Source organism: Pavona decussata, unplaced genomic scaffold (genome assembly GCF_977016875.1).
Source record: "Pavona decussata unplaced genomic scaffold, jaPavDecu1.1 SCAFFOLD_6, whole genome shotgun sequence".
Lineage (NCBI taxonomy): Eukaryota > Metazoa > Cnidaria > Anthozoa > Scleractinia > Agariciidae > Pavona > Pavona decussata.
In genome coordinates, this window is record NW_028145430.1 from 7,411,638 (window position 1) to 7,483,726 (window position 72,089).

A 72,089-nucleotide genomic window follows, 5' to 3' on the forward strand; every position below is an offset into this window, starting at 1 on the left:
TTGTTTTGAGAGCAGACGGAATAAATCACAATAATAATCAAGCTCGTTACATCACAGGCATTGCAAGCGCATGCTGAGAGCAGCGAAATAAGCTTCTAATTAGACTTCTTGTTCAAATATAAGAGTTTACGTGAGAATAAAGCAAATAATTATAATTAAAATGCTAGAAACGCGTAAACATTTGGAATAAAAAAAAGTTACTTAACTCCTTGTTGTGTTGTATTTATTGCTATTTGTGGTCTTCTTGGGCTGATTTTGGGCCTGTTTCCAAGGAAGTAGAATACCCCTACAGTATGTAGTGGCGGACACAAGTAAAATTAATTTCAGTGCAGTTTGTCAAGTATTTGACGCCAAGATTATTTCTGTTTTGACAGTATTATGTCTGTACCATATACTTTTGAACCCATTGCCAGAGTAACCCTAGCATAAATTATGGATCAGACAATTAACTCTGCAGTTTTTGCCATAGTGCCAAATAAACCCGTAAAATCCCCTATCAGCATTAGTCCTAGCAAGGAAATTGCTATATTTTTTCGTCACAGCTGCGCCCTCCAGAAGGTGTTTTTCTGGAATCCAAGTTTCTAGGTGGTCCATCCACGATTCCAGTCATTACGACTGATGCTTTTCATTAAGCTCCGAGACAGTCTGGACCCCAGTGTATGCAATGGCGGCCTTTGCGTGACTGTTGTTGAAGTTTGTTCTTTTTAATCTCTGCTGAACTGAACGGGTAAGACTTTCTTTGAAAAACATGTAACATTCACTAAGAGCCTAACTAAAGGCTTTCAATGGCAACCGTAATAATTTGTGCTCAATCACTTTGAGTATACTTACCGATGTGTATCACGTTGTGTCAATACAGCTGTGTACGTGCTTTAAAGTTAGAATAACATTTGACGGAATTTTCTTGAAATTTTGCTTTTTGATACGTATTTGAAATCTAATGCCTGATTACTTCTTCCGATTAACACATGTAGTTTCCGGCAGATTAAAATTTCGCATTCTAGTCGCGCAAGTTGTATTGATTTCCATTTGTTATTGGGAAAGTTTGTTGTCACTTGTCACCGTAAAATAATAAACCAGTGGAAAGCACTTTTAGAAGTGAACTTCGAAATCCAAGCCCTGATGTGTGGACCCGACAAAGGAAGGTGCTAGAGCAGTCAATGTAAAATAAATGCATTAGCAGACTGTAGATTATGCAGACCATGCATATAATCGAACTTGGGATGATATGAGTACCACTTGATCCTTAATTCGTACCATCCAGTACAAATAGGTATTCCATGATATTATCCTTGGTTATCATTCATTGTAGTTTTGCAGCAACACTAAGTCTAGTCTATGGAATGCTCTATCAGCTGCCTTGGACAATGCTACATGTTTGTCATTGGATACTTCTCAAGTTGCCCTATAACCTCTTTTTAGTTTCTTCAAGTGTATGGTAAATTAATAAAAATAGTTGTATTAGTTTTGTATTGTGACATAGATATATTCTCTCAATCTAATTCACTAAAACAGTGTACAATCGTAAGGGTGTATCCATGAAACGTTAAACAAACACCAGTGCATCCATTAACTGATGTGTGCAATTCTTGTTACATGCAAATGAGCAATTTTTTTTCCTTTCAGATGGAAAAACAGTTACTCCCTTGAAGTACCTTAAACTGAAGATGGAAAACGATTTCAGTACAGGTAAATTTGTCAAATAATACATCTAAGTTAAATGTCTGGATTGGCGTGAATTCAAGTTTCCCCTGTAAGGAAAAAAAAGGAAAAACAGTGATGTAAAAGATTCAAAGCCATTCACACTATGCAGAAAATAAATAAATGACAAAGGATAAACAAAGCCCTTATAAAGTCACAGTGGCAGTGACTAGAACTAAACAAACTGCAACAGATCCTCTATAATAAATGGGAACTAATTACATTTAGCGATTTTTGCTAATTAGGCGCATGTCATATGACGTCACTAAGCTTATCGGAACGTGAGCTTTGTTGATCGGTCAGTCATAAGCTTATTTCATAGGGCAAACACATGACTCAACCCGACCCTCGCTCCCATGGGAGTCTATTGATTCAGCTATGACGTCATTTGCTACTCATTTTACAGCAGTAAAACCTGACTTAATGAACTTATTGCCCAAACCTCTTGTTGTCTGGTTATTGTGAGTGCATGATTAAACACAGGGCAATTGAAGTCTGTAATAATAGTTTCATTATATAATGTGCATGTGAATGTATTCACATGGCACATGCACAATGTTAATTTATCGATTACTAGATTATTAGGCTTAATAATTTGAATGCATACAGGCCTACTGGTAAGCCTTAAACTATTACTGATGGTACCTCCTAGGCTAAACATCCCCATAATGTCCATATTGATCTCAAGTAAGCTTTAGTTTGTGGACCATGGTCATTCCCCCCCCCCCCCCCCCACTCCCAGTCATCTGTGGGATGCAATCTGAATTTTGCTTGTCTCTACCCAAAATTGTACTGCCTGCAGTCTGCATTTTACTTCCAGTCTACAGTTTAGAGTGTGCTAGCTGTCTGTAATTAAGCAGGAAATCAGTCCATACTTTTATACTTAGTCTGCAGACTTCAATCTCCATGTTAGTTTGCAGTCTATATATTATCCACCCCTCCCTCCCCAGTTGTCAGTGTTCAATCTGCAGAGTCTGCAGTCTAGAATCTGTATTTTACTCCAAATTTACATTTACAATCTTCAGTCTGCAAATTTTCCCAGCCCAATTAAGAACAATGTGCTGTCAGCAATCTTTCAGTGTGCAGCTTGTAAGTGAATTGTTTCCATTTGTGCATGATGCACGCAGCATTTTAGTCCAGTAATGTAGTTTGAATTTTTCTCCAATCATGCCTTAATGTTGCACTGGCAATCCCCCATCCCACCCCCAGGTTCCACAAAAATATTTCGTTTGACTTGAACCTAGTCTACAGCCTTATCTCCTTTAATTAAACCTTTTAAAGTGTGATCAGCATCAAATTTTGCCTTGTAATATCAATGCTTATTCAGCCCCAGAGGTTGTGAGAATTAAGGACATGATCACCCAAGGTGAATTTTCTTGATATTTTAATAACTTCTCTCCAGTATTTTTATGAGAAAAGTATGGGGACAAGATAGGAGAATTTGTTCTTTGATATTAGGGGTTAGAGGGTTAAGCATTGCTGCTCTATTGACATACATTAAAGATTTCACTTTCACTGGCCTGTTGCACACATGGTTTGTTTCAAGTTGAGCTAAACCACACTGATTATAATATAATAAGTAATTTGCTGTTTTACTGTGTGTATAGGAAGACATGCTGTTGCAGAAGGAAGAGGACATCAAGGATATCTTGCTGTATCAATTGAAGGTGAACAAAACAGTGGTATGTGCATGAACTGAATGATAAATGGAAGGGAAAGGCATCAAATGATATTAGTAGAAATAAAGTAGGATGAGGATTATTAGAAGCATGTTAGTATTTACCACTTATAATTAAGGAGAGAAAAGAGGAAAAAAATGGAAAATGGCAGACAGATAAATGCTAATTAATTTTGAGTATTGGTAGTTTAATTAATAGCAGATTACTGATGCATTGTAAAAAGGAAACATAAATTTATCCTCGCAAATGTTCAATACTTTCCCAAGCAATCCACAATTGAGGGCTCTTGGCAATAATAGCATCATTCAACCAACCTGTGCTGGGTTTGATCTACTGTACATGTATTTATCTTTATTGGACGAGTAGTGTTCTGGTGGTTATTGCACCAGACTTCACACAGGGCTTTCAGTTGGAAGATTAAAGTTTTTGATGGTTTGAGGCTCTAAGGTTGGTCTCTGCATTGGTGTGTTGTTTCCTTCTACACAGGTACCTGTACTGATCAGTACCAATAGGCATCAGTGACAAATTGCTGTGGGTAACACTGGCCTAAAAAGCACTCCATCCAGGGTGTTGTAGGAATACTCCTTGTTGCTGTATATGCATATGCTATTAATGAAAACGGCAGTTAAGATCCTGCACTGCCTGTGGTTCCCGTATATCTTAAGAACGATGTATAGGGCTTCTGGCTCTGCTAGCATTTTGGTTCTTAATAGTTGATATTGGACATCAGTTAAGACAAGTTATACTAAAAATTATAACTCTGGTCTAAGGGATCCGTTAAATACGTAAATTAGTAAGCTAGAAAATCACGAGCTATTCAAGTTTTTAGTGTTACAAAGGATAGATAGAATCGACCGTTTTTACTCTATTCAGTGAACTTTCCGATAAGCAGCTTGACGTTTCACCGCGACAATTTTTCTCACCAGAATCCATTGAGGGAGCAAGAGCACACGAACCTAACCGAGAAAGTGATAGGTGAGAGGGTTTTAACTAATAATTATTTATAAATCGGAGATGATCTGGTGCGATAAGATGTGAACTAAAGAAGATACTGATGTACATGTACGGTGTAGCTACAGGTTATACAGGTAACATAGGCTGCGTTTATTCAATCTTTAATACTTGTACTTGGGTGCAGTAGCATGCCTATATAGCTCTGGCAGTGAAATAATACATAGCTCAATTCTGGCCCATCAATCCCGAATCATGGTCTGCCTTTGAAAAATGCTAGTACTAGTGAACCACCTTCAGTGATACGTTTGAGAGACAAGCTGAGTAGAATCCACATTCGGTAAGTTTTTGCACAGCAGGAAAAAAAATGTCTGACTGAAGACAGCAATAAGAAACGTTACAAAATTAATAATAATTATGCGCAATGGAATAAATGTAATCAGTGGTATATATTACGCCTGGTAAACACGCGGTAATGATGTGTTATTCAATCAGTGACATTAGGCAAACTCAGAAAAAGGAAATCTGAGTTTTCTTCTGTTGGGAGAACTTGGACATTTCATTTTTCCAAGTTTACCTGACTATCTGACTTACTGACTATAATAAATAATATGCTTTGTGGTCCGCTTTGAGGCGCGGATGTTGTATCAACTCAGAAAAAAGAAATCTGAGTTTTCTCCTGTTGGGAGAACTCGGACATTTCCTTTTTCCAAGTTTACCTGACTATCTGACTTACTGACTGTAATAAATAATATGCTTTGTGGTCCGCTTTGAGGCGCGGATGTTGGATTAGCGTTGTATGTGAGCCTGAGCGCGCTGAACAAAAGTTTTCGTTTTGCACATTTTGTATGTGGTGAGACTAAATTTAAAAACCTGCTATGAAGAACATGTTGGACCCCAAGTCATAATTATGTTTTAAAGGTGCTAGCAGATACATTTGCAGATAGCCTGCTGACTTACTTAATTTAGGCTTTGATTACTTGATAGGAGAGCGCAGGAAAACATTGAACTTATGGAAGTAGCTGGAGGAGAAAATGGTGCTGCTGATAATGGTATGTGAGTTTTTAGCAATCTTATTGCAACGGTCCATTTTTTAAGCTATTTGATGCAATGCGCCGAGCAGATTTTGGTTTGTGCGTAACTTTTAGGCATCTAAATCTGCAGCTGGATTTTGTTGACAGGGAATACTCACTTGTTACTTTACAGGAGACTAGTTTACGAAGGCATGGTGTTGTACATGTAGTTGTATGAATGCAGCGTAGTTGCAGTTTGCTCTTTAAGGCTCGAGACGACGCTTTCTATGCGGCCCCATCATCTCATGCAACGCTGTGATTGGCTAAAAATAGAACGCTTTCTCTTTTGGTAAACGTCTAAGGGGAAGCGGCCTTCCTTGAGAGACTCAGGCTGCACTTGTACACTGTAGCAACTCGAACGTACCTTTAATTTTGATCATCGTCCTATTTTATTCACCAGAGCGCCCCACCCGGAGAAAGTGGTCATTATTAGACAAAGTATCCTGGGATTGGGATGAATATGACGACATCCAACGAAAAGTGACCGCCAAGGCCTTAATGAATGATGAAGAAAACCCTCTACTATTGGCGATCAAAGTAAGTTAAGTTCTCATGCATAGGTTATACAACGATTTCCAGTGCAATATGGAATAAGTGATCGTTTTAAAAGGGTGTTAAAATTTTAAGATAGTAGCTCGTAAACTGATGACTCATTTAATGCATTAGTCAATTTCAAATTTTAACACTCGAGTAAATTTGGTCGTTACAGTGCTGTAATATAAGGTTTGGCTTACTATAGTTCTGTTGTGTTTTGTCAGGTGACTGAAAAGCTCCATGAACGGGCAAGCAAAAAGGAGCCTAATGAAGATAATTTTATCGATCTGGCCAATCGCGTAGAAGAGTTTACACTGCGTTTCTTGGATCCTTTGAAAGATCGGAAACGTTGGCGTGAAGATTTTGCCTTCAATCCTAAAACGGACATTATCCTGGAGACCGCAATTAAGCTTGAGCAAAAGAAGGTAATATTTGGAACGTGTTTCGAAAGTCTTAACTAAAGATATTTGGGAAATTTAGCAACAACGACGGCGAAGGCAGCGAGAATGGCATTATTAAAATGAATCCGCCTTTTTTCAAACGTCGTCGCAATTATTCCAACTTGCTTTAGATGTAAAATGTAGGTGAAATTTTCTGGAGATGAATTCTTGGAGAGCGCACCCAAGTTTAAAAAGAGAAGCAAAAATTCTTCGTCTTGTGTTTACGTAATCCATATAACGTGCCATCAGGAAATTTCACGCCCTAGTCGTGCAGTGATGGCAAAGAAATGTATCAAAAAGTGTAATGCACCTGGAGAGTTGCTGTTTTGGTTACCACAAATATTGACGTTTTCCTTGCCGTCGCCGTCGCGTAGCTAAAACTCCCTATTAAAATGAACGTCTGAGAGGCATACTGAATAACTAATGGAAACCACGAGGAGAAAATTTCCTTAAATGTGACGCCGGTTTGTAACCTGTTCGATCAGTCCAAATCCACATAGATTTGGCTTCAACATCACGAGGCGTTGCATGCTCCTCATTGCATACGACTAATTTCAAATTTCGTGGGAGAGCATGGAAATGATATTTCAGTTTCAGGTAAAGTAGGATTTGATTGTCACCTATTCGCGTGTAAATTTCCCGCGCGCTGCACCCATTCTCGATTTCATGACTCATGGCTGCTTCTAGAAAATAGGAACCCGGCATTTGACATCATAAAATCCAAAATGGTGGCGCGTGAAAAATTTAAGGCGAAGTATAGATGCTATCTATACTTTTTAAACTAAACTTTGGAATTCTGACATCATCTTTAACAATTTAAAAGTGGAGCTCTTGGCCGAGTGATCCATGACAATGTGAAATGTAGCCAACAGCTAAGTTGCTTACAGTGCGACTTCTATTGCCGGGGTCACTTTAAACTGGCCAATTAGATCACATTATGATACCAATGGTCAATAATTCCAAACTGTTGGTTTTTAACTGTTGTTTTCCGTCTACTCGTGATTGGTTCAATCGGCTTTGGTTGAAATTCATTGTTCTTGTCCTGCAATCTGATTGGCCAGTTTTGTTTAAGTGAGCCCGGTAACAGTAGTCGCACTGTAATATCCAAACGGACTGCAGCCCAAAACTTTACTTTGTTTTCTTGTAGTTTTTTGACCATCCTATCATTATCGACATTTTAAATGAGAGATGGCATGGCGATCGTCGCATAGCATTTAAAGACTCAAAACTGTGGTGGTTGTTCCTCAGCACTTGGTGCATTTTAGACATGGTACTATTCCCGCTGTCATTCTTCTTAGCTTTCGCTGCAGGTAAGTAATAAATCATCAACTTGTTCTATGCTCCAAATGTAAAAGACTAGAATCTCTGGTGATAATATTATATTATTAACTTCCATTGGCTTTTCAAAAGGTGCGAACATGACCATTTTTTTAAATCTTATGTATGAACATGAACATGACATGTGATATATAGCTGTTTCGACAAAGGTTGTTCAAAAAAAGCGTAAAAAGTACGCGATAATGCCGAAAGGTAGTCTGGAAAATACCCAATAAATTCCAATCAAAGTTCAGAATCCATATTGCCCGCCATCTCAAGTCTTCGCTGTACGGTCGAGCCATTATGGATTCTGAGCTTTCATTGAAATTTATTGGATATTTCCCAGACTTTACCTTTCGGCATTGTCGCGGACGCTTTTACGCTTTTTTGGACAACCTTTGTCGAAACAGCTGTATTCCTTATTCCAGAAGTTAATTGCCACAAATTTTTGCATGCATGGTTACTTCTGACTAAGAGAAACGAAATAAATAAAATGTGAACAGCTGCCAATTTATTCATTTTCTTACTTTATGTCAGAAATGAATGTCAATCGGTTTCCGAAAGGGGCGACTTAATTCCTAATAAAAGCGGAAGATAACAAGAGTGAGTGTTTTTGACTCACAGCAACACCAACGACGGCAGCGTTATTTACTCTCAAATGGAATCGGCCGTACAAATTAAATGTCAACTAGAGTGATCGAACAATTATTTTTTTAAGTTTAAGTTTATTAAAAACTCTCTTGCAGTAAAAGAACTGAATTATCGAGTACAATTTACAATTGTAAGGCAACTATTATCTAATGTATAGTAATTTACAGTTATAACAATGATAATAACAATTGAATTACCTAAAATATTTAAATGTAAAAAAGTCCTTCACTCTCTTTCTCCTACAGACCTGAATGTTATGGAAAAGATAATACTTTTGTGTTTTCTGCCTTAAGGTGTAATAATTAGGCACATCCAGGATTGGGCTGGGAAGCAGGTGGCGCAGAGGGTGGCTGGGGGACTTCATTTTCGCCATATATTTGTAGCACAAGTGTTCTCTTCTATCATCTAACCTATCTAGTTTACCTAACTGTAAGGCATGAGCGTATGACTCTGTTTCGGGGTTGATTATTTTAAGCGCCCTTTTTTGCACTCGTTCTATGGCTTCGGACAGGTAGGCAGGAATGTCCTGCCAGACTGGTACAGCATACTCTAAAACTGGCCGAATTGTGCTAAGGTATAATCCTCAAGATGTTGGGTTGGCACACTTTGGCTCTGCGCAGTACTCTAAGGGAGTATAACGTCTTACAAGCTTTCTTAATAATGTAATCAACATGACAGTTCCACTTCAGGTCATTTTCCATAATAACTCCTAAGATCTTATAAACATTTATTTGACATACTTTTGTTTCTGTGCAGGGTGGATGGCAGCCCGTGTCAGCTGTCTTAGGTCATTTTTCCAAAGTAAGTCATTTTTTCCCTTAAGAATGCAGATGTTGTCTAGAAGACATTGCTGACGTGCTAGTGTCATTTTCGGACTCTTTGTTACAGTGAAATAGAGTGAAATATTTTATTTAAAGGCACTATGTCACTCCAAGCGCATGTGCGCATTGATGAGAAGAATAAACTGCAAAGGGCTGCGAACGAAAATGCTGCAAGTATACGCAGGATCAGAAAGATCTAATCAGCCCAAAATAAAAATAAGTAACTGAAATAACTGCAAGGCTAATCTGACTGCGTAGAAAAAAACTTTGTAGAAAAAACTTTTATGTTTAGATAAATTGAGCTAAATATGTTTCTATTCTTTTATTTTCTTTAAAGGAAGACTATTCTTCTTAGGAGAAGACGAGGTCAAGTCTACATGTGAGTTTTTTTGTAAAATTTCTATCAGTACGTTAACTTGTTCCACTTGAACTTCATCGGATGGAAAACCAAACCGCCATTAAAAGAAACAGCAACACTCGAATCCGACTTTTTTACGCTCCTGACATTTTTGGGTTTTATAAACTTCCTCTCATGGAATGTTTTACAACTTAATGTTAGTATAGAAAGCGTTTATGGCACATCGTCACTTGATTTTGCTCTTATATCAAAAAAAGGCATCGCTTAGTGTTTTTTTATAACTTGTCATGACAACTGATTCTTTAGCCAGTTCTTAAGGTTTTTCTTAATCTTACCTAAAGTCACAAACGCTGTGTTATATATGAGCTTAGCAAATCAATTCCCTTTGTGTGAAAACCTGATCGTCCTAGATGGCGCATGAAGACTAAAATATAATATGAAAAATAATGGGGCAGTAAGATGAGGCGGTTCAACCTTGATTGATACATGTTTCGTTTTGATGTTGGAGAAAATAAATACTGAGAAATTTGTATATCGTCCTTCTAGGCATATATAAAAGATACAAGGATTTTTTCACACTCCCCTACTTTATCTTTGTCCGGGATTCGCTGAGTTACCTGGCCCTTCTTGGACTACACTTGGCAATTTGTTTCGAGCCTTCGCAACTCACATTCAGCGGTCTAGAGTGGACCATTTTGGTGTTTCTCTTAGGCCGCCTTTTGATGGAAATCAAGCAGATCACACGCCTGGTACGCTCTGAAGACGAAAGAAAGAAATCAAGAGCATTAACTAATTATTTCAGGTACTTAATTTTCACTGGTATTTTCTTTCTTGTCTTATTCATGTCAATCACTGACATTTAATTTTGTTGTCTGCTTTTCTCCTTTCCCCTGAATGAGATAGTTTTTCGACCACTGTTGGTGATCTCTTGCTGTAAACGTTTGCTAGAAAACTGATTAGTCGCCGAGAACTAATGGCGACGCTTTAATCTGCTGCGTGTTGCAAAGTTATATTGAAGTTTTAAATATTTATTAAAACTCTTGCATTATGCTTCTCTCGTGCTCTCTAAACTTCCCGCTTGCATCCAGAACTCGATATACGCACGCTAAGCATGAACCAATTCTTAACTAGATCCAGTTGATTACCAAGAGTACCAATATGATCTGTTGATAGTGAGAAATCCCTACATGTCCGTCTTCCTCGTCAAAATCTAAAACTTAAGAGACACTTATTCCGAGATCTTGACAGTATATCTTGTTTAACAGTTAAGTCTTATACATGTACTTGAGCTGCACTTAAATGATTCATGACAATCACCAAAACCAATCTAGAGATTAACTGACAATTATGGCAATAAAGTTATTTTAATTTTTTAATTCGGTTGGTAGAGTCAGTGTGGCAATGGTCTTGGAGGTCAAGAATTTTTTGCAGTCTTAATCAGTTATGTGAAATATGTTGTTTATAAGCTTCTTCGTTTTATTCTAATATTTTAAGAGTTTAGTTGTACATTAATTGCGACAACATATGTCTTACTTCTTTTTCCTGCAGAGATCGTTGGAACTGTTTTGACTTTGTCATTCTCTTCACCTTTTTCTGTGCGATAACTCCTCTCAGAATATTTACTTGGGTGGAGTCAGAATCAGTAACAGACAACAGGATCCTGGAGATAGCTGGCTATCTTTATGGATTGAACACGATGCTGTTAACTTTCAGAGTGTTTGGTTCCATTCTGGAAGCATTTGAAGAAGTTGGAACCATTCAGATCGCATTATTTCAAATCATCCGGGACGCAGCTGTAGTGGTGCTGCATTTTGGTACAATCACGTTGGCATTTTCAAGCACAATAATGAAAGTATTTGTTGTGGAAACGTCGATTGTTGACGAGGAGACAAAAAAGAACCTGTAAGTGTAACGATTCAAAATTGTAGCTCTGGGCCCAGTTGTTCAAATACCGATTAAGCTAATCCTGGGTTAACGTGAACTTTGATTCAAGTTTAATTAGTAATTGATAATAATTTTTCCAAACGATTTTTCCCGTTCAGTTCCCCTTGAGCTTAGAAGCACCTTTTAAAACGTTTTTAATGAGCACGATAAAAGCCTCGGTTAACAATTAAGCGGGGATTAGCGTTAATCGGCTTTCGAACAACCGGTTTCTGGTGTAGATAAGGGTAAACTACTCGTGTAATTATTGCGCTGATGTATAAAGCGAAACATTTTGTTACAAGTTTTTTTTCCTTTTTCTGTTTTATATTCTGTTCTCCTCTTCTCTATTCTTCTCTCTTCTTCTATTCTGTTTTCTTCCTTTCTTGTCTCGTTTTCGCTTGTATTCTTTTCTTTCCTTTACTTCGTTTCTTTTCTTTCCTTTCCTCTCCTTTCCTCTCCTATACTCTTGCTTCTCCCCTCTTCTCTCCACTCTTTCCCCTTTTCCGTCCCTCTTTTTCCTCTCATCAGAATATAAGTTAGGATTTACACTTTCTAGTTACTTGGGCACACTTTTCTCCCTAGTTAAAAGATGTGGAAACAATCTTTGCTGGTCAAATTGCCTCGCGACATATAGTAATACACTTATTTAAAGCTATTTGTTCTTGTTTTCTTCCGTTCTTTTTCAGCATGTGTAACAAAACCGGAATAGTATGGTGAGTTGAAAAAAACTTTCGAACGTTTCATCGCCTGTCTATACATGTTTCTGTTATTTTGGCTTATTTAATTTCCCTTTCGTATAAATCCAAAAAGTCTCTTCATAAACGCTTACGAGCATCGCATGCGGAGAAATGGGTGTCGTCTATGTAGCTTCATTTAGACCCTGTGGAATTTTCTCCTTTTTCTTAATAATTGCTTTGCTGAAAATCTATCGTTTATTTGGCAATTCTTAGCGTTTAAAACAAAGATGGACGTCAAGATCAAGGAAACGTCACTTAATGATTCGGGATTTTTCCATGTCTGTCAATTTGTGAAATTTTGCTGAACCATCCATTAGGTCATTTTGTAGGGAAGGCGTTGAAGTTCAAAAAGAGAAAGGAAAATTGGCGTCTTTGTATGTGTTTACGTTCTGTATTAACCTTGAACTGGTTTATCTGAAGTTGCGGAAGACGGTAAAGAAATGAGCAGGTGTAGTGCCATAACTGTCTTGCTCATTCGACCTCTTGTCAACTCTCTTGTTTCGTGCTGTTCTCGTTTGCATTAAGTTGGACACCTCGGTGGAAGACTCGAGCTTCTTTTGGAAGACACGTTCCCGCAGTTACCTTCAATTCTTTTATCTGGCTGTAGAATATTAACCTCAAGATCAATTGCTTGCTACTTAACAGCAATACTAAGAAGCTAATTGACCTTTAAGATTTTGAAATAACCATGAACTTAGCCCATGATGAAATGAAGATGCAGTCAATATACAGTAGAAAATTATTGTTTCGCTGCCAGCATTTCTTACATCAAAGACAGAGAAGGAATTTCGATCAGCGTATGTTTTGGTGTTCTGCAGAAATTGATACCATTGGCTAATGATCACCCCTTCACACTTCCCTGTAAAAATAAACATCCTTAGTCAGAACTCTTTCTGTTGACATATTTTTTTCTTATTCGAACACTGGTGATTTCAATATTTTGATGGGGATGTACATTTGGAAGAATAATTCAGCTCAACGATATATTATTTGCAGTCATTCCTACTCCCACCCCCTGGAAAATGTAAGTCGTAATTTCTAATCTCCTTGATGTTGCAGCCAGTAGCAATCCTTGTAAATTTGTTTCTTACACCATGATACATCTTTGTGCCAAATTTGACGCTTCTTCGACTTTGTAACGAGTTCGTGAAAATATCGCCCAAAAGGACACCTGACTACAAGACGATAATCTTCAAGAACAAGATCATTGTTTTATTAAGAATTCATCGGCTATTTCAGCTTATACTAGGATCTACATTCAAATGTATTAGCTTCGACGTATCATGTCGACATTAACTCATGGCTAAGGAGTAGGTGGTAGTATATTTACCCTTCTTTTCCCAAAACGTTAGTCCTTTAAATAACTTGGGGTTCTGCTTGTGCGCTGAGACCTCCTTGCCTGGGATCTTGCGTTTGACTCCCATATGTTAACTGCAGAGCACAAACGACGCAAATCTTTTCTGGTTAGAGCATGTCAAACATCAGTTATTCAAATCCAAAAGTTTTGAGTTTCGAGATTAACGTCAGAAAACAAAACAAAAACATACCCTTTCAACTTAACAAGGGTACAAAGACCAGACAGACAAAACATTCACTGTCTATTTTCCCAGTTGCACTTCTCCTTTAGCCTTTTGATATCTCTTTCGTGCGCCTGTTTTTTTTTAGTTGGTGGAGGATAACTACTCACCTTGGTTGGTCTGTGCTTCAGTTATCCAACGGATTGGATTTCTTCAAATCAGCTGGTTCATTATCAGAAACTCTCGTCCATCTGTTATTTGCTGCTTACCTTGTCATGGCCGTCATCCTTCTCATTAACATGTTGATTGCGTTACTGTCCAACACTTACCAGCGAGTACAGGTAACTGGCTATCATTTATCTGTTTCCTGCTGTTTATGGTGTTTCTGAAGAAGGAAAGTTTTCAAGGAAACAACTTGGAAATTGTTGTCAAACCCTCGAGGAAATAAAGTTTGCCATATTACAATTTGTCAAAGGAAACTTGCTGTTCGCTTACGAGAGCTAGTTGTTTTACTCGACAAGTTCTTCCTTGGCGAGTTTGAATTTCTTTCACGTTTTTCGTTTCGAACAAGCAGGTAAAACTTACTTGTGTAACTAGCTTTGAAACCGACTGAGGTCTCGAAACTCGGTTGTACCTATCGGTAGAATATTCCGGTAAATTTGACGAGCCCCCGTAGGAATTTTAAACACCTCTGTTGCAGTATGCGTTGTACGATGCTGCTTGAAATATTTCACTCTTTCAGGCTGACCAATGCATCCAAGTAACATAACTTTCATAATGACGGTAAATCAAGTTTCAGTAGTTCATAGGAAAACTTAGTCTTCGTTTTTTAGGTATAAATGACATCGTAGTTGTGATACACAAGCCATTAGTATTATGTTTCAGTTCATGGTTCAACGGACTTTTGGAGAATTTAGTTCAGTTTTGTCAAAAACGCGTGATTTGAAATGAGTTCCTCTTGTGTCCATTAAACGCCTTGAGGCCTTAGTTCTATGAAATAGCTGCTTTTTTGCCTTTGTGTGACACAGATATAGAAGTGAGAAGCAAATTAGGAAGTTCCAGTTCGGCGAAAGTTGTCCTTTTTTGGCTATTTTTTTTACTTATAATAGTTCATTGGTGCCCAAAATACTCATTGGACGGGAAAAAATTAAACTTACCTCCGTTAACCAGAACCTTCGTCGCTCAGAAATCGCAATTCAATCCATGCACTATTAACTTTTTGGTCCTGAAGAAGCCACTGCAAGACTTAGCCAGACTGGCTGTGGTGTCAAACGGTCTCATCGATTTTCGCGAGGTCACTGTACTTTAGTTACATTTGTATGGGAAATTTGAGAGAGTTTAAAATACGATTTTGGTAGATTTACGTGAAGAAATGAACTGGAGTCTGCAGTATTCTGACGACGATTTACAGCTGAAAGCACTTAAAACACGAGTTTTTAGTGGTGTGTTTTGATGGGTATTTGTATAAGTTTGGGTCATTTGAAAGGACGATTTTGGTAATTTTGCATAAGAAAACGAACCAAACGGTAATGGAAGAGGTAGGGCATTTTAGAAAAGATGCGTATAATTTTCTCTGAAATAATGGAATAGGTTTTAGTCAGTAATGTGCCTGCCTAACAAAAAGAAAAACAAAAAATCTTTCAGAGGTGTTTATACAACATTATTAACTGATATTTATCCTCAGGATAATTCACAAAAGGAATGGGCATTCCAAAACGCTGTTACTATCCAGACGTATAGCAGTTATCACCCCATACCAGTGCCTTTCAACATTTTGTCTACCCTCGTTATGTGCTGTTGTTTTCTTCGAAAGAAATGGAGAGTAGACGAAGCAGTGGTAAGACGTGAACAACATGCTGGGGTAAGTCGAACACCAGCAAACAAAGACTGATTAGCAAAGAAATGGCTTTCTCAAACTCAATTAATTCATCAAGAGAAAACAAAGAAAATCACTACTGTGGCAGTGGTTTGGATGTGTGTTACTAATAACCATAAAATTTTGCCATCTTTTGCCTTGAATTTGTCCACGAGTTATTGATCATTAGAGAAGCCATATCAAACACTCGAAAGTGTGTTTCATCAGATAACCAAACACCTCGAAGTCGTTTAAAAAAAACTCGTTGGCGCCTCGTTTTTTCAACCTACTTCTCAGTGTTTGGATATCTGATGAAACACGCTTTCTCGTGTTTGATATATTACTTCCACTGTCATAGTACTGAAAAAAAAAAAAAAAAATTAAAAAATCCCCGGCGTTTAGGTTCTCTTTCTTTTTAATAGAATACCCTGCAGAAATGCTATGAAACAATCTATACTGAACGGTATAGTTACCAATATTTAACCCTAAGATCTGGGCGTAAGAATGGGAGAATGGGTGGTGGGTGCAGGGAGCTGGAACCCTCGCTTCCCACCATAACTTCGAGAGTATCAAGCTATGGAAATGAAACTTAGAGAGGGAATGGTACGTTCGGGACTGTTTCCTTTTTTTTATTTAAAGAATATTTTATTTCCACATTTGCTCTAAGAGCAAAAAAGTGCTCATCGAGGGAGCTAACGCCGTTTACATTAATTTTATAACATCACGGTCAAAGGAGGAACAAACAAAACAAGAAACAGCTAAACAGCTAAAAACCCCAAAATATCTAAATTACAGTTAACAAAAACTGTTTGATTGGGAGATAAAAGACTGAACATAATTAAACATGTTTACATTAAGCTGAAAGTCAATACCAGGAACTCGAAAATGGAGTTCCTGGTATTGACTGGTTCCTTTGAGTGAGGTGATGAGGTCACAAGAGGTGGGAATTACGTCGTGATTCAAACGGCGGCCATCTTTTATCCACCAGCTTTATTTTCTGGATTTCTTCAAAATTGCAGAAAGCCACAGAAATTGACCAAACATTGATTAACACCAGAAAAACACTAAAACGATAAACAGTAACGTGTCAGTTACCCAAAGGAAGTTGAAACGTTTGGTGAGTCCGCGCGGCAGATAGGGTTAATCATCTATGTTCAAAAGTAAAGTGATCAAAACACAAAATATAATTTATAATGGTAATTGAACTGAGTGGACTGTAATTTGGTCTGAAATCATATGCATGATTTCTAAATCTAAGGAGCGCACAGTGCGAATTTGATTTGAAATCACAAGTATGATTTCAGACCAAAATTGCATGACACGACGTTCAATTACCACTTTATTACACCCATTTTGAAATCACACAGTTTTTTTGTCAATTTCAATATTTATTTATCCACTTTCACATTTTTATTTTGATGGGCTAAACAAAGGACGCGATTTAGAGCCAAAAATAGTGCGATTCGTGAATGAATCGCACCGTTGAGAGCCAATCAGATTGCAAGGATCACCAGTGGTTTCAAAATGGGTGTAATAAAAGAATTTATTTCACTCCGGTATAAAAGGCTTTGCTCCTCCCTATTTCCAGCTTCTGGAATGCAAATTTCAGAATAAAATAAAATCTATTCCTATTCCTTTACGATTTTTTATGCTTATTGTGCTGTGTAAATCATTTCTCATACACATTATATCCGTAGCGAATAATCCATTTACGTTTTGGGATAAATCGGAAGTGAAGCGATTCCGCGGTTTAAAATTGAATTTACATCATCAAAAATGCAAACAAAGGATCTTAAAAGATGTCCTTTGAGTCGTTCCAGAAATCTTTGCAAAAACGCAGAGAAAAGAAAATCAAACAACATTCATAGGCGAGGATTACCGTACCTGAGAAAAAAAACGAAAACAAAAACGAAACTAAAAACAAAACTCGTTCTTAAGGTCGCTACAGGGAAAATCAACAAGACTTCTGTGGCGTCAAATAATAACTTCAGGGCACAATTTTGGCATTATTTTCAGGTAATTTTGTCAAATTAGTGTTTTTCGTATTTTTTACTTTTACGAGGCAAAGGTTTAAAATGTTTTGGCGATTCATTTAAAATCAAATAAACAGATTTTTGCTTACATGTTTGCCTACTTTGTTTGCTATATACCAGAGTTCAAGTCGTTGGTATTGGTTTTTGAATTCTAATCTGGAATACGCAAAATCTACGATTTATTGATTTAAACGATTTTTGTTTATTGTCGTCGAATTAATATCGGTTTTACCAAAAATATCAACCCTGTCAAGCTTCAATTCAAAACTAATAACTGGAGTAAATTTCACATCTATCAGTCTCGGAGAAGACTACCTAGTAGCCAGTAGAAAAAGTGAGGTATGGTCCTTCTAAAATTGTATGATGGAAACTTCTGGACTACTTCTAAATAAACAAACGCATCAATAAACCAGAACCTCATCTCATTTGATGGAATTAATATTAAAAATGGCAAAGATAATCCTACGAATTCAACCAGTTGGCAACTGTCCGTTTGAAAACTTGTTCTCTTTCCTATTTGGTGTTTTGAGTTCGAAGATAAGTGGCTTGTATTGCCTACCATTAGTCTTGACTCAGTTTTGAATACCATGGCTTCAATTGATAGCCAAGAATGATCTGTACAATTTTTGAGGTCGTAAAGTTTAGACAACAAAGGTTCATTTTAAAAGACAAAAGAAAACGAATTTTAAAAAAATGCAGATCCAAAGTGGGTGAAATTTGGAGTTTCACAATAATATGTAATAATTCCTCTTAAATGTCTCTAAAATAAGCAAATTGAATTACTACACCTAACCAAAGTGTCATTGAACTGAACCTCTTCTTGTAGAAGTTACCCATTTCTCTTTTTTTACATTGAAGCTGAACTACAAGCTGAACCTGGTAGTCGCGAATCTTCAACATAAGTACAGATTGAAATACGGGGATGCCTTTCCTCGTACAGGTGAGTAAGTGTAACAAATTGTGGATTTTTTGAAGGATAAAAGATAGTATTCTCAGGTATTATTATGGCTCAGGTAACGGTGCTTGGTCTGTTTATTAGGACTCCATTGATTAGTTTTACATTTCCTGTTCCCGTAACGTTTGACTTGTGTCATCAGAACTCCCTGAGAACATCTCATGATGGCAAGCATAAAAAGTATAGTAGTATATGTCTGATAGTAAAGGGATGCGCCATTTGGTTTTTGGTCCGTGACATGCCTGAAATCATTTCATTTTTAGACAACGTCGCCACAAATAATAAACTAATATAACGGCTCAAAATACAGGCGGAATCGTGGCTATGCTACAGTAGCCGAGATTTTACATCTCAGCCATAAGTTTTTATTTGTTCAGTTATTGATTTGGTATTGTTTTGTCTGAAGATAAATTAGACAAAGTGATTGATGACACAGAGAATACTGAAGGCATGGTCAATCAGGTTCTTTACAGAACCTTCACAAAGCAACACGGCTGTGATAAAGCTCTTTTGCCTACGGGTTCAAAGGTACTGATCGTAACAGGTAGTTTTAGTTACCATAAGCTAGTACATAACTTCGTAAGGGGTTTAAGGTGGACTTAATAAGAGGGGGGGGGGGGGGGGGGCTTATTTCAGACGGGGCTTGTAACCGGAATAAAAAAGCCGTTTCGAAACGAGCTATAGCAGTGTTGTTCGAAATACGTTTTTCATTTACAAGTTTTTAATTAAGCTTTAATTTCGCGTTAAGTTGAAGCCTATTAACTCAGTGTTGTACAGTAATACCACAGTAAAGCATTGAAAAGTAGCTATATTTTATAATAAAGGTATCGTACGGTAGTTGTAAAAAAAGGGAGTAATAAACTTATTGTATCACAATAATTTTTCCAATTTTCTGTTTGAAGTAAAACAAGGAATTAGCTAGAGGGGGGCTTTTAATCGGATGTATTTTTTGGTTTACGGGTATACGCGGCAGTTTACGGTAATGCGTTGCGAATGGGTTGCGGCTTTGCTATGTAGTTAGTATTAAATGCCCTTACCCATTGGTGACCTACATGCACTATCTACTGTCTGAACAGCAACGCCGTTCCCAGCTTTCTCACCCTGAGAATAAAGTAGTCGGAACAAAACGATGAAAGTCATGTTTATTACCAGAGAAATTAACAATGACAACTCTTTTACGTGCTAAACGAATATGTTTACATAGTTTGCAGTGTGTTTCAAGAAATATTTCCTCGATAATATCTGACAAAAAATTGTTGTTTTTCTTCCCAAAAGGCGTGGGAGACTAGTAGACACGCACTTGTGGAAGGCTTCCTTTTAACAGCGACGAATAATGGTAGCGCCAGATACCGAACCCCTTTTTCTCGCAGATTTCCCCATTTTGAGGTGCGTAACCATCTTAATGCCCTCACGTTGAGTTCAGTAGTCTTTCTCGATTTACATTCACCAATTATTTAACTGGTACAAACTTGGTGACATTTTTAAAAGAACTGTGAGACCTTAGCCAGCATTTCCGGACCAAATTTCTTTCATATTTCAATAAATAAAATTCTTACAAATGTGCGCAATGGTGGCACCTTAGCACCTTTCCATTTACTGCAAGGATAAATAACAACATTCCTGTACTATTTCGATTCTCTGAAATCTCCGTTTCCGTTATTTACTTGTAATTAAGCGCGAGCAAAGGCGAATATTTCACATTGAAAGAAACTGAGACACTGTGTCGTGTGCAATAACTTGGAACATGATATTTATAGAAAATCATCTATTGACGTTAATCTTAGAATAATGCAGATGAATGACGTTAGCCAACATCAAGAGGTCCTTGGTTTGAAAAATAAATTTAACAACTTTTGCATTTTTTCCCAAACTTTGAGAACAGCAAATTCATCTGAGTTAAGGTTTTATTGTTCACTGTGATTTTGTAATTGGAAATATTTTTGTAACCTGACACAGATAATTTCTTTTCTTAAATCCGTCTACTGAAGGAAAGTACAGAATTAAGATTGTAGGATTACCCAATTATTCATTGTGCGCTCTGCTCCGGCAAATCGAAAGTTTTACGATACCTTAACTGAGAAAATGCTCTGACTTATAATTTTCGGACGATAATCTTCAGACTTTTCGATGATTTCTTGGCACATTTCTGATGTATTTCTTGAAATTTCCGACTTAACACTCTTGAAGGAAACTTGCAGGGTGTGTCAAATTTATTGAACACAGTTCCGTAACGAACATTATATAGCAACTGAAGCTGCTGTTACACTGGGCAATTTTTCTTGCAACTTGTCTCGCAATCTCGTTGAGCCGTTGCGACACAAGTTACACGGATCGTTGCGTAGCGTAACATACCGTGAAATTAACGTGTCTTGCAACCCCGGCGACGTTTTTGTTGCAGTCACCGTAGCACGAAGCAGATCGGACTGACTTCTACTTCTGGCAACGGTTACGGCAACAAAAAAATTGCGAGACATGTTCATTTCAGGGCATGTTACATTAGGCAACGCTTCGTGCCTAGAGTAACAGCGCCTTAACTGCTAGTGTGGCTATACATATTTTGTCTTCGATATAGCTCCATATCAAAACTCACAGTTTGCGTTTAAGGAAGACGATAATTATCTCAATTTTTTTATCCTAGCCGGCGGATGGAGAAATATTTTGGAGCATTTTTGTAACCCTTCTTTGTTTTAAAATTTTTAAAATTGCAGTGATTTGCACGTTTGCCAAAATATTTATAATCGGAAAATTTGGAACTTTTTTTGTAGAAAGGTCATTGGTATGAGAACATTTGTAATTAGAGTATATGAACTGCATGTTTTAGACATGTTGACTCCAATGATTTCTTGTCGGATTTTGCCATCTGGACCAAAAATTAACAGGGGAAATCACATACAGACAATATGGAATGAACATTCTTATTCCAGTTACATTTTAAAGGAAGCACGGATGAGAATCATGGTGCAAGCTGCCATTTAATGGACTGCCAAACTTAAGCTGTTTGATGTTCAGTCATGCCAGCCATGTCTGACAGTAAATTTGGCCATGTGATGTATTTGCCCTTCGATTCAACGGAAGGTAAAACGTCTCTCGGATACTTTCTTTTAGGTAATGGTATTGGAAAGTGGGGTGAGTAAGTGGTTTGCACTTGGAGTCGTGTTTGAAGATTACGCTCACCCGCTGCCAGGAAAGGCGCAAGGAACTTTGGGATACCACACGGGTGAAAGAACAATCTGGTCAGCCGACGCGGAAGGCGTTAAAAAGACGGCTACTAAAGGTATAGTGAGCGACATTGTTCATTACTGAAGCATCGTGGATATGGGAAATACAATAATTACTATGACTTACAACGACAATTGAAGACAACAACCAAGACGCAGGTTCTTTCTCTCTAAAGCTGACATACCATACCATACCATACCATACCATACCATACCATACCATACCATACCATACCATACCGTACCATACCATACCATACCATACCATACCATACCATACCATACCATACCATACCATACCATACCATACCATACCATACCATACTTTTTATTTCGACACGATGGGTTTTGAAGCAATAGCTTTTGGGATACTAATACTAAAGTAATGGTAATACTTAACAAATAGATTCCATTTTGCCGTGCGTCTTTACTCTGACAACGCATAGATTTATTTCTTTATTTGCCTCAAAAATGACGTCAAAACGTGGTGAGAACAAAGAATTGCGAAGAGTAGCGTGACTGATGTTTTTACCTCTTTTTGTCGTTCTCTGTGCGTTATCAAAGTACAGACCCACGGCAAAATGGACATTTCAACACATTTCGTGAGCGAGTATCGCGTTGACTAAGCTGAGACAAAAACTTTCCAGCAAACTCAGTTTTAGACTACTAAACACATGCAATTGTGATCCTCTAAATTAGAGTATAATCCAAAAGAATTTCACTGACAATATTTTCAAAACTAACCTTTATTGCAGAAGGAAATCCTGGCTCCAAAATATTAGTTATCTCTCACCGTTTCCGGGAAACCAACCTTCGTTTAATCGATTTCAATTCCACTCGTTCTCAATTCCTTTCGTTTTACGTTTGGCACACGATTTAAAATCGTGATTCGATTTTACGATCGAGTGATTTTAAATCGTGCGCCAAACGTAAAACGAAAGGAATTAAGAAGGAGTGGAATTGAAGTCGAGTGAATGTAGGTGGGTTTTCCGGAAACGGTGAGAGATCCAATATTACAGCATGTAGGTCGCTTCACTGGGATTTGTAATCGATTACCGGATTTCTATCGGCGACATATTTGGACAAATATTTGCTTCTTTTTCACGTCACAACAAAGTCCTAGCTTTTTTTTTATTTTTTATCGGGCAGTTTTCGTTTCCTGCGAATATTTGCCTATGTTTGCCCGCTACTCTTCAAAACAGTTTGCAAAGCCTTGGTAACCAGTCACTCTGGCTGGACTCTAGACTCTGATCACGTACACCGGTCACGCCACTCGATGACGTAAATCGTGTTTCTATACTCTAATCACAAACTCCGCTACACTAATGAAAACGCGAGTTTTACACCGTTCATTGTATAATATAATAATACTATTATGCGTTATTTCAACTACTTTTGCATACTTTACTATGCTATTAATGGACAACTTGTCTATAGATTTATCACTGGCTTGCTGGTGTACTATCCTCCAATTAAATAAAGAGAAACGAAAAAAATGCTCTGGTGATTGTAGAAGTTTTTGTACTGAACTTTGCGTCTTTTTGTATTTTTTGCTGTTTTAGATAGCAGTGTAACAAAATGTGTTGTCTCTCGCAGGTCCTGGTGCGGCCCGTCGAGGTGATGTAATTCGGTGTACAGTTATGTTTGAGGATATACAAGAGAGAGATGGGACAGCTGAAATTCCAGTTGTATTTACTGTCAACGGAAGTAGGATCGTTTCAGAAGGAGGTCAGACAAACATCGAGTACAATCCGGACAGACCAATCTACCCTCAAATAGGGTTTTACTATGAAAATAGTGTATTGGCCAAGGTAAGGAGGAGGAGTCCAGCGTATCCTGTTTAATTAGTTAGGTACATTTCGTCATAATCCTCAAACGTGTATCAGCACCCCAAACCTCAACGGTTTGTGATGAACCTACATTCTTCGCCAATTTCTGTTGGGAAAGTTAGAGAACAAGCCCGGTATGGCAATTGCTATCACTTACGTTTGTTTACGCCTTTGTTTGCCCCCCCTCCCAGACGAAGAATAATGCGTTTAGATTCACAGTTGTTCTTGGCTTACTTTCCGCGGCGTCTAACGAAACTTAGACTGGGACTGGTAACGTCATTCCAACAGCCACGCCGTATTTACCTGTTGCGATCATTCGCTAATTCGTTGTGTGTGTGTGTGTTTTTATTAATAGCAAAAGAAGAAAGAAGGTGTTAGTTAACGCCAATTCAGTGTATTTAAATATCATTGACAATTTCAAGTCAAATCAAAACGCAAATCCAAGGACAGAAGTAATCTTTAGGGCAAGTAACCTTCAAGCGTGTAACAAATTTGTTTGCCCCTTTCATTGGCTTCCAATTGTGATTGCATTTTTTTCACGTGTGAACTTTGCAAACACCTTCCAAACGCATGCGCAAACGTCGGAAAAAGCACTTTGTTTGCATATATATTTCTTGTAAACATTGCTTACGTTTGTGTTGAAATTTACGTCAGGTAAACACTGTCACCGCTCCCGCTGTATTGCCTATGAACACCACTTCACCGCCTGTTTGTGCTTACATTGGTATTTTAATCATGTGTGATGTGAGCTTCGTTTGCGTGTACACTTACATTTTAATTTGCATTGTGTATCAACATCGTTTGCATTTGTATATGTTTTTCTCTCGGTGACCGCCTCGTACATGTGAAAGGTTCCGGGGCTCAAGTACCATGCATTTCTTACAAACCAGAGTTTTGGCGAACAGTTCAGGAACATCATAGGTTTCTAGTAGAAGGCTGTTTACACAGATTAATTTGGATGTGAATTTATTGCCGATTTTAAAGTCCATATCAACGGCGATTTTTTTATGTGTAAATGAAGTACCGACAAGTTTTTGCTGCTGTGCAATTTCAATGCGTTTTAACATTAAAAAACCCACCTTGTAGGTACCCTGCAAGGAAACTATGAGTTGTGCTCGCTTTGTGTGGTTTAATAGCGCAGGTTTATTTATTAGTGCCGGCTTAAATCGCAGTCAAATCGCCGCAAATTGCGCTGCGTAAGTCGCGTGAAAAATTGCCAGTATAAACGTAGGCTAAAACGCTTTTGTTTGCGTGGTTATGAGAGGTGAACGACGAGCAGCAAGCATACATAAAAAATAATAATAAACCTACCAGTGGGTTTCACTGTTTTCTTAAATGCATATACAAGCTTTTATGGTTTTCCTTTAAAGATGTTCTATTTCCTTCCCTTTTCAGATGTGTCCGAGGGAAGATGTTGACTTTCAAGATTTACAAATTCAAGAGTTGAAATCTGATCTTTCGGAGGTGAAATCTGAACTTGTCGACGTTTGCAAGCAGTTGATATCTACCAAACAAGATGTAGTTCGACATGAGTTGAAATCCGACCTTGCAATTGTTCACGAAGACTTACAAATTCAAGAGGTAAAATCTGAACTTGAATGTGAATTTACCCTGATGAAATCGGACCTTGCCAAGATGAAATCTGATCTGGACGATGTTTGCAAAAATGTGATGTCCACAAAAGAGGGAGTAGTTCGCTTTGAGGTTAAATCTAACCGTGCAGACGTCCACGAGGACTTAAAACTTCAAGAAGTTAAGTCAGAACTAGCTGAGGTGAAATATGAAATTTTTGAAGTAAAGAGAAGTTTGGAGGAGAAACTAAATGCTGTACTGGCAAAGTTAGACAAAAAGGACACAAATGGGTAAATATTATGTAGAAATGTTGTACTGGATGGGATAGAAGGGATCATCATCATCATCATCATCATCTTTATATTCATCTCTTTATTTACCCTCGAATTTTAGAGTAGCGTATGCAGCTAGTATCTCCTAGCATTTACCCACCCAACCATGAGAATATATACACCAAGACCAGACCACAACACCGGAAACTAAGCCCACTAATCTCCCCTACAAACAAGGGTTTTGAGACGGGGCCTGCATTTTAACATCCTTATCCGAGAAGACTTGAAAGTCTAACCATTTGCAGATGTCATTACAAAGGAAGCAATTTCTCCTCAGTTATTTAAAGACCCTGAGTGTTAGTCCGGCCGCGGTTTGAACCCACGACCTCCCGTAGTCTGCATTTAATTGTATTCAATATTTAGTTCTACTTGTATTTGATTTTGTAGTAATGTATTGTACACGACCCCATAAGCTTTCAGTTTTTATATACATCGTGTACAGCTGTTTCAATTAACGTTGTCGGATAAAAGCTTAAACCTTAAAGACAGCTTTAAAGTTGATGTCCTACCATTTTTTCCATCCAATTGGCTCGCCATCGTATATCTTCGCTGGACAGACGAGTTAGAGTTGATTTTGATGAAATTATTCATAAAAAATCCACAGAATATTGAGGTCTTGTCTTATAGCTTTATACTTTGATCCGACAACGTTAACTGAAATAGCTGTATAAATAAAGACAACCTACCTGCCCTACTTACCTAGTCCGGTACTCTATTAACTGAGTAGAGCAGTCGGCAGTTATATCGAGTTATATCAGTTATATCGACTTAAAGAACTTATTATATGAGAGGGAAGATATCGAGAAAAGAAACGGTGTTATGGTATTTAAAACTTCAAGAACTTTAATGTAGAACGTGCTGTGGTGAAATATTTAATAGAAGCTTGTAGAAGAAACTTAATGTTATCCTGGCAAAGGGAGGCAAAATGGACAGAAAAGGATTAAGTATTATGTAGAAATATTATGTAATGTTTGAGACACGAGCAGCAGTGTTTTATAGGGATTTATAACCACGAGGCGCAGCCGAGTGGTTTTGGACCCGATTAAACACGTTCTGCGAGTTTTTGGTCGGCTTGAAAAAAAATATTCCTGGAATAGCGTGTGTCAAGAGAGTTCATAACAATGATGCTTTTGTGAACGTTGGAAATTACCCGCATACGAGAAAAACATTAAAGGGCATGTAAACCCCCAAACACAAGTTTATTTCATATTATGTGCAAAGTGGTGCTAAAAACAGTTTTACGGCTTATTTTTGCCAATTCGAAATATTTAAGGAGAAAAACGGCATTTACTGTGGGAAGTTCACTTTCGGTTAAAACAATAACGAGTGCTCGTGACGTCAGCGGTTGAACACAAACATTGCGCAATTGAGAATACCACTGTAATTATCATGGGAGCGAGAGAAAATAGTAGCAGTTCGAAGGAGATTTAATATCCGATGAATAAATGTTATTTGTACGACAGTGATGTTGGTAAAGTGCCAGAAACTTGCCTGGATGTCGGAGCTCGTTCATTTCGCTTTGAGCCACGCAGAGTTCGGCGTGCTATGCAGCCTGAATCAAACGAGGAAGACGGCGAAAGCGAGACGAATCGTCTTGGAAACACAGACTGGTAATTGTTTCGTGTTGTGATTCATTCGCATTTATATGATTGTTACGCCTTTGAAAGACAGAAATTGTGTTTTTTAACTGAAAGTTACCATGAATTTGTTTATGAATGCTGTTGTTTTTCTTTTGTTATAATAAGGTGCGAACCAACGACTCACAAGAGCGTTTACTATGTAGAAATCGGCCAAATTTGGCGAAAGATAGAGGACCAGAAACCAGCAGTGCAAATTCACTGTATAACCAAGTATCCAAGCATGGCTGCCGAATAGTCGTGTCTTGCAAGGCTCCGCGGCCTTTTTTTAATTTTTGAGCGTAGCCTTTTAATGGAAAAGACAAATATATCATCAAAGCGCACTAGATCTGAGAGAGGTAGTACGAGTTCCACAGAATCGAGTTCACCGAAAGATAAACGTTCCAAAACTAAGAAAAGCGACCTCAGAAGGTGTGAAATTGAAGTCGCTGAGATCGAAGAAGAAACGGTTCGCGATATGACAAACACACCGGATAACCAGGACATTAAACCAGTACTGGATATGATTCTAAAGAAAGTAGAGAAACTGGATGCCATTGAGCTATCTTTGAGGGACATTTCTTCTAGACTTGCCAGGACAGAAACGACTGTGGAGAAATTGGAAAGTGAGACACGCATGATGGATTCGAAGATTGACACAATGGACGCTGGGCTTACTAATTTAAATGACGAAGTATCCGCGCTGCGAGGTAAACTCACGGAAAAGGAAAAGCAGATTAACGAGCTACACATGAAGCATCTCTATCTTGAATCGTACAGTCGGCGTGAAAACCTGAAGTTCTTTGGCATTCCAGAGAAAGAAGTCAACGCTGTAGAAGGCAGTGAAGCCCTCGACACAAGGACGGTCCTAAACCATTTTTTGCAAACGGCGCTCGGCTTCCATGACCCAAGTAACACTATAGAGATCCAGCGCGTACACCGGGTCGGTAAGTCCATCAATGGTAAACCCAAGCCAATTCTTGCACGCTTTTTGCGGTTCCAAGATCGAGAAAGAATTCTCAGCCAAGGCTTCAAACAAAAAGACACTGAATATATGATACTTCAAGATTTTCCACAAGAAATAATCGAGAAGAGGCGCAAGAAGATGTCAAAGCTCAAAGAAGCCAAGGAGAAAGGGCTAAGGGTATCCTTTAGCAAATCAGAACCCGACAAGCTAATAATTAACGGAAAGGTTGTTTCATAAACTTTGAACTGTTTATTGTTTGAATATTATGCTATTTAGAATTATTCTTTAGATAAGCTGCGTTTCAGTGTACTCTATTAAAATACTATAATAAGGTACAGTGGAGCCTTTGCCGGCCTTGCTGATTAAGCGGCCAAGACTGGTCAGGCTTTCTTATTCGATACGAGTTCCACTCTCAAGGGCAGCACGCGGGATATTTTTCCTTGTTGCCCTCTTAAATTTAAATTTAAATTTTGTTTCCTTGTGCAATTCTTTACGTATGTACTTGTTTCTGTTTGCCTTTTTTCTCTTGTTTTCGCTGATGGCTATTTGGACGTGTCAAAATCTGATTTACATCCTCAATTCTTAGTTGTCATTGTTACTTCATTAGTATTTTTTAAACAAAACTGTATTTTTTTGTTCAGCTTTTTCCATTGTACTATTGTCTTTTTCTCTCAGTCACATGGGGTCTAGCAATGTTAATTTTAAATTATTGTCCTTAAATGTTCGAGGGATTCGTACCTTTGAAAAGCGGAAAGCCATATTCAATTGGCTCAGTAAATCTGGCGCGGATATTTGTTTCTTGCAGAAAAATTACTTATAGTAATTGTGACGTGGAAAATATTTGGAAGAAACAGTGGAGGGGTGATTAGTTTTTTTCTCATGGAACATGCCACAGCAAAAAGGCCGTTTCATTATGTTGGACGCAATTATACAGGATTCGCGTCATTGTCTTCTGAATATTTACGCTCCAAATAAGTGCAACGAGCAAATTCAATATTTTCAAAATATTTCAGAAGAAATTAAGTCTCTGACAGCAGAGTGTGATTCATCTCTCATTGTTGGAGGCGATTTTAACGTAATTCTTGACGAGGTTGTAGACGGGCGGGGAGGGAACAAGAAGAGGAAAGAGTCTGCTAAATTTGTCGAAGAAATGTGTGTAGAACATGACTTAATAGATATTTGGCGCATTCGCAATCCTACAGATACAAGTTGATACAATCCTACAGATACAAGGTTTGAACCAAAATCACTTGACGCTTAGTATAAGTAAATCTAAATTCATGATCATTGGTAGTAGTCAAAGACTGAATAAGATTGATTCTATTTCATTTAAGGTTAATAACATGGATCTTGATGAAGTAAGTTCGTTTAAGTACTTAGGTATTGTTATCAATAATCGTTTAACTTGGCAAGAACATGTTGACCAAATGTTTACTAAGATAAATAAGAAGCTGGGTCTACTTAAACGTATTCGTTATTGCCTACCTTTAGATGCTAGATTGCTGTTTTTCAACAGCTATGTTCTGCCTTTGTTTGACTATGCTGATATCGTATGGGGGGATAGGGGTAATTCCACTCTAATGTTGCAACTTCAATCTTTACACAATAAAGCTGCAAAAATAATTTTAGATTTGCCCATTGGATCATCTGCTAGTGAGGCCTTGAATAAACTGAAATGGAAAAGTCTCGCAAGACGTAGGGCCGAGCATAGGGCAACTTTTATTTATAAATGTTTGAATAACTTATTTTCTCATCGTTTTAATATTGAATTCAATAAGGATAAACACGATTATAATACTAGATGTAAAAATAATATCCGTAAGAGTGCATCTAGTAGGAACTGGGGGCATTGGACATCGACAAATTTTGCCTCAAACGATTGGAATAAATTAGACCTTTCAATCAGACAAAGCCCATCATTAGCTAGTTTTAAAAGAGTGGTAAGAAATGTAAATAGTCTTTAGTCTAATTTTTATATATTCATATATTAGTCTTTATTTTTCTTTATTATTATTATTATTATTATTATCATTTTTTTTTTTATTCTTTTTAATTTTAGAGGACTCTTTTGTAAATCACTTATTAGTGACATTGATTTCCTCAATAAAGATTATTATTATTAAGGTTTACATGGCGCCAAAAAACACCAATTATCCAAAGACGGGAAGGATAAAAGATTGATAAAGAACTGGCGTCCAATATCTCTTATAAATGTGGATGCGAAAATAGCGTCAAAAGCTCTAGCATAACGTTTGGAAAAGACTCTTCCTGAAATTATTCACTACGATCAGAATGCGTTTGTCAAAGGAAGAACGATTTTCGATGCGATCAGAACGATAGAAGATGTAATAGAGCATACTAAACAGAAAGGCTTGTCTGGAATTTTAGTAGCCGTTGACCTTGAGAAAGCTTTTGACACTCTTAATTTCAATTATTTAATAAGAATATAACACGAATTTAATTTCGGACCTAGTTTTATCCAGTGGATACGCGTGCTGTATAAAAATGCCTCAAGTTGTGTGATGAACAATGGTTTTTCAACAGGGCCTTTCTCATTAGGAAGAGGGGTAAGACAAGGTGACCCTCTCTCTCCTTATCTTTTTATAATCGCATTAGAGGTCTTGGCGATTAGGATAAGAAACGACGATTCCATTCAAGGCTTTAAAATTGATGAAGTTAATGTAAAGCTCAACTTATTCGCTGACGATATGACATGTTTTCTGAAAGAGAAAGGGTCTTATACCAGCCTATTTCGCCTCCTCGACGACTTTGGAGAGTGCTCGGGGTTGAAAGTAAATCATGAGAAGACAGAAGCCTTAGCCTTTGGTGACAGTTCTATATGGGAAGATTTATCTAACATGCACAACCTTCGCAATGTTATAAAAATTCTAGGAATCTATTTCGGTGGTAACGATAAAGAAAGGGACGACTTAAATTTTAGGGAAACTTTAAAGTCGATAAAGAAATCTTTAAATCTATGGAAATGGAGAGGTTTGTCACTTTTAGGGAGGATACAGATAGTTAAAACCTTCGCGATTCCCAAATTTATGTTCAGGGCATCAGCCATACCTATTTCTAAAGAACTTATAAAAAATGCGAATTCCATTTTCTTCAATTTCATCTGGAATGGCAAAGATAAAGTTAAAAGAAATGTTCTCACCTCCACCATTGAGAGTGGTGGCTTAAACATGCTCGATATTGACTCAATGATTCGTACAAAACGTGTTTCCTGTTTAAAGAAATATTTGGAAGATTATCCTAGTCCTTGGAAGTTCTTCCTCGATGAACGTCTGTTATCTGTGGGTGGTAAATTTGTACTTCATTGCAATTTCGATACTACCGAGGTAAGAGTAACATTGCCGCTCTTCTATGAAAAGTGCTTCGATTCCTGGTCTGATATGAACAACAATACACCACTTTCGTTTCAAGAGGTTGCGAATCAAATTGTATGGAACAATAAGTTTCTTTGTGTTGACAAAAAATCGTTTTTTAGAAGGGATCTTTTTACCATTGGCCTCTTAAAATTAGGGGATTTAATCTCGGGTAACAGTACAGCATTTAGCTTTACGAATCTACTGCTCAATCCTGAGCAACGTTTTTTTTGTGATGAGTATCATTGACTCCATCCCAGTTCATTGGCGCATGATAATAAAAGAAGCTTCATTTCTACCAATAGTTTTTCCAGTTCCAGATGTTCCCACCATCACTGTTGATGAAAGTTCTTTAAAAATTTTTGATGTCTCTTCTAAACAAATTTACCGCCAGTTCCAGGCGAAGAAGCAGGAAGTGCCTACTGCTCAAAAGAAATTGTCTGATAAATACCCACACTCTGCTGTCTCTGCCGGAGAGGGGGAGAGGGGGAGAGGGGGAGAGGGGGAGAGGGAGGGAGGAAGGGAGGGAGGGAGGGAGGTAGAGAGGGAGAGGGAGAGGGAGAGGGAGAAAAAAAAAGGATTTCGGTCCAATTGCCTTGATGTCTGGGTTCTTAAAACTGCGTATAAGCATTCCAACAACAGTATGGCGCAGAAAATCGTATCACATTACCTTTCTCTGTGAACACTGCACTGTAAAATCACAAAGTTAATAGGGAATCGCACAGTTATCAGTAATTCCTTTTGTCTCTTGTAGGAAATTTCGTTACATTGCTTACAGACAACTCGTCGTTGGTGTTGGGGCTATCTCGGCAGAAATGTGGTGGTTGCGCTCCTGTCCTGTGAGGCCACAAAATACGAAGTACATTTCTAGCGGATTTTGGTCCTTTGCACACGACGTTAACGCCACCAAACATACGAAAAAGACGAATAAAACCTTTTTTATTTATAACAGATTGCCCTGATTTTATGCCGTTTTTGAGCTCGATTCCAACTTTCAGGTTTTCTCGGTATGTTGACACATTAAAGAGATGTATGTCAAAAAAATAATAAATGTGAAAGTGTCTATTCATAAATACAAGAACAATTTACAAGTGTCTTTTACTGTCTTGGCGTTATTTCTGAAGCGACTGCGAATTTTGATATAGCTTTGCTCTCTCGTGACCTCTTACTAGATGTCCCAGCCGTCTGCTCTGTTTCCTCGCTTTCCATTGTTCGCTTACACATTTCTCACAAGGCTTTCTGCTGTGGTGTTTGTTGAATTTTCGGTACTGCACTGGGAATTAAATCCGTCTACTTTTTAAAACCCATTTCTCGTATATATATACACCCTCAAAGCAGTCCAATGGGAAATGAGCGCCACAAATTACTAAAATTTTGTTCGGCTCTATAAAATCACCCCGCTCCAAGAACAAATTTAATCGACTGTCGCCTTAACTGATGAAGTCTCTTGGAAAATCCTGTTTTGTTAGAATGCCACAAAACTGGACACAGCGGATTACCATATTGGAATAAGAAAATAAATGAATATTTGGTGGAATTTATGTAGACACGTGCGTATTACAAAAGGTCGGGAAGGGAGAAAGTTCGGAATTATTAGTTCTTTATATGTTCTGCATGTATAATTTAACCTATTGTGCGTCCGCTGGCCGCTCCATTGCCGGATTAGCTTTGCTAATGGCAATTATGCTCATTAAAGATTAAAGATTCACTTCCTGTCGGTAGAGATCCACTCGTGACGTCACGGAAAAGATGGTGTAATCAAAATGGCGGGCGCTTCGAATTTGCAGCGGCCTTTTCCAACTGAAAACGCGCTCGCTTTAAAAAAATTTACAGATTCGGCATACTGAAAATGTGTACTTTATGACTATGTGACCAGAAAAATTCGCGTTTTGGAGGTTTACATGCCCTTAAAGACCATATACTAATAAGGAGGAGGTTTTATCGGATATAAAACCACTGCACATGATGTTTTATCGACCATTTGATAGGTCAATGGGCTTACGATTTATAAATAAATTTTTGAAATATAATTATTGCTTTTTTTATCAAGAAGAAAAGATTGACTTACATCTTTATTCCACTTTATGCATCTATTATATCATTGATGTAACACGTGAGAGAATTCATCGAGAAAAGAAACAATATTTTGGTATTTTTATACCACACTTTTTTGCTGATCTAGGAAAATTGAATTTTGTAGTTTTTATAGTTTTTTTATTTCTTCTTAAATCTATTGAGCCATTTGTAAAAAGGATTCACTCTAAACTTTACCTTAAATTGCTTTTTCACCGGAAGATTACTTTAACAAGAAGCCGCTTCAAGCATACTCTATTTTGAAATTCTGGTCTATAACTGACTGATATTTTAATATTAGTAAAATATCTCTAACTCTTACGAGCAAGGTACTGAAAGGTTTTAGATTTAGGGCCTGATAACTGACGTTTATTGTTTTAGGTTTTGAATAAATCCCGACTTATCGAAACTGACAGATGCCTCCTCTGTAGCCCAATTGTGATACATATGTATTAATTTATTTCCATATTGCTCAAAATATACTCTTGCAGGCAAACATCGCTTATTTTTCTAATTGATTACATAGACTAGCTGGCCTTGTTCTTTGCTGTACATTTGTTTAATCATCAGCTTTGCTAATCGTGTTATCACTGGCGTGGAGGAATGTTTGAGCGGCCAAGAGAAGAGAAAAATATGCGCCGAACGTCCTGCGCCGTTGCGAAAAGGTATTCTCAGCTAAGTGGAATAATTCATACTTCCAAGCTTTTGCTAAAAGTCTCTGTTTTTTTTCTCTCAAAGATAGTAGAACCTGCTGAACACGACCAGTGTGAAAAGAAAAAAATAAGAGCTCATTTTCTCCCTTCCTCATTACGTCGCGACTACTCGCGGTATACATTTTGCACGCGCTCGCGCGTTTTCAACTATCCATGAGACCAATGATAGACTACTTGCAGTATGTTTTAGGTGCTTCTTTCACTTTTAGCTTTTTTATTATCTTTTATTATTCTTATTGTCTCCAAACTGGTAAAACACTTGCTACGAAGGAGGGCGAGATCTGCTTAAAATCCTCAAATTGGCAAAAAGCCGACCCTCTTTCCCTTCATACATGTGTAGACGCATCTGGCTGGGAGGTCTTTAGAGCCGCCTTAATTTTCGAAAATTTAACATGAGATAAATAAATGACAAATAAATTTAAATACATGAATAAATAAATTAATTAATTTAACATTTGAGCATGCAGATTACAGTTTCATAATAGAAATGGGGGTCACTCAGCTTGTTTGACTAATTAAAGCCAAAATAAGTTTTGCTGTTGCTATGAGAAAAACGACCATGACTTGTTCTTCAATGATAAGGCATTTGTCTGATGCCATTATTGTCACATGAACAAGTAAAAAGTGGTAGTATTGATTCGCCAATTTTATGCGCTGGAAAGAGCTGGAAACCGTTGTCAGCCACCTTTACCTTTTGTTATGATCCCCCTTTGATCATAGTATTCTGATAAACAAGCTATGTAGGTTAGATATTCCCTGTAGTGTTGCAAATTTGATTATAGATTTCCTTTCGAACCGATTTCAACGGATTAAGTTAGCAAAGGGCTGTTACTCCGAGTGGGGTTCAGTCCCCTCCGGGGAACCTCAAGGTATCAAATTGGGCCCGTAGCTATTCATTCTATTTATCAATGATCTAGATATTAATTCACCATATCCATGGAAATTTGTCGATGACACCACATCCTCGGAGATAGTTTCGAAGGGAAATGCAAGCAACGCTCAGGATATGACCGATCCAGTAATCGAGTGGTCTCTGATAGGGTGCAAACAAATCAGAATTTCGTTTACTCATAAACCTGGGCATTTTGATGCCATAACCATCGATGGCAAAAAAACTTAAACTGGTCAAGAGTGCGAAGTTATGAAGGTTAACAACAAGTGACAACCTGACCTGGAATCCCCATTGGGAACAAGGTAGTCAAGAAAGCTAGCAAAAAATTATTTTCTAGTCCAGCCTAAAAGAGCTTAATCACCTCCTTAAGGTTTAGTTCTGTTCTACAAATCGTGTGTTCGATCTCAGTTCTGTAGACTACGCTGTGCCAGTTTTCTACAATGCGCTGCCGCAGGAGCTCGTGCGCATCTAAAGAAGGACGCTTTCGATCATCTTGCCCAGCCTGAGCTACAACAGTGCTTACAGTTTTTTGGGCACAACGCCTATAGCTAAGCACCATAGTCTGCTACGCAGTAGACTGCTTGACGATGTTGTTTCGAACCCCAATCATTAACTGAACAGCTTACTACCACCATCAAACAACAAAATACAAACTCAGAAATCATCGCCCTTTTGCCTTACCTCGTGTAAAAACAAACAAAGCAAATAACTCCTTTGTTTACGCAATGACCCGTCAAAAACTCTAGAATTTTTTTACAGATTTGTCTAAAGATCGGTTGCTACTTAAAATTTGTTAGGCGTGATGTTTTCTTTAATATTATTTCGAATTAGATTATTGTTGATACTTTTATTATACTTGTGAATTTTTTAATTTGAAAACTTTGATTGTAATATTGCTTAATTCAGCCCTTGGGATGAATAAACCATCAACCCGTTTTACTCAGTAGACTAAGACTCGGCCGACACTATGTAGGGTCAGCTGAGCAGCATAATTTGATTTCCTAGTTTTGGTGATGCTACCGCCAATAACCGAATACTTGTTATAGACCTTAATTGAAAAAATCACGATGAACGGATTGATCACGTTGGGAATTCCCGGGACAGAAAACTTCACACTTTAACTGATTTTATTACTTCACTCAACAGCAACGACACTGGAAGCTTTGAACGCGCTGTCACGTAATAGATATAGTGAAAATTTGTTGAACTGTGTTTTGTTGAAATGTCTCACTAACTTGCTGCTCAGTAGGTCAGTATCCGCTGAAATCGGCCTTCACTTTGGTATGATTTACGTGAAAAGCTTCGGATGAGCAAGGGTTGATGAACCCTTCTTCACAAAATTCCACAGCCACAACTGAAGTGTCAAGACAGCATAATACAACGACAGCAATATAAAAATTGTAAGGAACATTTCTATTGTTAAAACCTGACAATAACACGACGAAAGTAAAAAAAAATGAAGTTAACTAAAGCTAGTCGTTTTTGGAGGACGTAAAGCCACGCTTATATCCGTAAATTATGGTAAATTATCATGCTTACAAGATATAGAGACTTAATTACTTAGAATACAGAGGTATTTACACTAAAGTCACCTTTAAATTTTATTTAACCTCATCTAGACCGGGAAGGAGGGGGCGATTGTGCAGGCGTCGCCTTTAAACCTGAATAACTGTTTTAATATTTGAGCAAACGGCCTGCTTTTTTTAGAACTTTTTAGGACATTTATCTGGAAACAAGTAGATGTCATTCGCTACAGTTCATTGACTTCGATGTTGCTATGGCAACTAACTTTTGACAGGCCGTTTTTTTAATAATTGAAAATCCCTATTTAAAATGAAGAAAAGTTGCTTTTATTTCTGTAACTTGTTTTTTGTAGCCCATATTAGTATTCATTTGTTGGTTCTGATTTCTTTTCGCCTGATTTCGGCGCTTTTTTGAAGTTTTGGAGAAACCCAGAAATCTTAGATGGCCACAATTTGACAATTATGATGTCATTACAACGTTATACGACGTCATCACTTCATGTTGCGGTAGTCAAAAGAAACATCTTTGGACGTATCTCCTAGACCCGGAAGACCAAAAAAAAAAAAAAGACTGGTCTAGATAGGGTTAAGTTCTAGAGGTGAAAAGTAATCTAGAGTCTAGAGTACAAACATCGACTGGTGAAAATTTGGTAAAAAAACGACGGTGGAATTAAACCAAAACGATCAAAAATGTTATTTCTGGGAATCACCAAAAGCGAAAAGTCAACAGAAGGTCAAAACAGAAAATATGAAACGGCCTGAAGCAAACAATTTATTATTATTATGGAAAAAAACCCCGACAATTTAACCATATTTTGCTTAACCGATCCAAAACAACTTCCTTGGTTCACACCGAATTCACACCAGGACAAAACAACCTTTGATCTACGCAATTATACTTAGAAACTACATCAAGAGAATATAAAGCGGCGAAGTCTTCACTAAAATCACAATTATTTCGTTCTTAAGCTGATCCGTTTGAACCGAGAAGGGATGTTTTGGGCCGTTTTTGTGGCGGGGGAATCCCAGTCATTAATTTGCGGAGGAATGAAATAACCAAATAACGCCAATGACTTCATAGGCTATTGCCTTGATCTCACAAATAAAATGCGATGGATTTTCATTTTTGGACTGTGGAATACATTATAATAGCATGATGTCATGTTCTGTTTTTGGCTAATCACCCCAAGGTCAAAACATCCCTACCAATACACTTAAATGGAAAACAAGTTAACTCCAGGACGTTTAGTAGTTAAGTCTGCTTCTGACAAGGATTTACATGACAATTCTCATATGAATTCCCCTAACAAGTGAAAAATACACAATAATATCGTGGACACAACTCATTATGGTTTTAACCACAATATAAAACTGACTAACCCAAATAAAGAGCAAACTGAGAAAATAATGTCAAAACGTTACGTTCAGCACAAAAGCATATTTTCATGGTTTAACAGTAATGCTCTCAGTTACTACTTCTACCACATTCTGGGGATGAACTCTTGACTGTTTCTTGTTGATAACTATTAATACCATGGGAATTAAAAATGCTGTCAAAAGCGCACCTCCCGTCATGTAGAACGAATAAACATAGTTTCCCGTCTGATCGGCTATGAGACCTGTAAAAGAAGACGAGGATAATATGTCTATAAGTGAAATTGAAAAGTAATATTTTTTTTGTATTTGCTGTTATTGTAATCGTTGACCCTCCTCCTCAAATTAGGTATCGATAGTATTAGCCGGCTTTCTAGTTAGTATCCTGTTTCATTTGAGAGTGCTGGTGTTGGACAAAACTGTCAATAGTTAAAAGGAAACAAAATAACTCGGTAAAAATTGTTCGAGTAGTTTAAATGCTTAAAGTTTCGCCATAAAGTTCCTGTCTAAAGATTTCGAGATAATCGACAACGTTTTAAATGAGAGGCTATGTGCTACCGTTGCTATGGTAATAGTTGTTGCTTAGAGACCGACGAACAATTAATTTTGATGAATGTTGAAATGATGATGTAGTATAAACGAGATCGCATTTTGTCTTCAATGCGAGATTGTAAATTCCAAACTTCCACCCTTTATAGTCCAGAAAAATTGCTGTGACCCTCCATACAGAACAGTAACCAACAGGTGTATCCAAAAACTGGGCATAGGCCATGCAGATCATGCCATGGTCCAGCTTAATGGCCCACCCTATGGTAAGTTGCCTTTTACACTTAAATAATAATAATAATAATAATAATAATAATAATAATAATAATAATAATAATAATAATAATAATAATAATAATAATAATAATTGGGTGGGCAGTGGGGTGGGTCATGGCCTGGGCTACAGCCTAGCCTAAGTTTTGTATACACCAATAACCTACCAGCAATAGGCCCACCAGCCGTTGCAGCCACGGCATAAAACACATTGTTGATGGTAAAAGACGCTGTTCTTCTCTTAACATCGACGCATTTAAGCAAAATATAATGATGCGTTGTTGTATAAACGCCTTCGCTCAGGCCATATGTAACACTGAAGGCAATTAAATGCCAGTAATTTGTGGAAAATGGCAGCAGAAACACGCAAAGGCCCGCTACCAGCACAGATGCTTGATAAATGTAAACGGGATTCACAGTTTTCTCGTTACACAACTTTCCTGATACCAGCCGTGTCATCGATGAAGCAATGCCGATGAAAATAAACAGGCGAGAGGCTTCTTGTGGCGTGATTCCAATATCTTCAGAGAACTTAACCTAAGGAAGAAAAGTAGAATCATATCAGTAGAGATTGTCATCTTGAAAGTAACGTAGTCATGGTTGCCTTAAACTTAGTGTTACACATACCGTGATATGATGTGTGATGGAAAAAAACAATGACGCCTCTTTTTCAACCAACAAGAAAACAAACTGCAACTTGCTCGCATTCCTGCTTCAAGTTTTGATTCGTTCAATATGCTGTTGTCGTTTGTTTTGATTGGTTATAGTGATTGTCCGTCGGTGTAAGGTTTACGTCAATCAAAAACTACTTGAGCATAATTATAGGTATGTTTAAAGATACATTCAGGAAATGTATTGAGAAATATATATGCTAAATGAGTCGAATAAATTTGGCTGCACTACGATTATGGCTTTAATTTGCTATAGGGCAGCACGCTTCATTTCACTTTTGGAGATGACGTTATTCTAGCTCGTAGCAAGTAAGTTAACTCTCTCGTTCCCTTTCCTGTTACATAGAGCTAAATAAGATTCAGGTTACATTCAAATAATTTATCGACTAACCAAATTGATGTAAATGATGAAAATTCCAAAACTTGCTAATGTTAAGGAAGTCACGATCGCAGTAAAAGTAGGAAATGTCCAAACGCTGCAGTACAAAGAGATTCCCTTTTTTTCCTTTTCTTCATTCTCATTGTTTGTTATTGTGTCAACTTGAACTTTGTTTTCCACGTTCGGGTTGAAAGCCAGACTGAGGATGCAGACCAAAGCGAAAGATGCTGTCATTATCCTTAAAGTGCCTCTCCATCCAAACGAGTCTAAAAGTACTTGAAGCAATGGTCCTGTGAAAAGAACACCCAAGCTTGCACCCAATGATACAATCCCAGTAGCCATGGACAACTTTTCTTCAAAATATTTTCCAATCACGAGAAAGCAGGAAGTGAATATAAAACAAGCTCCCAAGCCAAGCACCAAACTGTATGTGAAGTACATCGGAGTGAGGCTCTGAAGAAATGACGACGTCAGCAAGCCCGTGATGCATAGCACCCCTCCATAAAATGTCGCAATTCGACAACCAAAGCGATCGCAGAGATAGCCAGCCAGTGGACTTGCAAACCATAGCATCCCCAAAGTTGCTGAACCGACCAAAGCTGAAAATGAAGACATTGGGAAATGTTGAAAATGATGTGTTATTCAGCCAGTGACACACGCATATTCAGAAACTGCAGGAGTTGAACTTATGACACATGGATCACTAGTTTGGAAGCGCTACCACCGAGCTGTAGGAGACTCATATGAGCTACGGCCATTAAAATATGTTCACGTGGAAAACGTCCGGCATAATGCAAGGACTTGATTCTCCAAAGTTTTTAGTACCTAACAAAAGAGAGCTGTTTAGATAAATATCAATACCAATGGAGATATAGGTAGTAAGGGAAATTCCTAAGTTACCTAACTTAAAGGGGAAGTATCACGGGAATTTGATGTCATTTAAAAACCCAAACATGTTTGTCTGTCGGCAGAAACAAAGAAATAATTGTCAAGTTTGTTATAAATTATCACCCCAGTGCAATAAAACTGTCGAATAATGCCTCTGGCCAGAGACGACAGAGTAGGTCGGAATGGATTGAAACATGAAAAGTGTTAGGCTAATGTTTTTCTTGTTCTCGCTTTTTTTGTTTCGAAAATGCGCTAGGTCGGCGCGTGGACAGAAAAATAGAAAATAATCAAACTTCTGCATCATAGATTTTTTTTTTTCATTTTTTCCTAAAACGTAGACAATCGATAAAGATAGTAGTGATCAATTGTAAAAAAAAAAAAAAAAAAAGTTGGGGTCACCGAACATTTTAGAGAGTTATAATGTAGACAAAGTAGTAGCTGTGTTGACAAATTTCCAAGTCACGTTTTTGCGTGACAGGTCGGAGAGCACTAGCGACAAACCAGGGTTATCTATCCCTTAGTTTAAGTTTAAGTAGTTTATTGTTATTATACCTTCAAAACCTATACCGCTGTTTAGCCAATGCCAAGAAAATGCATCTATAGTCGTTAGCGAGGCGAAAATGTGAGAAGTAAGCTTATTTATTTACCTAGAATGGGTAATATGTGGAGATTGATATTGTACACGGGATTGATGATCAATAAAATTGCTCTCTTGTAAGTTAAGACTTTCTCGTTTACTATCAAAACTTAAAAAAGCTTTAAGGTGACTTCGTATGACGAATAGACCACATAAAGTTTTGCATTTCAATAATTTTGTTATATCGAGAGTCAAGTAAATATATAAATCTCTTGGCGCGAAATATCCTCAGGTATCAACGCCTTTTCTTGGACACTTTGTAGCAACCTTAACCCGTCTAATCGTTTCACGTCGAGTTTTCGTTCTCTAAACTGTGCAACGGAGATGAATTTTCCCCCTTTTCCTCTCTTTTAATGCTCTTATATCGGCCGACATATGTGTTTACCTTCGTGTTCCTCCGTGTATCGTCAACAATGAATTGCGCGTGACATTGCGTGGCGTGTGCGTTACTTGCGCACTGCATAACTGAATTAGCGCGGACGTCCTTAGTGGCGACCACTGACTTTCTCCTTAGATCCAATTCACTGAAATTGCCGACGCACACACCTAAAACGTTTGTAATATCGTCATTTATATTCTCAGCAATCATTAACCGTACGATTTTTACCCTGAGCGAAAATGACTACAATAATATTTTGAGCTCCATGCCTGAAAGATTGGAACTGTGAATATATTTTACCGGATTCAAGAAAAAACAAAATTATTTCGCTGACGACATTGATTCGCGATCAATGCCAACAAGGAAAGCGTATATTTATGACGGTTGTAAACGGGAAACAAAAGGTGGTTTCTGTAGCTGTGAATACTAACACGTGAAACTCATTGTCAGACTTCCTGCCCCACGTGCAAATGCAACTGTTCACGCGGTGTCCTTAATACAGTTGTGTTTGTCAGTAGAAATTAACTTTTCGAGAAACTTTCAGGCAAGCTGTATCTACGGTAATTCATGTACGTACGATCAGTTTATTACTTTTAACAATACAAACAGATAGTTATATAGCGAATTAGCGAATCACCAACACGCTTAGAACTAAAAATAATCTGACTTCTTGTCACGTACATCGGTGCATGCTTTTCAAATTGCTTAATTGATTATTATTGTGGTGATATGCACACTATTTTACACATAAAATTCTTTCTCAAAAGTGTTGTACTAGGTACAAATTGGGTGACTATCTTGATTAAATATTTCTCAATATTTCTTTTGCAACTAACTTGCTAACACTGACCCGATTCAATTAAAAAATATACAACTAGGCTTTTGTTGCCGCTGGAGTTGTTCTTTACGTAAATTAATGCTGGCAAGACAATGAACAGTAGAAGAATGTTGTCGTACTTTTTGCTCCCTAATTAAGCAAAGTCACATGTGTGAACTATCCCAAATTGAAAATCAAGGTTTTTTGATCTCATACAAGAACAACATTAATGGAGCTGTGTTTGGAAAGTCGATTTGTACTTGCAAATCACTGCGTAATGTAAAGTATCCTTAAGAATAGAAACAAACAAACACACCCGCCTGTGTCTAAGTATAAACGGCTCTTAGGACGTTTTAGGAAAAATTTAAAAGAAACTTAAGAAGTGAAGCGAAATGTTCAAGGAAAAGTCGCTCTTCGCAGACTTGCCATAATGCACGAGATACTGGTATTGCAAAAAGACGGATGTTTAAAAAATTTACAAGTCGTTAGAAGGAAAACTTCTTACTAACCAGTTCTTTCTCTTGTCTCATCAAAATATTTCATCAACTCGGGAAACAGAACTCCAAAGCTGAGCGAAAAACCAAGGCTGAGAGCATTGCAAACGGCTGATGAAATACATACCACCCAGGAGAAGATGCTGTCTTTGTAACGTTTGCCTGTGAAAAACCTCTGTATTTTACCAAAGGTCTCCTCCGGATTCGGTTTAATATCCATCTGCTAAGTCTGAGTCAGCTTCAATCAACGTGACAAGAAAAGACGATTGTTAGCGATCACCGGAAGATCACAACACGATTGCGTAGAGTAATGTTTTCTACCCAAACAGTACAGCAGGTTAAATTAAAAATCTTGCCAATAATTTTCCCATGCCTCCTGGCCAAAATATCGATAAATAATTAATTTTACATGCACTGAACTTGATGCCCATTAGACCAGAAAACATAAGGTTGAAGGAGTGCAGCGTTTCCTGTTGTGTGCTTGAATTTTTCAAAGACGGGCAAGATATAACGGCCAAAATATAGTAAGATCGTTTGAAGATTTATAACGTAAAACAGTGTAGAACAATAAAGTGTTCTTTACTTATAATTACTATTAAGCAGAAGTATGCAGTGTATTCAATTTTTGTTTCCTTGGTTACTGTAAGTAACCAAGTCTATATTAAGCAGAGTACCTCCCATAACCCGAAGCCGACCACCTAAAACGTTGCTAATATCGTCATTTCCTTCCTCAAAAATCTTGTATAAAGCGGGCACATACCGTGGATTTTAATCATCCAAATTAAACAACATGAAATCTGTCGAATTTCACGCCTGAAGGATTTGATGTGTGAATTATTTTCTGGAACAAAATTGATAAAAATAAAAAAATTTTCTTTCGCTGACCGCGGCGACAGTAATTCAGGATCAATGCCAACAATAAAAGAGTATGTTTTGACGTGACTGATTTTCACGTGAATGATTTGAATGATTTTCACGTGTTTGGTTTCACAGCTATAGAAACTAAGGTCGCTAGGTCATGCTGTGGTTTTCCATTTATAACCGTCATAAATATGTTTATGTCGATTGTAAACGTGACCAAAGAACGTAAATACGAACACGTGAAAATCATTAGAAACATCTAGAATCACGTTTACAGCAAACGACGAACGTAAGATTCACTTTTGTGTTTTCTTGAAAAAATAGGCCAGGTGCATGGATGCGAATAGTTTAAAATAATTTCGTTTTTTTGTGTGCAAACCCAAAACTTCTTAATTTTACCGTAAAACTAGAAACAGCGAACGACAAATAGAGGATAAACATGGTCACGTGGTCATTTCTGCCGTTTGCATTTTGGTGTAAAAGTTCATCTAAATCTCCCTAATGTTAGACTTCCTGTTTCACGTACAAATGCAACCGTTACACATGTCTACAGGACACACTATCTTAATATAGTCGTGTTTATTTTTAGTAGAAAGAGATACCTATCTTAAGCGGACACGCACAACTAAAACGTTTCTAATATTGTCATTTATTTCCTCAACAATCATTAACCGTACGATTTTTACCAGCGCAAATGAACCACAATAATCTTTTGAACTCCATGCCTGAAAGATTCGATCTGTGGATTATTTTTACCGGATTCAAGAAAAACAAAACAATATTTATGACGGTTGTTAACGGGAAACCACAGCATGAGCTGGCAGCCTTGGTTTCTATAGCTGTGAATACTAACACGTGAAAATCATTGTAAGACTTCCTGGTCCACGTGCAAATGCAGCTATTCACCCTTTCTAACTGATCAATTCAATTAAAAACAAGATACCTATACTGGCAGTTACGCGTGATGCTGTGAATGATTCATTTATTCCAATTGTATTTTTCGCAGATTGATAAAACTACCCTTGCTAATGGAATAGTTTGAGTCATGAAGATCATGTTATGTTGTTTCCCTTGTGTTACACTACTTAAGGTTATACCGGAAAGTTTGGCAATTCCATTACGAAAACGTGGGCTTATCAGTCTCCTTTCGTGGTTCTAAAAGCACGATTCTTTCGCCAGGAACTCTCTAATTTCCACCGTTTTAACTGTCGAGTGCTTCTTAGAAGTTATTCTTTCCATTTACCGCTTTGACAGGTTCAATTTTCTTTTTTGAGAACGGCCTAGTGGAGTCTAAAACATGTAAACAAGATCGTCGCCACAATGCTGCCCTCAGGGCATCACGCGTAACGAGTTAATTATTGGAAGATGCAGATTTCAGGCTACCTTGAAGAAAAACAAAATACGACGACGAATATATCGAGCCCATTTTAAGACACGTGCTGCCCTCAGGGTATCACGCGTAAATATACAACTAGGCTTTTGTTGCCGCTGGTGTTGTTATTTTTATCTGTTACTTGTCTTCAGACGTGAATTAATTCTTGCAAGACAGTGAACAGTAGAAGAATGTTCTCTTACTTTTTGCTCCCTGATTAACCAAAGTTGCATGTTTCAACTATCAGGACATATGGCTATGCAACTGAAATTTTCATTTAAGCTTAAAGTTGGGACAGTCACATCGTTTTGTAATCATAAGGGGCACCCAACAGATCGTTTCGGTTAATTATCTGTTCGGAAAGCCTTTCATCCCCTACAATTTTCTGAAGGGAATTTCCACCTCGAACTTTCGTGTTATGGGAAATTTAAGGCCTAGAAGATATGACATTATTACAAACATCGTCCAGATCAGATTTCATGTGAAATTGAGTGCAGAAAGTTGAAATTAGTGCAACAAAGGTGAAATTAAAATGATTGACATTTATACAAATTTGCAAATCGGCTGTCTCGAAACAAAATGGCGAACAGGTTTGAAGAGAGTAGCATCATTTAGCATTTTTATTCGAAGTTTAGAGTAAAAATTAATGCAAAGAAACTCAACAAAGCAAAAATAACAGGCTAAAAATTCGAAGGCCTTGGACAGCACAAAAGGGCTACGGCCAAAAAATTGAAAACTATGAACCGGAGACACTCAACAAAATTCTCGAGGATTTCACGCAACAGTGCGTAAAAACGACGCGAAGGACTTTACGAGTCCTTTAGTATTTGTTAGCCTTTAAAAATTTTACTCCTGCTTGTTTATTCCAAATTGCACTCGAAATCATGTGATTACCTATACAAATCACATTCAAGTTCAGATTTCACCTCGCTAGGATTGAAATGTTAACAGCCTCCACCCTGTAGTCTCCTGTAGCTCACTGGTAGAGCATCCGAACTAGTAATCGGAAGGTCTTAGGTTTGACTCCTGATAGGAGCACTCAGACTTCTTTTTTCCGAGTTTGCCTGTGTCACTACTAAATAATGCATCATTCTCATTTGTTAAACAGGCTTAAAAATAAATTGCATTACATTTCCTTTCAATCCAAATCTTCTTAAAACGGTAATTTACGGAAATAGGCCTCGATTTAATGTTAACCTTTCTTTATCGAAAAGCCGTAGTTAACTTGGGTTTTCATTTACTTTCATCGATTGAAATGATCCTTACAAAGTTTGTTGTCGTTGTGGTATGCGGGCTTGAAACTTCAGTAGCGGTTGCGAAATTTTGAAAAGAAGGGTCCATCAACCCTTGCTCAGCCAAAGCTATATATGTAAGTCACACCAAAGCGACGGCGGATTTCAGCGGATACTGACCCACTGAGCCGGCATATTACCTTAAACTGTGGACTTAACGCCGATAAGCTGCCAATAAATTGTCACTATATCCGGCTATAAAAATACGTGATAGCGTGTGAAAAGCTTCTACTGTAGTTGCTGTTGAGTGAAGTAATAAAAGTAATTAAAATGTGAAGTCCGCTGTCCAGTTCCTGTTGTTGTCTTAATACAGTAACTCCTGTAGTAACTACTTTTCGACAGGAATTCTCAACGTGATCGATCCAATCATTGTTTTGTTGTTGTTGTTGTTGTTGTTTGTTTCTGGGCTTCCTTTTTTCTTTTTTTCTTTATTTTTTTTGCTATTGTTTCTTTACAAATTTTTTGTTTGTTTTCATTATTATTATTATTATTATTATTATTATTATTATTATTATTTCTACTACTACTACTTTTTTTGGGGGGGGGGGTGGAGGTGGTGAGGGGGAAGGGGGTGCTTGGCTTTTCCGTTTGTTTAGTTGCTCTTAGCCGCTCTCAAGATAAGGCAAACAAAGTTGGATTCGGGACTGCAGAGATATCTTGGTTGTTTACGACCTTGGCCAAAATTCCCCAGTACGATCCAAGCGAGCAAGCGAGGTTAAGAGAACTCTGCTTTACGGACACCCACTTATTACGGACAGCTCTGTTTCATTTCACTCGTTAAATTCTTGAAAAAAATTATTGTTTAAAAGGCCAGAAATAGCATTTCCAAGAATCTTGTTTTCAAAATGTTCTGGGTGGGGGCGTGGGATACCCTCATACTCCCCTAGAGGTGCACGCCTTTATGCTAAATTTCTTTTCATTGTACATACACTACAGCAGTTAACAGCGCTAAACAAACAGCATTTATTACAGCCGCCGAGATTGTAAATTGCTACCAGAGTCAGATTCTTGTGGTTGGGAAAATCTGAATATTTCAGTGCCAGGAATCGACAATCATAAAGCAAAAGATACGTTTTTATAGCTATCAATGGACATTAGAAGGCCCACAGTATTGCTTTTTCAATTAACATGGCAATAGTGAAAGCAGTTTCGGCTCTACGCCTTTCGCTCGATCGATAGCATCGCCGCACAAAACTAACGTTTTGAACGTTAGATCAGTCACTCGATGTAAGCAAACGGTAACTAAAGAAACTGAAGTTGTCGAATAAATTGCCGTATATTCCAGTTTTCTGCTTTCTTGAAGTTAAAATTTGTCATCCCTTGAGATCCACACAGCACGAAGATTTTTTTCTTGTTTATTTATTTAAACCGTTACATAGCATTTTGAAAAAAAAGATTAATTACAGGCATTGCTAGACACATGCAACACATACACACATACACACATACACCCAAACACAAAACAAAAGACTAAGCACAATTGATAACGCTAAAATTCAAAAGAAACTGTACATAACATTATGCAACGGATACTTCGCAACGAGTACTCCTTCAAAATTTAAGCGCCAGAGGGTTGAATAACCACTTTTGATTAAAATTATCTAGAGTAGCATTCTTCCGAGCTAAATACAATTCAGTTTGATATTTTTGCTTTAATTTCACCTTAAATAATTGTATATTTGGTTTTACATTATTTCTTCTACAGTAATAAATAATAGATTTCCCAAGTATAGTACAGTAATTCAAGAAGCCGTTATTATTGCCACTGATGCTTAAAATTGCATCTTGCGAAGTTAAGAGCAATTCTCCAGGAAAGTGAAGCAAAGTTGGAAATGAAAAATTTTAACCCCACCTTCAATTCTTGTGTGGAGGTAGGTTACCTTGGAAGATAAACTAAAACAACCCTATTTGGATCGGCAGATGTATCGTTGCCATGGTAACCACACTAGATGACGTCGGCCTTAGGACCATGTTTTGAGTAAAAGTTTCATTCTCAAAATTTGGAGCATTGTTTGAACCATGAGAAAAAAAAAAACATACTTACTCCCCATTCTCGCTCCCATTGTTTTTGAACTTCAATTCCTTGGAGAAAAATTATGTCAGACTTTGTTTTTCTACACCAAGAAAAAAATTAACTTTCGCTTCTTAAAATTATTCAATCCTCTGACATTTAAAGACACCATCTTAAACATTTATATAAATAAAGAAAAAAAAAATGTAATATATATCCTGAAAAATACATAACATATAATATATAAGATATAATGTGATCCGTTACGGCTAAATAATGATACAATTACTGCCCCGGACAATAGACACAAAAACACACATAACAAAACAAACAAGCAATCTCGCACTTTCTGGAATCAGCACTCTCTTCGCTACTCCAGACCAGCTCCTCACTTCCGACGTAAGAAGAAAGAATACAACTAACGCAACTGACAGTCAAGTCTCTTCATTGAACAGCCTTTAGACCAGGATTATTTTTAAGTTTGTACAGGATCTTAGCTGGAACTGACCACGCCATGTATGCAAATTGCAGATCATCTCTTTGGCGAAGATTCTTTTAAAAATGCTTCTCTTTCAGCTTCTTTCGCTGCTCCCGAACATCCTTGGTAACATCATCCGAAATATAGAGCGACGAACCATCATACTGGTTTTCCTTCAGACATTTTGCCGCGTTAGCTAAAATATATTGTCTGCCTGTATACTTCAAAAGATAAACATGTATAGGACGCGGCTTCAATTCATCTCTTCTAATGGCCGTCGGCGTACGGTGAGCCCTCATAATTTCGATATTCTCAGCACCCTCCAGCTTCATGTGATCAATTAAAAGACTCCACTTCACAAATTGTACCAAGAAAGTATCCTTCTCACTGCCTTCGGGCACATTCCAGATAACGGACGGGACCTGTTTTGCAAATCGATAATTCTGTTTTCAAGCTCCAAAACATGTGCTGTGTCGGCTTTAGTTTCGATGTCTTGCTTCACGTCTGCCAAATCATTCTCTAACGACTGAAGCCCCTCTTTAAGTTCCTTCAAATCAGTGGCTAACGTCGACGCTTTCTGTTCCAACCCTGCGAGCTTATTGCATAATTCTTCATGGCCTCTTTCTTGAGTTGTGTTCATCTCATCAAGCTTCTTTGACGACTTTTCCGGCAAGCATGCAGAATCTCCAGCGCTCATTATTTCTTCTTCACCTTTCTTACTTCTAGTTTTTATGGGCATCACCTGCCAGTAGAACGTTAATTAAACAAAAAAACAAAACAAAAAAAAAAAAAAAAAACAATTTTTTCCACTGTCGAGAGACGGAGCTTGGAAACATGCACGTCCTGCCCGAAGCACGAAGATTTGTTGCAACTGAGCTAAAACCGACAACTCGTCCCAGCCTGCTTTGCAGACCGTGTCCAACCACGACTGCCAGCAATCAGTTTCGCGATGATTATAAAACGATGTGACCGGCCAAATGCCGTTTTCTCTTGCATAGCAATATGTCCAGACAGTTCAAGCAAGTGATTTGCTTTCTCAGGGGAGCAAAAAGTACGAGTACACATTTCTAGTGCTTCAATGTCCTGTCATAATTAAAGTGCGTCAAAAGACAAATGCCAAAAAAATTAGAAAGAAGGAAAGCTCCAGTGCCAATAGAAAGCCTAGTGATTATTTATTATTTTTTTTATATTTTTCAGTTTTAGAAAGGTGCTAAGTAAATATTGAGGAGTATTTTTAAAATCAAAATAGTCACCCAATTTGTATCAGTACAATACGGTTTCTTTTACTGCACGAAAAACTGTCAAACCATGTTTTTTTTATTATTTGATTTTTCCTGAATTAAATAACACTCTTTTGGATCAGACGCTACTATTTTTGGTGGATCAATATAAGGACAAGATCGCGACAACCGTTGCTATTTCTGGTGCACCAGGATGAGGCCAATATCGTGGCATACTTGCAATTGTTTCGTGCGTCATTCGACCATGAAGAACATTCGTAGCGCGATGATTCAGGGGCACCCAACGACAGTTTTCTCTCAGATCCTTTGAAACGCTATTTGAGGCTATGTGGAGTGCCGTTAAAGCTCTGTAGGTTCATTTTAGGCCGGGCTATAATATTTTTATCTGTTCGGGCATTCTAGGGCAACCTGAGTCTTTTCGAAATTACTAGGGCATCTTTGTCCATTTCCCGAAAAGCTTGGGTCTTATTTCCTTTCCGAAAATCTTAGGCCTAGGGCAAACGTCGAATCTAAGTCGCGTCGAATTTATTAAAAATAGGTTCGACAAAGAGTCGACTTAATTCCAATGTGGTAGCAAACGTCGAACCTGCGTAGACCCTAATTCACAAGTTGCACTTCGTGAAACACGATAATAAGCACGTGTCCCCGTGCTATTAGGGACCTTACGAAAACACCACGGCGACGGCGATGACAACGTCACAACACAAAAAGCTTAATGAGCAAAAACAATCGCTCTGCACGTGCGTTTTAAATTTTGGTACATTTCTTTCTCGTCCTCTGCAAAACAACAACGTGAAATGACCAAATTCAAGGTTTTGTTGAGAACGTGAACCCACGGGAGTGAATTTTTTATTCTCTTCCTTTACTTGAACGGTACTCCTTCCAATTTGGTTCCTGGCTAGTTTGTCGTTTGTGTATACAAGTTGAATGAGTTAAAATAATCGCGAAGTAGTACAAATGAAATAAAGTTATACTTTCAAATGACGTTTGCTTTGGCGTCACCGTCTTGCATTCGTAAGGTCCCTATTCACTCGATGTGCGGCTAGTTATTGCTAGGACTTGCTAGCGAAATGCCGAAATACAGTGCTCATCGGGCTTTTCTTTGGCAATTAATTGCGAAAAATAGAAAAAAAAAACACTCAAACACTGAGCATTTATCGCAAATAGGCAATTCGCATTTCAATCATTTATATTTAGTGTCCATGAAACACGAAAAACACATTTCCATCACGCTGTGCGATGTCAGCAATGACTTTCGATAGCTCGCCATTTCTGGTCGCGAAATTGTCTTAAGCTTTGTACAGCGCATGCTCGTCAGGGGGGAAATAGCGTTTGGCAGATGGGGGAGTCGGTATTTTTGTGACTTTTGCGCAGTCCATCACATTTGAATCAATTATTTTGTAATTTGCATGATTTATGAATTGAGTTCAGCGCGTGTTTAGAACGGCGTTTGCTGTAACGCCGAACCACTGTCGCATTATCCGACTTGGCAAGTCGAACTTATTCTGGAGTCGAACCAATTAATTTGAGTCGAACTTAATTGCGGCAAACGTCGCACCATTCATGCACCTATTTCAAAATTAATAGGTTCGACGAATTAAGTTCGACTAAGATTCGACGTTTGCCCCAGGCCTTAGCTGACCTTTTTTCGGTACCCGAAATGACATTTCACTATCAATCCGAAAACCGCCTGTGCTAAATGCTGCTACTCTCTTCAAACCTGTTCGCCTTTTTTGTTTCGAGACAGCCGATTTGCAAATTTGTATAAATGTCAATCATTTTAATTTCACCTTTGTTGCACTTATTTCAACTTTCTGCACTCAATTTCACATTTCTGCACTACATTTAGGATAAATTAAGACGCTCTCCACCAATCACATTGCAGAAATTTTTGTATGTATATTATTACACCCAGATAAAATCGGATCTTGCCAAGATGAAATCTGATCTGGACAATGTTTGTAATAATGTCATATCTACAAAAGAAGGAATAGTTCGCTTTGAGTTTAAATCTGACCTTGCAGACGTCCGCGAGGATTTGAAACTTCTAGAAGTTAAGGCAGAACTAGCTGAGGTGAAATATGAAATTTTTGAATTTAAGAGAAGTTTGGAGGAGAAACTAAATGCTGTACTGGCATATTTAAATAAAAGGATATAAATGGGTAAATATTATGTAGAAATGTTGTATATAATTATCGCTCTTTTTATTAAGTAGAAGGGACAACATCATCATCATCATGATCATCACATCTTTATTTATCCTTGGATTTTAGATTCAATTGTAGAGCTAATATCTCCGAGCATTTACCCACCCAACCATGAGAGCATACACACAAAGACCAGACCACAACACCGGAACCTACCCCTTTTTCTCTCCTCTACGAACAAGGATTGTGGGACAGGACCTCCGGTTTAACGTCTTTATTCGAGAATATTAGAAAGTGTTATAATTACCATTTGCAGATGTCATTACAAAGGAAGCGCTTTCTCCTCAGTTACTTAAAGACCCTGAGTGTTGGTCTGGTCGGGGTTTGAACCCAATCTCCTGCACGGTAGTCCGGTACTTTACCAACTGAGCTAACAGGTTGGCGGTTACATCGACTTACCTTTTTTTTTTTATCAAAAGACTTAGTTTTAAAGCACTTATTATATGAGAGAGAAGATGTCGAGAAAAGAAACGGTGTAATTGTATTTAAAACTTCAAGAACTTAAATGTAGAACGTGTTGCGGTGAAATATTTAATAGACGCTTGTAGGAGAAACTAAAAGCTATCCTGGCAAAGTTAGGCAAAATAGCGAGAAAGGATTAAATATCATGTAGAAAAATTATATTTAAATATTGCTCTTTCTATTAAGAAGATGGGAAGATCGACGTACACCTTTATTCCACTTTATGCATCTATTATAAAATGGATATAACACGTGAGAGACTTCATCTAGAAAAGAAACAATATTTCGGTATTTTTGTACTCTAATTTTTCCCTAATCTGGAAGAATTGCAGTTCGTAGCTTTTATTCTAGATCTAGAACCTACAGAACACGACATGTGTGGAAATTAAAGTAGAAATAAGAGCTCATTTTCTCTCTTCTTCATTACGTCGTGACTACTCACCGATGACGTTTTACACGCGCTCGCGCCTTTTCAACTATCCATGAAACCAATGACAGACTACTTGTAGCATGTTTTTAGGTGCTACTTTTACTTATCTGTTCTACCAACTTTTAACTTTCTTATTGTCTCCAAACTGATAAAATACTTACCACGCAGGAGAGCGAGATCTGCTTAAAATCGTCAAATTGTCAATTAGCCGACCCTCTTGCCCTACATACCTGTGTAGATGCATCAGGCCTGGAGGTGTTTGAGTCACCTTAATTTTCGAAAATTTAAGGTGGCTCTGAACATGCCGATTACAGTTTCATGATAATAATAGGGGTCACGCTGCTTGTTTGACTTAAAGCCAAAATAACGGTTGTTTTTAACAAGTTATGATGTTGCTATGGTAACCTACCATTTAAAACGACCATGGCTTGTTCTTCAATGATTAGGCATTTGTCTTTTACCATTATTGTCATATGAAGTTATGTAAAGTGGTAGTATTGATCCGTCAAAGTATATGCGCTGGAAAGTGCTGGAAACCGGTGACAGCCACTTTAACCTCATTTTATTTTTCCCGTTTTACTCAGTAGATTGACACTTGACCGACACTTTATAGGGTCAGCTGAGTAGCCTAATTTGATTTCCTTGTTTTGGTGATGCTACCGCCAATAACATGATACTTGTTATAGACCTTACTAAAAAAAATACGATGAACGGATTGATCAAGTTAGGAATTCCCGGGACAGAGAACTTCACCTTTTAACTACTTTTTTTACCTCACTAAACAGCAACTACAGAAGAAGCTTTGAACGCGCTGTCACGTAATAGATATAGTGAAGACTTGTTGATAGCCTAACGATGTCTAACTAGTTTGCTGCTCACTAGGTCAGTATCCGCTGAAATATCCGCCTTCACTTTGGTATGATTTACATATGTAGCTTCGGATGAGCAAGGGTTGATGGACCCTTCTTCACAAAATTCCACACTCCCTACTGAAGTGTCAAGAGAGCATAATACAACGAAAGCAATATAACAATTTTAAGGAATATTTCTATCAATTAAAACTTGACAATTTTCGTATGAATTCCTCTAACAAGTGAAAAATAACCAATAATATCGTGCACACAACTCATTGCAGTTTTAACCACAATATAAAACTGACTGAGAAAATAATGGTGAAAAGTAATTTCTTTCGGCACAAAAGCGTATTTTTATGGTTTAACAGTAAAAATACGATGAACGGATTGATCAAGTTGGGAATTCCCGGGACAGCGAAATTCACCTTTTAACTACTTTTTTACTTCACTAAACAGCAACTACAGAAGAAGCTTTGAACGCGCTGTCACGTTATAGATATAGTGAAGAATTTTCGTATGAATTCCTCTAACGAGTGAAAAATAACCAATAATATCGTGCACATAACTCGTTCAGGTTTTAACCACAATATAAAACTGACTGAGAAAATAATAGTGAAAAGTGATTACTTTCGGCACAAAAGCGTATTTTTATGGTTTAACAGTAATGCTCTCTGTTACTACTTCTTCGACATTCTGGGGATGAACTCTTGACTGTTTCTTGTTGATAACTATTAATACCATGGGAATTAGAAATGCTATCAGCAGTGCACCTCCCGTCATGTAGAACGAGTAAACATAGTTTCCTGTCTGATCGGCTATGAGACCTGTAGAAGAAGACCAGGATAATATTTCTATAAGTGACATATTGAAATGTAAGTAATGTTTTTTTTTCTGTATTTGCTGTTGTTGTTGTCTTGACCTACCTCCTAAAATTAAGTATCGATAGTATTATCCGGCTTCCTATTTAGTGTCTCGTTTCATTTTATAGTTGTGGTGCTGGACAGTGCTGTCCACAGTTTAAAGCAAACAAAAAAAAAAAAACATAAAAGTAAACAATAAGCAAGAGACCGCAAAGCAAATGCTGCAAGTATATACGCAGGACCTGTAAAAGATCTAATCAGACAAAAATGTAAATGACTCAAATTTCTGTAAGGCTGATCGGACTTCGTAGAAAACTTAACACGACAGCGACATGAAAGAGACTAAACCGAGAATCAACAAAATGCGGCAACCGTGGACAGCTGTTTCGAGCTGCAAGTATACGCCTTGCGGTCCCTTTCTTAATGTTTACTTTTACGTTTTGGACCGTAGATCGTTTTAGATGCGATATGCTGTACTTCTTTTTAACATGGTTTGGCCATGTACTTGTGAAGAAAAGTTTTGCTTTTCTCAATTAACTAATTGCGACAGCGACATGACATTTCAGTTCTTTTGTTCATTGTTCGTAGTCCCACGCTATAACGTGGACGGATGACTGAATTTGTGCACATCCAAAATCACTACCACGTGCATTTCGTAGACCACTCGACTCGCGTTGCTTGTTGTACTTTTTGCGGTGTTACACTGTGCTGACGAGAGTCAACCAGCTCGAAACAGCTGTCCACGGTTGACGCATTCTGTTGATTCTCGGTTTGGCCTCTATCATGTCACTATCGTGTTAAGTTTTCTACGCAGTCCGATCAGCCTCAGTTGCAGAAATTTGAGTCTCCTTAAAGAACAGTAACCTACGGATGTATCCAAAACTTGGGCTAGGCCATGGACAATGCCATGGTCCGGTTTATGGCCCACCCTATGGTAAGTTACTTTTAATTTGGATCTTCGGTATGTGCTTGACCGCCAAGGTTTGTTCTTTTATTTGCTTTGTTTTGCTGTATTTACCAAGTTACTGACAGCAACTGATTCTTGTCGGAGCAATAAATAAATACATAAAATGAATAATAATAATGGTAACATAAACCTACCAGCAATAGGCCCACCAGCCGTTGCAGCCGTGGCATAAAACACATGGTTGATGGCAAAAGACGCTGTTCTTCTCTTAGCATCGACGCAACTAAGCAAAATATAATTATGCGTTGTTATAAAAACGCCATCGCTTGAGCCATATGCAACACTAAAGGCAATTAATTGCCAATACTTTGCAGAAAATGGAAGCAGAAAGGCGGAAAGGGCAGCTAGCAGCACAGATGCTTGATAAATGTAAACGGGATTAACAGTTTTTTCGGTACACAACTTTCCTGATACCAGCCGTGCAATAGATGAAGAAGTGCCAATCACAGTAAACAAACGAGAGGCCTCGTGTGCCGTGATTCCAATATCTTCAGAGAACGTAACCTAAGGAAAAAAGGTGGATCATATCAGTAGAGATTGTCAAGTCTGAAAATAACATAATCACGGTTGCCTTGAATTTAGTGTTACACATGCTGTGATATGACTTGTGATGGGTTAAAAACAATGACGCCTCTTTTTCAACCAACAAGAAAACAAACTGCAAATTGCTCGCATTCTTGCTTCGAATTTTGATTTCTTTTATTACCCTGTTGTCGTTTGTTTTGATTGGTTGTGGTGATTTTCTCGGTTTAAGGTCTACGTCAATTAGAAACCACTTGAGCATCATTATAGGTATGTTTAAGGACGGTGCCTACTAATACCGAAATATTTTTGTGCGGCTTATGACTATGCGGGAAAAGCAGATCTTAGCAAGGCCTATTGGAATCCAAAAAGGAAATTGGGGGTAACCACGCATTTTTCAGAGACAATTAAGCAGTAATATCTCTAAAAAACGCTCAAATATAAAGCAATGTATGGGATTTTTTCCTTAATTGAAGCTTAATTATCTCTGAAAAATGCATGGTTACCCCCAGTTTTCTTTTGAGATACCAAAAGCATTTGGTAAGTTCTGCTTTCTCCGTATAGTTTTAAACCGCGCAAAAATATTCCTGTATTAGTAGGCACCACCCATAGGAAACCCGAGTATCTCGAGTTGTACAGAACGTATGCGCAGTAACAATAGTAGGCACCGTCCTTAAAGATACATTCAGGAAATTTATTGAGAAATACCTATGCTAAAAGAGTCGAATAAGTTTGGCTGCACTACGATTATGGCTTTAATTTTCTATAGAGCAATACGCTTCATTTTATTTTAGGAGATTTAGCTCGTAGCAAGTAAGTTAACTCTCTTATTCCCTTTCCTGTTACATGGAGATACGTAAATAAGATAAGGGTTACATATAAATAATTCATCGACTAACCAAATTGATGTAAATGATGTACATTCCAAAACTTGCAAACGTTAAAGACGTCACGATAGCAGTGAAAGTAGGAAATGTCCACACGCTGCAGTACAAAGAGATTCCCTTTCTTTCCTTTACTTCATTCTCATTGTTAGTAATGGTAACAACTTGAACTTTGTTTTCCACGTTCGGGTTGAAAGCCAGACTAAGGATGCAGACCAAAGCGAAAGATGCTGTCATTATCCTTAAAGTGCCTCTCCATCCAAACGAGTCCAAAAGTACTTGAAGCAATGGTCCTGAGTAAAGAACACCCAAGCTTGCACCCAATGATACAATACCGGTAGCCATGGACAACTTTTCCTCAAAATATTTTCCTATCACGAGAAAGCAGGAAGTGAATATGAAGCAAGCTCCCAAGCCAAGCACCAAACTGTATGTGACGTACATCGGAGTGAAGCTCTGAAGAAATGACGTCGTCAGCAAACCCGTGATGCATAGCACCCCGCCACAAAAAGTCGCAATTCGACAACCAAAGCGGTCACAGAGATAGCCAGTCAACGGAGTTGCAAACCATAGCATCCCCAAAGAAGCTGAACCGACCAAAGCTGAAAATGAAAACATTGGGAAATGTTGAAATAATGTGCTATTCAGCGAGTGACGCACACATGTTCGAAAAATGAAATCCGAGTTCTCTCAAGAGCCGTTGAACTTATGACCCTTCGACTACTAGTTTGGTGGCGCCACCACTGGCCGGCTACAGGAGACTTGTGCGAGCTAGACCATTACAGCAGGTTCACGTGACAAATATCGTGCATAACGCAAGGACTTGATTAATGAGAGGATGAGAGATTAACGAATGAAGGAAAAGGGAAAGGGAAAACAAAGGTTGGAAAATAAAAGTTGAAAATAGGAGGTCATGACTAGTGGATGAGATTACGTCAGTGGTGATTATCTCAAAGTTTTAAGTAAGGGACAAAAGAGAGCTGTTAACGTAAATATCAATACCAATGGAGATAGAGGTGGTAAGGGTATGCAAGCAATTGGAATTCCTAGTAAGTTACTTAGCTTAACTACTATCACAAGTGGCTGTCTGGCAAGATAGGAAAAAAAAACAAAGTTAAGGTGAGAACGCAAAGGAACAAATGGGGAAAACCTGTCCAGTAAAAGAAAGTTAACTCTTGTAGAAAAAGACGGTTCAAACAACTGCTCTGTGGAAGTTTCAGTTCCCAAGATATAACGATTGGGAACTTTTATAGCGACAATAAAATATTTAACATGGTCTCCCGTCAACCTATTGAGGCCGGGCTTAATTTCGTTCCCGAGCCTGAGGGGGAGGGGGAGGGGCACTCTTCAAGGCCATTGAGGCTACTTAAATGAGACTTGGAGGGTATATAGCGTATGTCCAAAATTGTTTCCTTTGAGGTCCACAAAATGGACTGATGACTGTCAAGTCAATTGTTCTCTTTAGCCTCATACGCGCGCCTTGGGTTCCTGTGAGAAACACATTTTTGTGCTACGTTGGCGATTATTCTAACTCATTCAATTTGTCTGATGTGCTCGAGTTAAGTTGATGTCCGGCAGAGAGCGAAAGAATGAGTCACAGATTTATGCCCACAATCCTTTTAGACCTTGAATAAATGATAAATTCGTCAAGGGCATGAGAAGTTACGCTGTTTTGGCAATCAATTGTTTTGCTGAGTCGATGTCATCGAAATGCAATGCGCTTTTAAAATTTCTGGTGTGAACGGTGTGAAACGGCCTAATATCATGTGAAGTCTAGCCTGATTGGTGGTGTCTCTACACGTGCTATGCAATTTACAAATATTCTTTTTCTTATCTTTTTTAATCGTATTGTCCCTGTGGCATTCAAACAGCGATGTTTTGTTGCTAATTTGTAAATTGAAGAAAAAAAAAAAGGTTTTAACTCTTTTACGTGTCGTCAACGGTTGTGGTCACATTACAGTTGAACTTTAATTACGTAAAGTCAAACTTAACTGTAGTTACGAATATTCTGTTTTATCATTAATAAGGTTAATTAACCAACGCAAAGGTTTTCAAGAACTGACGTTTCCGCAACGTTGGCCAATCGTCAGAGTGAATCCGCCCAGACGCCGGACTGAACAGCAACGCTCGAAAGGGAAGCTCTGGAATCTTTTGACTTTGGCTTAATTCCTAATCAACTCATTTGATAAAACCAAATGTTCGTTTACACTCCACTGACTGACGCAGCGCCACCGTTTCTTTAGAAACTAACCCCCTTATCTTAAAATTTAATGGCGGCCCTTAAACCTGTAAACATTAAAATTAATTGTTCCGTGAATGCTCAACAAATAACGCTTAATCAATTCTGTTGACGCAGAGTTCGTATAATTAATCGCTCCGTAACTGCTAGTGCACATGCAAACTACAATAAGCATGCTTGGAATTGCGTTCGAAATGGTCCTCGTTTCCTAACTAACGCTTAACCCATCCTTAGGTCCTTGTTCCACGAAAATTCAAATAGTGACTTTTAATTACTAATTTCAAAATTGAAAATCAAGGTTTTCGATTTTCATACAAGAACAACATTCATGGAGGTGTGTTGGAAAGTGGTTTCGTACTTGCAGACCACTGCGTTTATTTTGGTCGCATACGACATCGTGAAGTAAACTAAAGTATCTTTAAGAATAGAAACATACAAACACACCCGCCTGTGCCTTCGTATAAATGCTCTTGGATGGACATTTTAGGAAAGATTTAAAAGAAACGTAAGAAGTGAAGTGGAATGTATAAGGAAAACTGGCTCCTTGCAGGCTTGTTATAATGCTTGAGCTACTGGCATTGCAAAAAATAAAAAGGATGTTTTACAATTTACAAGTCGTTAGGAGAAAAACTTCTTACAAACCTGTTCTTTCTCTTGTTTCACCAAAATATTTCATCAACTCGGGAAACAGAACTCCAAAGCTGAGCGCAAAACCAAGGTTGATAGCATTACAAACGGCTGATGAAATACATACCACCCAGGAGAAGATGCTGTCTTTGTAACGTTTGCCTGTGAAAAGCCTCTTTATTTTACCAAAGGTCCCCTCAGGATTCCGTTTAATATCCATTTGCTAAGACTGAATAAGTTTCAACCAACGTTACAAGAAAAGACGGTTGGTATCGATCACCGGAAGATCACAACACGATTGCGTAGAGTACATTTAAGTGCCCACACAGTACAGCAGGTTAAATTAAAAATCTTGCCAATAATTTTCCCATGCCTGGCTGGCCAAGATATCGATAAATTATTAATTTTACACTGAACTTGATGCCCATTAGACCAGAAAAAAAAAGGTTGAAGGAATGCAGCGTTTCCTGTCGTGTGGTTCGGAATTTTTCAAAGACGGCCAAGATATAATAAAACTGATCGACAGAAGATTAATAACATAAAACAGTGAAGAACAATAAAGTGTTCTTTACTTATAATTACTATTAAGCAGACAGTATGCAATGTATTCAATTTCTGTTTCCTTGGTTACTGTAAACAATAAGTCTATATTAAGCAGAGTACCTCCCATAACCCGAAGCCGACACCTAAAACGTTGCTTATATCGTCATTTCTATTCTCAAAAATCATTTATTAAGCGGGCACATACCGTGGATTTTAATCAGCCAAATTAAACAACATGAAATCTGTTGAATCTCACGCCTGAAGGATTTGATCTGTGAATTATTTTATTGAACAAATTTGAAAAAAATAATAAAATTTTCTTTCGCTGACGACAGTAATTCAGGATCAATGCCAACACTTAAGGAATATGTTTATGTCGATTGTAAACGGGAAACCACAGCATGTGAATACGGGCACGTGAAAATCATAAGAGAGATTCAGACTCATGTTTACAGCAAATGGCGAACGTAAGATTCACTTTTGTGTGAATAGTGCAAAATAATTTTAGTCTTTGTGTGCAAACCCATGCAAAACTACTCACTTTTGCCGTGAAACAAGAAAAAGCAAACTGCAAATAGAGGATAAACATGGTCACGTGGTCATTTCTTGCCGTTTGCATTTTTGTGTAAAAGTTATTCTAAATCTCCCTAATGTCCGAATTCCTGTTTCACGTACAAATGCAACCGTTACACATGTCTACAGGACACACCATCTAAATTGAGTTGTGTTTTTTAGTAGAAAGAGAAACCTATCTTAAGCGGACGCGCACACCTAAAACGTTGCTAATATCGTCATTTATATTATAAACAATCATTGAGCGTGCGAGTTTTACGAGCGAAAATAAACCGCCTGATAATTTGTTGAACTCCATGCCTGAAAGATTCGATCTGTGGATTATTATACTGGATTCAAGACTGAAAAACAAAATTCTTTCGCTGACGAAATTGATTCGGGATCAATGCCAACAAGGAAAGCGTATATTTATGACGTTTGTAAACGGGAAACCACAGCATGACCTGGCAACCTTGGTTACTATAGCTGTGAAACCGAACGCGTGAAAATCATTGTCAGACTTCCTGACTCACGTGCAAATGCAACTGTTCACCCGGTGTACAGGACACAGTATCCTAATACAGTTGTGTTTGTCAGTAGAAATTAACTTTTTGGGGAACTTTCTCTGCAAACTGTATCTACGGTAAGTCAAGTACGTACGATCAGTTTATCACTTTTAACAATACAAACAGATAGTGAGCAAATTAGCGAATCACCAACAACTGAGCTTTAATTAACTAAAAATAATCTGACTTCCTGTCACGTACAACGGTGCATACTTTTCAAAGTGCTTAATAGATTATTATTGTGGTAATATGCACACTATTTTACACTTATAATCCTTTCTCAAAAGTGTTGTACTAGATACAAATTGGATGACTATTTTGATGAAATATTTTTCAATATTTTTTCGCAACTAACTTTCTAACACTGACCAATTCAATTGAAAAAATATTCAACTAGGCTTTTGTTGCCACTGGAGTTGTCCTTTTTTATCTATCCCTTGTCTTCAGACGTAATTTAATTATGGCAAGACAATGAACGGTAGAAGAATGTTCTCGTACTTTTTGCTCCCTGATAAAGCAAACTTACATGTTTGAACTATCAGGACATATGGCTATGCAACTGAAAGCTGCATTTAAGCGTAAATTTTGGCCGGTCAAATCATTCTATAATCATGGCGCTATAAATGTTTCAGTTCTTCAGACTGTCGCCTAAACGCTGGCCAAGCGTGTGTCCATTGATTTTCTGTGAATTGGATTTTTTTTTATAACTTTTAAATAGTTTGGAATATGTTGATGAAGATGTTGTTTTTTATTATTTTTATTATTACTATGACATTCGTTTTTTGTTAAAAAACTTTTTGCTTGTCTCGATATATTTTATAATAATAATAATAATAATAATAATAATAATAATAATAATAATAATAATAGACAAAAACAAACAAAAAAATGGAAAAGATAACAAAAGAAAAGAAAAACGGCAATCCACAAACAAACAACAACAAAGAGAAATGTATAATAAAGGTCTACAAAACGATGAATGGATCGATCGAGTTGGGAATTAAGTAGTTACTGCAGGAGTTACTGTATTAAGACAGCAACAGGAACTAGACAGAGGACTTCACATTTTAATCACTTTTATTACTTTACTCAACAGCAACTACACCAGAAGCTTTGAACATGCTGTCACACTATATTTACATACATAGCAAGGATTTGTTGACAGCTTATCGATGACAAACTAATACACTTCGCAGTACGTCAGTAGACGCTGAAATCCGCCTTCGCTTTGGTATGAATTGCATGTATACTTTCGTTATAGCTTCGGCTGAGCAAGGCTTGATTGACCCTTCTCCACAAAATTTCAAAAAAAAATATAAAAATTGAAAGGAACATTTCTATCGATTGAAACTTGACAATAAAACTACGAAAGTAAATAAAAACAACTTATCACTTATCGTGTTTACAAGATTCAGAGATTTAATTAATTAGAGCATAGAGGTATGCATACTAAAATCACCTTTAAAATTAAGAACGCTTGCTATTTCTATTATTTAAGTTCCAGAGGTTAAAAGTGATCGATTTAAAATAGAAACATCGACACACCAAGACGATAAAAAATAAATAAATAAAAAAATACAGGTTATTTCTGGGAATTACTAAACACGAAAGGTTAACTGAAGGTCACTAACGTCAGGAAATACGTAACGGCCTGATGTAAAGAAGCGTTTGTTATTTTGGAAACAAACAACTTTGCCACATTTGATAAAACTGTCCAAAACTGAACCCTTGCTTCATGTCGAATTCACACCTGGACAAATCAACGTTTCATCAACGCCACAAAAATTAGGCACTACATCGAGATATAATATAAACTGATGTAGACTTGGCTAAAATCACCTGATAGTTTCGTTCTTAAATCTGTTTAAAATGGGAAACACATGAGCTAATTCCTGTGAGGACTTTTGTTAGAAAAATATGTTAAGTTTGTCAGAAGTTCACATGACAACTTTTATTTGAAACCCCCTAACTTGACAAAAAAAGAAGACAATTATCTACAACTCATTTTTATTTTAAACAGGCATTTTGTGATAACAGCAACTGATCATGATGGAACATTCTGTTAAACTGAGTAACTCAAATAAAGAGCAAACTAAGAGAAGAATGCCCAAAACTTTACTTTAGGCAAAAATATCGTTTTTCTATGGTTTAACAGTAACGTTCTCTGTTACTACTTCTTCGACATTCTGGGGGTGAACTCTCGACCGCTTCTTGTTGATAACTATTAATACCATGGGAATTAGAAATGCTGTCAATAGCACACCTCCCGTCATGTAGAACGAATAGACATAGTTTCCCGTCTGATCGGCCATCAGACCTGTAAAAGAAGACGAGGATAAATGTCTATAAGTGACATTGAAATGCAAGTAATGTTTTTTTTTCTGTATTCGCTGTTGTTGATGTCGTTGACCTTCCTCCTTTAAATTAGGTATCGATAGTATTAGCTGGCTCAGCTAGTATACCGTTTCATTTGAGAGTGCTGGTGTTAGGATTGCCTTGGCGTTTAGTTCTACAAATAATTCTCGAATAACTTGAGTTCGAGTAAAATGTAGTAGCACATGAATGATTCACTGGAAAAAGGAGGTGTAAAACAGTTACTCTTTGTAGTAAAGACAACTTCGTACTTTGGTTTTGATAAGCCTGGAATAAAAAGTCACACTTCTTTCCCTATTCCAGTACTTTGAAGAGTCTTAGAAACGCTTCATACAGAATTTTAAATAAGAAAAGTCCTCCCCTTGGTCATATTTTCTTTCACAAAACTATTAACAGCTAAAAAAATATATTATATTCATAATAATTCCACTGACTTGCTGGTCTTTCTTTTTTAGAACAAGCTAAACGATAACTACCACTCGTACAAAGTTAGGTCGCATTACTTTGCCGCGAAAATTTGATTGGATAAAAACAGAGCTAAACTGAAATAGAATACTAACAATGCAATACAATAATTTTGTTAATAGTTTTGTTAAGTTTGTTAAGTAGTTTCGTCATGTGAAAATGAGGCTTTGCTGTTAAAAAGAAATTAAAGAGAAGCATGTTTCTTTTTTTTCGGTCAGCAAGTTCTTCAAGCAGCTCAAAATTAATCTTGGAAATCCCAAAGCTTTCTTTATCTCTCCAAAAGGAAAAAAAAAATGAGCAATGAAAAAACTGAACGTTTGAAATACATGATACGCTGCTCACTTGTCACTTATGATTTTGCCACCAAGCCAGATTTCGATGTCCCATAAGTCAACTGACTACTAAAATAACTGAAACGACGTCTCAACAGACGATGGTTAAAGAGCAGGAACCTACGGGTGTATTCAAATCTTTAATCTTTTTACTTGCTTTGTTTTGCTGCTTTTATGAAGTTATTCAGAACAACTGATTCTTATCGGAGCCAAAAAGAAAAAAAAAAGAAAAAGAAAAACAAACAAACAAAACAAAACAAACAAAAACAAAAAAGTTTCCGTGAGCCATGGCCTGGACAAATTTATGGGCCACGCCCTATTCTAAGTTTTGTATACACCCATAACCTACCAGCAACAGGCCCACCAGCCGTTGCAGCCATGGCATTGTTGATGGCAAAAGACGCTGTTCTTCTCTTAACATCGACGCAACTAAGCAAAATATAATTCTGCGTTGTTGCAAAAACGCCATCGCTCAGACCATATGCAACACTGAAGGCAATCAAGTGCCAGTACTTTGCAGAAAATGGCAACAGAAATACGAAGAGGGCAGCTAACAGCACCGATGCTTGATAAATGTAAACGGAATTTACACTTTTCTCGTTACATAACTTTCCTGATACCAGCCATGCGATAGATGAAGCAATGCCAATCAAAGTAAACAAGCGAGAGGCTTCCTGTGCCGTGATTCCAATATCTTCAGAGAACTTAACCTGAGGGAAAAAAAGTAGAATAGTATCACTAAAGATTATCGTCTTGAAAATAACGTAATCATGTTACTTTGAACTTAGTGTTAAATATGCTATGAAATGATGTGTGATGGGATAAAAACAACGACGTCTCTTTTTCAACCAACAATACAGTGATTATTTCGGTTTAAGGTTTCGAGATGAAATTATTCTAACTCGTCGCAAGTAAGTTAACTCTCTCATTCCCTTTCCTGTAACACAGAGAGCTAAATAAGATTAAGGTTCATTTATCGACTAACCAGATTGATGTAAATGATATACATCCCAAAACTTGCAAATGTTAAGGAAGTCACGATAGCAGTGAAAGTAGGAAATGTCCACACGCTGCAGTACAAAGAGATTCCCTTTCTTTCCTTTACTTCATTCCCATTGTTTGTTATTGTCTCAACTTGAACTATGTTTTCCACGTTCGGGTTGAAAGCCAGGCTGGGGATGGAAACCAAAGCGAAAGATGCTGTCATTATCCTTAAAGTGCCTCTCCATCCAAACGAGTCCAAAAGTACTTGAAGCAATGGCCCTGTGTAAAGAACACCCAAGCTTCCACCCAATGCTACAACACCAGTAGCCATGGGCAACTTTTCTTGAAAATGTTGTCCAATTACAAGATAGCAAGAATTCAGGATTAAACAAGCTCCTAAACCGAGCACAAGACTGTAAGTGAAGTACATGGGAGTGAGGCTCTGAAGAAATGACGTCGATATCAAACCCGTGATGCATAGCACCCCTCCGAGAAAGGTCGCAATTCGACAACCAAAGCGATCGCCGGCATAGATAGCCAACCAGCGGACTTGCAAACCAAAGCATCCCCAAGGTTGCTGAACCAACCAAAGCTGAAATGAAGACATGGGGAATTTTGAAAATGAGCTGTTATTTATGCAGTCGGTGACACACACATATTCGGAAAATGAAATCCGTGTTCTGCCAAGAGCAGGCTGAAAGTTAAGTACATGGGAGTGAGGCTCTGAGGAAATGACGTTGATAACACAAGCTTTAGATCACTAGTTTAGAGGCGCCATTACCGAGCTGAAGGAGACTTCTGTGAACTAGGCCATTAAAATAAGTTCACGTGACAAACGTCCGGCATAATGGAAGGACGTGAATGCCGATAAAGAGAGTAGTGGAGATTAATTAATGAAGGGAACGGGGAATAAATATTGGAAAACAAAAGTTGGAAATGGGAGTTCATGACTAGTGGATGAGATTAGAGAATATTTACGTCAGTGGTGTTTATCCCCAAGTTTTCAGTAGGTGACAATAGAGAGTTGTTGTTATAAATATCAATACCAGTAGAGATAGAGGCAGGAAAGGTATGCAATCGATGAGAATTCCTAAGTCACTCAACTTATCAACTATCACGGAATTGGCTGTCTGGGCAGATAGTGAAAACAAGCTTAAGTGAGTACGCAAAGGATCAAATGAAGACGACAACCACTAAAAGAAAGTTGTCTTGCCTTGTTGAAATTTTAGACTATGAATAGAAAACGACGGTCCAAACAAATTATCAGTAGGGGTTACGGTTCCCAAGAGATAACGATTAGGAACTTTTCATCGCGACAATCACTGGGTGAAAAATTAGATTTGATTCGAGATGAATGCCGTGTAAATATGATTCAAATAGGACATGTGACAAATATGACAAACGTGGTGTATGTCTAAAACAAATATCACATTTGTTCCGTTTAAATACAGACAAAGGTGTTTAAAGATGACCTTTGCATTTTTGATGTGGGCAAATGTGGATCTTATGTCATCTTCAAACTAGGGGAATACACATTTGGCTTTGTCTGAAATACTTTTCTTGTCAAAATTCTGCAATTTCTTGATTCTGTATGTGCCTTAGCGTGTAGTAAGGTATTTAACTTATCAAAATTATTTTTGATTCATATTAATAATTGTATTTGCATGATAAGTAGCAGATTTGAAAGACTAGTCAAACAGAAATTCCACTCATGAACGTACAAGGTTGAAAAATGTTTTATTATAAATCCTGCATTTTTTTTACAATACTTTAAAAACGTTGCTTCAAAATATTTTTAACTAACAATTAGAGTTCGTAAAAGTGTTGTAAACTATAATAAATGAAAATTTCAGCTTAACTTTAACTCTATCTAGCTAGCTAGTTTAAACATGTCGAAAACATAAAATCAATAAAGGAAAGTGGTTTTATATGCTACTTGCAATTGAAGCCACAACAGTTAATTAGAACTCTAATGATGAAACCTTACTCGATTTCACACACATTTCAACTAATTTTCCACCAGTAACCAAGTCTTCCTTTTTTTTTTTTTCAAAACAAATTAAAAAGTTGGTTATCAACAAAACCAACTACAATCTTAAATCATGATCCCCCAGGCTGGGCTTATTTTCGTTTTCGAGCCTGAAGGGGTGGGGGGCAGTCTTCAAGGCCATTGATTCTTCTTAAATGAGACTTGGAGGGTATACGTCCAAAACCGTTTCCTTTGAGGTCCACAAAGTGGACTGATGACGTCACGTCATGTGATTGTCAAGTTTTCCCTAGCCTCCCTCATACGCGCGCCTTGGGTTTTTGTGAGAAACGCTCTTTTCTCTTACGTTTGTGATTATTCCAATTCATTCAATTTGTCTAATGTAGCCGAGCTACATTGATGCAAAGAGAGCTAAAGAACAAATTACCAATTTATGCCCGCAATCCTTTTAAAAACCTTAAATAAATGATAAATTAGTCAAGGGCATGAAAAGTTACGCTGTTTTGCAAATCAATATTTTTGCTGAGTCAATATCATCGTTGTGCAAAATTTTTGGTTTCGACGGTGTTAGCCTGGCTAGTGGAGCCTATACACGTACTATGCAAATTAAAAAATATTTTTTTCATTATGTTTCTTAATCTTATTTTCCTTGTGGCATTCAAACAGCGACTTTTTGTTGCTTATTTGAAAATAAAAAAAATGGTTTTAGCTCTTTTACATGCATGTAGTCAATGATCGTGGTCACACCACAGTTGATCTTTAATTGCGTAAAGTCAAACTTAACTGTAGTTACGAATATTGTTTTATCAACTGAGCTAATAACGTTATTTTACCAACGCAAAGGTATTCAAGAAGTGAAATTTCGAAACGATTAGCCAATTGTCAGAGCGAATCCCCCCAGACGACTGAAGAGCTAACTCTCGAAACGTCAGCTCTGGAATCTCGTTACTGTGGCTAAATTCCCAATCAACTCATGATCAGTTGATAAAACCAAATGTTCGTTTCCATTCCACTCACTGACGCAGCGCCACCGTTTCTTCCGAAAGTAACCCCTTTATCTATAAAGTTAATGGCGGCCCCAATTAAGCCTGCATAAAATCATTAGTCCGTGAACGCACATCGAATAACGATAATCAGTTCTGTTGAGTCAGCGTTTGTTTAACGGCCTCGTAACTGCTAGTGCACATGCAAGTTTGGAATTGCCTTCGGGTTGACCCTCGTTTCCTAACTAACACTTATCTCATGCATAGGTCCTTGTCCCACGAAGATTCAAATAGTGACTTTTAATTACTAATTTCTAAATTGAAAATCCCGGTTTTTCGATTTTCATACAAGAAGAACATTAATGATCAATGGACGTGTGTTGGAAAGTGGTTTCGTACTTGCAGACCACTGCGTTTATTTTGGTCGCATTCGACATCGTGAAGTAAACTTAAGTATCTTTAAGAATAGAAACATACAAACAAACCCCCCTGCGCCTTCTTATAAATGCTCTTAGATGGACGTTTTAGGAAAGATTTAAAAGAAACGTAAGAAGCGAAGTGAAATTAATGTTTAAGGAAACCTGGCTCCGCATAGGCTTGCCATAATGCACGAGCTATTGTTATTGCAAAAAGATGGATGTTTAAAACATTTACAACTCGTTGGGAGAAAAACATCTAACCAACCTGTTCTTTCTCTTGTCTCATCAAAATATTTCATCAACTCGGGAAACAGAACTCCAAAGCTGAGCGCAAAACCAAGGTTGATAGCATTACAAACGGCTGATGAAATACATACCACCCAGGAGAAGGAGCTGTCTTTGTAACGTTTCCCTATGAAAAGCCTCTTTATTTTACCAAAGGTCCCCTCAGGATTCGGTTTTATATCCATTTGCCAAGTCTGAATCAGCTTCAACAAACGTTACAAGAAAAGTACGGTTGGAAGCGATCACCGGATGATCACAACACGACTACGTAGAGTAATGTTTAAGTGCCCAGGCGGTACAGCAGGTTAAATTAAAAATCTTGCCAGTATTTTTTCCATGCCTCCTGGCTAGGATAAATAATTAATTTTACACTGAACTTGATGTCCATTAGACCAGAAAACAAAAGGTTGAAGGAAAGCAGCGTTTCCTGTCGTTCGCTTGAACTTTGCAAAGAGTAAGAATCTAGATCTGTAGCTAATTATGTGCCATAAAAATTAACCTTTATGGCCAAGATATAAAATCGATAGAAGATTAATAACATAAAACAGTGAAGAATAATAAAGTGCTCTTCACTTAAATTACCATTAAGCAGACAGTATATATGCAATATACTAAAGTGTGTTCCCTTGGTTACTGTACACAAAATCTGTATTAAGCAGATACCTGACTTAGAGACACGCCAAAACCTAAAAAGTTGCTAGTATAGACATTTCTATTCTCAAAAATCATTTCAGATTAAGCGGGGACATACCCTTGGATTTTTAACAGCCAAACTAAAAAACATGAAATCCGTTGAATTTCCCGCCTGGAGGATTCGATGTGTGAATTATTTTATTAAACAAAATTAAAAAAAATAATAATAAAATTTTCTTTCGCTGACGACAGTAACTCGGGATCAATGCCAACACTTAAGGAGTATGTTTATGTCGATTGCAAACGGGAAAAAAAAGCATGTGAATACGAACACGTGAAAATCATTAGAAAGATTCAGAATCACATTTACAGCAAACGGCGAAGGTAAGATTCACTTTTATGTTTTCTTGAAGAAATAAGTATATGGATGTGAATAGTGCAAAATAATTTTGGTCTTTGTGTGCAGACCCAAAACTACTCATTTTTGCCGTGAAACATGAAGAAAAAGCAAACTGCAAATAGAGGATAAACATGGTCACGTGGTCATTTCTGCCGTTTGCATTTTGGTGTTAAGGTATTCTAAATCTCTCTAATGTTAGACTTCCTGTTTCACGTACAAATGCAACCGTTATACATGTCTACAGGACACACTATCTTAATTGAATTATGTTTTTTAGTAGAAAGAGATACCCATCTTAAGCTGACGCAAGCACCTAAAACGTTGCTAATATCGTCATTTATATTCTCAACAATCATTAAGCGTGCGAGTTTTACCAGTAAAAATGAACTACATCAATCTTTTGAACTCCATGCCTGAAAGATTCGATCTGTGGATTATTTTAACGGATTCAAGAAAAAAACAAAATTCTTTCGCTGACGACATTGATTGGGGATCAATGCCAAAAAGGAACACGTATATTTATGACGGTTGCAAACGGGAAACCACAGCATGACCTGCCAACCTTGATTACTATAGCTGTGAATACGAACGCGTGAAAATCATTGTCAGACTTCCTGCCTCACGTGCAAATGCAACTGTTCACCCGGTGTACAGGACACAGTATGCTAATACAGTTGTGTTTGTCAGTAGAAATTAACTTTTCTGGGAACTTTCTGGCAAGCTGTATTTACGGTAATTCAAGTACGTACGATCAGTTTATCGCTTTTAACAATACAAACAGATAGTGAGCGAATTAGCGAATCAACTGAGCTTTAATTAACTAAAAATAATCTGACTTCCTGTCACGTACAACGGTGCATACTTTTCAAATTGCTTAATTGATTATTATTGTGGTAATATGCACACTATTTTACACTTATAATCCTTTCTACTAGATACAAATTGGATGACTATTTTGATTAATAAGTATTTTTCAATATTTTTTCGCAACTAACTTTCTAACACTGACCAATTCAATTGAAAAAAATATTCAACTAGGCTTTTGTTGCCGCTGGAGTTGTCCTTTTTTATCTATCACTTGTCTTCAGACGTAATTTAATCATGGCAAGACAATGAACAGTAGAAGAATGCTCTCGTACGTTTTGCTCCCT

At 37.6% G+C, this 72,089-nt stretch overlaps 3 protein-coding genes, 1 long non-coding RNA gene and 1 pseudogene across 5 annotated transcripts; 2 read left to right on the plus strand and 3 right to left on the minus strand.

The window, feature by feature from the left end:
- Window positions 1-3,339: 3,339 nt before the first annotated feature.
- On the plus strand, window positions 3,340-26,919 carry LOC146489550 (transient receptor potential cation channel subfamily M member 2-like). The gene is made up of 19 exons (XM_085109444.1): window positions 3,340-3,368; window positions 4,307-4,355; window positions 5,319-5,383; window positions 5,805-5,941; window positions 6,163-6,363; window positions 7,526-7,688; window positions 9,103-9,147; window positions 9,505-9,546; window positions 10,072-10,327; window positions 11,074-11,427; window positions 12,135-12,161; window positions 13,851-14,043; window positions 15,387-15,563; window positions 18,449-18,530; window positions 18,952-19,073; window positions 19,821-19,931; window positions 21,651-21,819; window positions 23,360-23,574; window positions 24,988-26,919. Exons 3-19 carry the CDS (start codon window positions 5,344-5,346, stop codon window positions 25,456-25,458), a joined length of 2,805 nt encoding a protein of 934 aa, XP_084965570.1. The 5' UTR covers window positions 3,340-3,368; window positions 4,307-4,355; window positions 5,319-5,343; the 3' UTR covers window positions 25,459-26,919.
- Window positions 26,920-32,107: 5,188 nt separating this feature from the next.
- LOC146489551 (uncharacterized) lies at window positions 32,108-34,023 on the plus strand. The gene is made up of 2 exons (XR_014865090.1): window positions 32,108-33,032; window positions 33,154-34,023. It is a non-coding gene; the product is annotated as an uncharacterized LOC146489551 (long non-coding RNA).
- A 3,189-nt stretch (window positions 34,024-37,212) lies between these two features.
- LOC146489552 (monocarboxylate transporter 10-like) lies at window positions 37,213-43,329 on the minus strand. The gene is made up of 4 exons (XM_085109543.1): window positions 43,125-43,329; window positions 39,907-40,493; window positions 39,012-39,381; window positions 37,213-38,270 (listed from the first exon to the last, which is right to left on the minus strand). The coding sequence occupies exons 1-4, from the start codon at window positions 43,327-43,329 to the stop codon at window positions 38,095-38,097; spliced, it is 1,338 nt and encodes a 445-aa protein (XP_084965669.1). The 3' UTR covers window positions 37,213-38,094.
- Window positions 43,330-49,478: 6,149 nt separating this feature from the next.
- On the minus strand, window positions 49,479-60,709 carry LOC146489553 (monocarboxylate transporter 6-like). The gene is made up of 5 exons (XM_085110232.1): window positions 60,432-60,709; window positions 57,566-58,152; window positions 56,279-56,648; window positions 54,996-55,141; window positions 49,479-49,865 (listed from the first exon to the last, which is right to left on the minus strand). Exons 1-5 carry the CDS (start codon window positions 60,634-60,636, stop codon window positions 49,479-49,481), a joined length of 1,695 nt encoding a protein of 564 aa, XP_084966358.1. The 5' UTR covers window positions 60,637-60,709.
- Window positions 60,710-63,653: 2,944 nt separating this feature from the next.
- Window positions 63,654-70,098, minus strand: LOC146489554 (monocarboxylate transporter 10-like; annotated as a pseudogene). The gene is made up of 4 exons (XR_014864704.1): window positions 69,886-70,098; window positions 66,233-66,823; window positions 65,597-65,957; window positions 63,654-64,394 (listed from the first exon to the last, which is right to left on the minus strand). The product of XR_014864704.1 is annotated as a monocarboxylate transporter 10-like (transcript).
- Window positions 70,099-72,089: the final 1,991 nt, after the last annotated feature.

Coding starts and splice junctions, on each gene's coding strand:
- LOC146489552 (XM_085109543.1), bottom strand. CDS start 43,329: ATGGATATTAAACCGAATCCGGAGGAGACCTTTGGTAAAATACAGAGG. Junction 40,494..43,124: donor TGAGACAAGAGAAAGAACTG/GTTAGTAAGAAG, acceptor CTTCATTTTCAG/CTTTGGTCGGTTCAGCAACT. Junction 38,271..39,011: donor GGCTGGTGGGCCTATTGCTG/GTAGGTTATTGG, acceptor CTTCTTTTACAG/GTCTCATAGCCGATCAGACG.
- LOC146489553 (XM_085110232.1), bottom strand. CDS start 60,636: ATGGATATTAAACGGAATCCTGAGGGGACCTTTGGTAAAATAAAGAGG. Junction 58,153..60,431: donor TGAAACAAGAGAAAGAACAG/GTTTGTAAGAAG, acceptor TTTCATTTTCAG/CTTTGGTCGGTTCAGCTTCT. Junction 56,649..57,565: donor ACATCATTTACATCAATTTG/GTTAGTCGATGA, acceptor TTTTTTCCTTAG/GTTACGTTCTCTGAAGATAT.
- LOC146489550 (XM_085109444.1), top strand. CDS start 5,344: ATGGAAGTAGCTGGAGGAGAAAATGGTGCTGCTGATAATG. Junction 5,942..6,162: donor CTCTACTATTGGCGATCAAA/GTAAGTTAAGTT, acceptor GTGTTTTGTCAG/GTGACTGAAAAGCTCCATGA. Junction 19,074..19,820: donor TTTTGCCTACGGGTTCAAAG/GTACTGATCGTA, acceptor TCTTCCCAAAAG/GCGTGGGAGACTAGTAGACA.